Below are 72089 nucleotides of genomic sequence, written 5' to 3' on the forward strand. Positions count from 1 at the left end.
TGTATGGAATGTGTCTGTGTGTGTGTGTGAGGAATGTGTCTGTGTGTATGGAATGTGTCTGTGTGTGTGTATGGAATGTGTGTGTGTATGGAATGTGTCTGTGTGTGTATGGAATGTGTGTGTGTATGGAATGTGTGTGTGTGTGGAATGTGTGTGTGTGAGGAATGTGTCTGTGTGTGTATGGAATGTGTCTGTGTGTGTGTATGGAATGTGTGTGAGTATGGAATGAGTCTGTGTGGAATGTGTGTGTGTATGGAATGTGTGTGTGTGTGGAATGTGTCTGTGTGTGTGTATGGAATGAGTCTGTGTGTGTGTGGAATGTGTGTGTGTATGGAATGTGTGTGTGTGTGAAATCTGTGTGTGTGTGTATGGAATGTGTGCGTGTGTGTGGAATGTGTCTGTGTGTGTGTGTATGGAATGTGTCTGTGTGTGTATGGAATGTGTGAGTGTGTGGAATATGTCTGTGTGTGTGTGTGGAATGTGTCTTGTGTGTGTGTATGGAATGTGTGTGTGTATGGAATGTGTGTATGTGTGTGGAATGTGTCTTGTGTGTGTATATGGAATGTGTGTGTGTATGGAATGTGTGTATGTGTGTGGAATGTGTCTTGTGTGTGTATAAGGAATGTGTCTGTGTGTGTATGGAATATGTCGGGGTATGTGTTTGGAATGTGTCTGTGTTTGTGTGTGGAATGTGTGTGTGTGTGTGGAATGTGTCTGTGTGTATGGAACGTGTCTGTGTGTGTGTGTGGAATGTGTCTGTGTGTGTGTGGAATGTGTCTGTGTGTAAGGAATGTGTCTGTGTGTGGAATGTGTCTGTGTGTGTGTGTGGAATGTGTCTGTGTGTGTGTGGAATGTGTCTGTGTGTGGAATGTGTCTGTGTGTGTGTGTGGAATGTGTCTGTGTGTGTGTGTCGAATGTGTCTGTGTGTATGGAATGTGTCTGTGTGTGTGTGGAATGTGTCTGTGTGTGTGTATGGAATGTGTGTGTGTGTGAAATGTGTGTGTGTGTGTATGGAATGTGTGCGTGTGTGGAATGTGTCTGTGTGTGTGGAATGTGTGTGTGTGTGAGGAATGTGTCTGTGTGTATGGAACGTGTCTGTGTGTGTGGAATGTGTCTGTGTGTGTGTGTGTAATGTGTCTGTGTGTGTGTATGGAATGTGTCTGTGTGTGTGTGTGGAATGTGTCTGTGTGTGTGTGTGGAATGTGTCTGTGTGTATGCAATGTGTCTGTGTGTGTGTGGAATGTGTCTGTGTGTGTGTGTGGAATGTCTGTGTGTGTGTGTGGAATGTGTCTGTGTGTGTGTGGAATGTGTCTGTGTGTAAGGAATGTGTCTGTGTGTGTGCAATGTGTCTGTGTGTGTGTGTGGAATGTGTCTGTGTGTGTGTGTGGAATGTGTCTGTGTATGGAATGTGTCTGTGTGTGTGTGGAATGTGTCTGTGTGTGTGTGTGGAATGTGTCTGTGTGTGTGTGTGTAATGTGTCTGTGTGTGTGTATGGAATGTGTCTGTGTGTGTGTGTGGAATGTGTCTGTGTGTGTGTGTGGAATGTGTCTGTGTGTATGCAATGTGTCTGTGTGTGTGTGGAATGTGTCTGTGTGTGTGTGTGGAATGTCTGTGTGTGTGTGTGGAATGTGTCTGTGTGTGTGTGGAATGTGTCTGTGTGTAAGGAATGTGTCTGTGTGTGTGCAATGTGTCTGTGTGTGTGTGTGGAATGTGTCTGTGTGTGTGTGTGGAATGTGTCTGTGTGTATGGAATGTGTCTGTGTGTGTGTGGAATGTGTCTGTGTGTGTGTGTGGAATGTGTCTGTGTGTGTGTGTGGAATGTGTCTGTGTGTGTGTCGAATGTGTCTGTGTGTATGGAATGTGTCTGTGTGTGTGTGTGGAATGTGTCTGTGTGTGTGTATTGAATGTGTGTGTGAAATGTGTGTGTGTGTGTATGGAATGTGTGCGTGTGTGGAATGTGTCTGTGTGTGTGTGGAATGTGTCTGTGTGTGTGTGGAATGTGTGTGTGTGTGAGGAATGTGTCTGTGTGTGTGTATGGAATGTGTGTATGTGTGTGTATGGTATGTGTGTGTGTGTGGAATGTGTGTGTGTGTGAGGAATGTGTCTGTGTATGGAATGAGTCTGTGTGTGTGTGTGGAGTGTGTGTGTGAAATGTGTGGGTGTGTGTATGGAATGTGTGCGTGTGTGTAGAATGTGTCTGTGTGTATGGAATGTGTCTGTGTGTGTGTATGGAATGTGTCTGTGTGTGTATGGAATGTGTCTGTGTGTGTGTGTGGAATGTGTCTGTGTGTGTGTATGGAGTGTGTGTGTGTGGAATGTGTCTGTGTGTGTATGGAATGAGGCTGTGTGTGTGTATGGAATGTGTGTGTGTGTGGAATGTGTCTGCGTGTATGGAATGTGTCTGTGTGTGTGTATGGAATGTGTGTGTGTATGGAATGTATGTGTGTATGGAATGTGTGTGTGTGTGGAATGAGTCTGTGTGTGTGTATGGAATGTGTGTGTGTATGGAATGTATGTGTGTATGGAATGTGTGTGTGTGTGGAATGTGTCTGTGTGTGTGTGTGGAATGAGTCTGTGTGTGTGTATGGAATGAGGCTGTGTGTGTGTATGGAATGTGTGTGTGTGTGGAATGTGTCTGTGTGTGTGTATGGAATGTGTCTGTGTGTGTGTGAGGAATGTGTCTGTGTTTGTGTATGGAGTGTGTGTGTGTGTGTATGGAGTGTGTGTGTGTATGGAATGTGTCTGTGTGTGTGAGGAATGTGTCTGTGTTTGTGTATGGAATGTGTGTGTGTGTGGAATGTGTCTCTGTGTATGGAATGAGTCTGTGTGTTTGGAATGAGTCTGTGTGTGTGTGTGGAATGTGTGTGTGAATGGAATGGGTGTGTGTATGGAATGTGTGTGTGTATAGAATGTGTCTGTGTGTGTATGGAATGTGTCTGTGTGTATGTATGGAATATGTGTCTGTGTATGGAATGTATGTCTGTGTGTATGGAATGTGTGTGTGTCTGTGTGTGCATATGGAATGTGTCTGTGTGTGTATGGAATGTATCTCTGTATGGAATGTGTCTGTGTATGGAATGTATGTGTGTATGCAATGTATGTGCGTATGGAGTGTGTGTGTGGAATGTGTCTGCCTGTGCATATGGAACCTGTGTGTGTATGGAATGTGTGTCTGTGTGTATGGAATGTGTGTGTATGGAATGTGTCTGTGTATGTGTATGGAATGTGTATGTGTATATGGACTGTGTGTGTGTGTGGAATGTGCATGTGTGTGTATGTGTATGGAATGTGCGTGTATGGAATGTGCATGTGTGTGTATGGAATGTGTCTGTGTCTGCATATGGAATGCGTCTGTGTATCGTGGAACCAGCATGGATCTTGTTATATGACTCTTTGTAATGTGAGGTGAGCACTGTTGTATATCTGCACATTGCAAAGTTGTTCTGTATGTTTTCAATCCTTTTATATCCTTTTCGTGTGCTTTGAAGCAAGTCTTGGTGTGAGAGTGTCAAGAAGTTTTTTTCTTTTTTTCTTTTTTCTTTTTTTTTTTTGAGATGGAGTTTCTGTTACCCAGGCTGGAGTGTAATGGTGCAACACTGCAACCTCTGCCTCCTGGCTTCAAGCGATTCTCCCGCCTCAGCCTCCGGCGTAGCTGGGATTACAGGGATGCGCCACTACGCCCGACTAATTTTGCATTTTTAGTAGAGATGGGATTTCTCCATGTTGGTCAGACTGGTCTCAAACTCCCAACCTCAAGTGATCTGCCCGCCTCAGCCTCCCAAAGTGCTGGGATTACAGGCGTGAGCCATTGCGTTTGTTTTGCCCGGCAAGTTTCTGTGTTGGAAGATTTGTTGGGTGTGGAGTATTTTCAGGAGTTGTGGGGCTGGTTTGCATTATGTCTGGTTGTTGTGAAGCTAGACTGGGTGATATAAGGCGAGTCTGGTTTTAGGGACTAGCATGGGCTTCACACGATTAGATTTCATGTTGTGGAGTGAATCTGGGTGATATTTATGTATGTTAAGGGTTTTGTCTGAGTGTTCTCCAGCATGTCAGACTTGTGCTATGAGGCGAGTCTTCGCACTGTAAAAGCAAGAAGGTATTTTATGGAGCTACTCTGGTGCTGGGGGGTAGATAGGTGTGTCATAAGGTGATGCCTGTTATCATGTAACACATTCGGGTAATGAATGCTATGTCTGTGAGGTTGGTTTTTTTAACTGCAGGTGCACTGTCCAGCATTTCTCCATTCTGTGAAGCTAGTCTTTTTCTTCTTGATACCAAAAAGGTGTTTGTGGGGACAGCGTGCATGTTGCGTGATGAATTCATATATTAGAGGGCATGTCTGTTTATCACCGGTATTAATTTTATGTTATCGGGTCACTCTGGATGTTATGAGGCATACCAGTACACTCTGGGGTTTTCTGAACTTTGTTTCTATGTGCTGTGTGGACAGTCTGGATGTTGTGAAAGCAAAAAGATGCTTTTTGTGGCCAGTCTGTAAGTTGTGAGAAGTCTCTTGGCTGTGGGCCATTACTATGGATTGTAGGACAGTCTGGGTTGCCAGGCAAGTCTGATTGTTGGAAAGCGTTTGAGTGATATGTGATGTTTCTGGTTATGTGGGGCATGTCTGGGTGCTGTGGGGTAGGTCTAAGTATTTTGGGGGTAAAAGTAGCTGTCACAGGTGAACCTGAGTGCTATGAGGCGAGGGTAAGTGGTATAGGGTATATCTGTTATTTATTTGTTTTTTTCTGTATGTTATCCAACATTTCTATGTTTTCTAAGGCATGTCTTAATGTTATTGAGGCAAGTAAGTACAGAGTTAGTCTATGTTATTAGGACAGTTTGTGTATTACGGAGCACAACACGTGGTGTAAGGCAGGGATCCCCAACCCCTGGGCCACGGACCAGTACCACTCCATGGCCTGCTAGCAATCAGGCCACACAGCAGGAGGCAAGCAGTGAGTGAACAAGCATTACCACCTGCGCTCTGCCTCCTGTCAGATCAGCTACAGCATTAGATTCTCTAAGAGTGTGAACCCGACTGTGAACCGTGCATGAGAGGGATCAAGGTTGTGTACTGCTTATGAGAATCTAATGCCTGATGATCTGAGGCAGAACAGTTTCATCCCGAAACCACCCCTCCCACCTCACTCTCAGTCCGTGGAAAAACTGTCTTCCACAAAAGTGGTCCCTGGTGCCAAATGGGTTGGGGACTGCTGGTGTAAGGCATGATCTGGTGTTGCAAGGCATGTATTCTTGTTGTGGTGCATTCTGGAGTTTCGCAGAGCCATTCTGGGTGTTGTGTGGCAAATCTGGGTGTTACAGGCGCATATCTTGGTCCTGCAGGACTTGGTTGTGTATTTTCCAGCATCTGCATGTGTTCTTAAGAAACTGTCAGTGTTAGGCCGGGCGCGGTGGCTCAAGCCTGTAATCCCAGCACTTTGGGAGGCCGAGACGGGTGGATCACAAGGTCAGGAGATCGAGACCATCCTGGCTAACACGGTGAAACCCCGTCTCTACTAAAAAATACAAAAAACTAGCCGGGCGAGGTGGCGGGCGCCTGTAGTCCCAGCTACTCGGGAGGCTGAGGCAGGAGAATGGTGGGAATCTGGGAGGCAGAGCTTGCAGTGAGCTGATATCCGGCCACTGCACTCCAGCCTGGGCGACAGAGTGAGACTCTGTCTCAAAAAAAAAAAAAAAAAAAAAAGAAAGAAACTGTCAGTGTTGTGGAGACAAGCAAACATTTTGGGGGTCTTTGTATGTATTGTGTGGATAGTCTTGTCTAGCTGTTATGGGGCAAATCAGACTATTGCAGGTCAAGTCTGGCTATTGCAATGTAAGTCTGGTGACATGGGGCAATTAGGGTTAGGTGAGGGTAGATCTGGATGTGATGTGTTAGTCCGAGCGTCTCAGGGTGAGTCCCCGGGTTGGAGTGTTGCAGTGAGATTGTGTGTTATGAAGTGACTTTGCATGTTGTAGGGCATGTCTATGCATCATAGGGTTTTATGCATGTTTTGCTCAGCATTTCTGTGTGCTCTCAGCTAAGTGTTGGTGTTATGAAATAAAAAACCTATTTTTCAGGACCAGTCTTTGTTGTCTCAAAATTATATGTATTATGGGACATGTCCATGTATTTTGGGGAAGGCTGGGTGTCATGGGGTAAATTCAGTTGTCCCCAAAATATATGGACATGTCTGATAATACATATAATGTTGTGATTCTGTGTGGCTTGGATAAGTTGGCATGTGTTACAGCAAGTCTTAGTATTGTGAATCATATCTGTAATTGTAGAAGTGCCTGTATTGTTCAGCAATTCTACGCACAGGGAGGTCAGTGTTGGTGTTGTGGAGCAAGAAACTGTTGTGTGGGATTAGTTGTTATGTTGTAGGAAGGATTTGTATATGTAGAGTTATGTCCATACACTGTGGCTCCTATTTGGGTGTTCTGGAATTAGTCTGGGTTCTGGGGGGCCATTCTAGGTGTGGCATAATGAATCTATGTTTCAGATGAGTCTCGGTGTTAAGGGACAAGGCTAGTTGAAGGGGGTATGTCTATGCCTTGTTGAGTCTATGTGTATTTTTGAGCATTTCTTCTGATATTAAGCTAAGTTTTGAAGAGACAAGTTAAGTTTTTTATGGAGACCATTTGTGTGTTAAAGGTAGAGTCTGTGTAGTTCCATGTGTGGTAACGCATGTCCATGCATTGTGGTTCTGTCTATGCATTGTGGAGCATGTCCATGGGTTGGCAAACTAATCTGGCATTTGAGTCTTTTTTTTTTTTTTTCTGAGATGGAGTCTCGCTCTATCACCCAGGCTGGAGTGCAATGGTGTGGTCTTGGCTCACTGCAAACTCCGCCTCCCAGGTTCAAGCGATTCTCCTGCCTCAGCCTCTTGAGTAGCTGCGATTACAGGTGCCTGCCACCATGCCTGGCTAATTTTTGTATTTTTAGTAGAGTCGGGGTTTCGCCATGTTGGCCAGGCTGGTCTCGAACTCCTAACCTCGTGATCTGCCCACCTCGGCTTCCCAAAGTGCTGGGATTACAGGCATGAGCCACCACACCTGGCCTGGGATGTGAGTCTTTAAGATGTAAAATGGATCTGGGTGTTTCCAGACGAGCCTAGGTCCTGTCCAGGAAGGCTGTGTGTTGCAGAACATATCTGCATACTGTGTTTCTCTGTATGTGGACCATCCTTTGTGGGATGTGCTGCTGTGAGGGAAGTTGTAGCAGGAAGAGGCTATTTTGTGTGGCCAGTCTGTGTGTTAAAGGGAGAGACTGAGGCCAGGCGCAGTGGCTCATGCCTGTAATCCCAGCACTTTGCGAGGCTAAGGCAGGTGGATCACCTGAGGTCACGAGTTCGAGACCAGCCTGGACAAAATGAAACCTAGTCTCTACTAAAAATACAAAAATTAGCTGGGCATGGTGGTGCACACCTGTAGTCCCAGCTGCTAGGGAGGATGTGGCAGGAGAATCGCTAGAACCTGAAAAGTGGAGGTTGCAGTGATCCAAGATCGCGCCATTACACTCCAGCTTGGGCAACAGAGCAAGACTCCATCTCAAAAAAAAAAAAAAAAAAAAAACAGGAGTGACTGTTTATCGGGTATTGCCATGTGTTTTGGGTCAAGTCTAGGTGATATGGGGTGTGTCGATGTGTTGTAGAGCAAGTCTGTGTGTTATGGAGTATATATGTGCATGTTGAAATATTTTAATTTGTGTTGTCAAACAAGTTTGTATTTTACGAAGCACATCTTAGTGTTGTATAGGCAAGACAGCATTTTGCTGGACCAGCATTTATGTCATGGGGATAATGTATGTGTTATGGGGCACGTCCTGGTTTCTTGTCTGTTAATTGTAGTCACGTTTACGTGGTGAGATGCTGTTCTGAATATTGGAGAAGTCTATGGCTTGTGGATTGTTTCTAGAGATTTTGAAGTGAGTTCCTTGCGTTGTGGAGCCAACGTGGTGTTCTGGGGTGAGTATGTGTATTGGAGGGCATGTATGTGTATGATACGGTGCATTTGCTTAAACTGAGATGACTCTGCATGAATGAGTTTTTGTTTCATGGGTATGTTGCGCACTGTAGTGTGTCTAGGTGTTGTGTGACAAGTCTAGGTGCTATGTAGAAACTCTATACAATAGATGCTTCTGGGCATTACAGAATAGGTGCAGTCAGGCTGGGCGCGGTGGCTTATGCCTGTAATCCCAGCACTTTGGGAGACAGAGATGGGTGGATCACCTGAGGTCAAGAGTTCGAGACCAGCCTGGCCAACATGGCGAAACCCCGTCTCTACTAAAAGTACAAAAATTAGCCACGTGTGGTGGTGGGCCTGTAATCCCAGCTAGTTGGGAGACTGATGCAGGAGAATTGCTTGAACCCAGAAGGTGGAGGTTGCAGTGAGCTGAAATCACGCCACTGCACACCAACCTGGGCGACAAGAGCAGACTCCATCCGGAAAAAAAAAAAAAAAAATAGGTGCACTCAGTATGGGTGTTATAGGAAAAGAGTGGTGAGAGTATTCATTGTGATGCGATTCTGTGCTTTCTGAGGGATATTCGATGCATTGTGGGTTGATTCGAGTTGTTTTAGATTGAGTCTTACCTTTATGCTCCAGTTCCGTGTGGAGTAACAATGACAACCTGATCAGCTAACACCAGTAATGTTAACTCTTTACTAAGCATTGCTCTAAACACTTTATAGGCATTAACTCATTTATTCCTCTTTTTTTTTTTCCTTTGAGACGGAGTTTCACACTTGTTGCCCAGGCTGGAGTGCAATGGCATGATCTCAGCTCACCGAAACCTCTGCCTCCCTGGTTCAAGCGATTCTCCTGCCTCGGCCTCCTGAGTAGCTGGGATTACAGGCATGCGCCACCACGCCCAACTAATTTTGTATTTTTAGTAGAGACGGGGTTTCTCCATGTTGCTCAGGCTGGTCTCGAACTCCCGACCTCAGGTAATCCGCCCGTCTCGGCCTCCCAAAGTGCTGGGATTATAGGTGTGAGCCACCACACCCAGCCCGTTTATTCCTCTTAACAGCTATAAGAGATAAGTACCCCTATTACATAATTATTCCTAACAAATAGTTGAGAAAACTAGGGCACAGAGAGTTCCAGAAATCTTTCCAAGGTCACACAACTAATAAGTGATGCATGTGGGATTGGAACTCAGGCAGTCCGAGACCTGAGTATAAGCTTTTAACCATTGTAGAGCAAGTTTTGTATCATGTGGGTTGAGACTAGATGAGTTGAGCCTAGTCTTTGTCTTGTGCCAATCTGGGCACTGTGTGGTAGGTTTTAGCATTGTGGGCATGGGTTTGCTTTGTGGGAGTCTGCGCGTTTTCGTGCAAGTCTGCATGTTATGGGATGAGTTTGTGTGTCTGTTGTGATGTGACACTGTGCATTTAGGATGGTTTTCTGTTTAGGGGGCTATCTCTGCATGGTAGGACTTATCTAGGGATTACAGAGCAAATCTGTGTAGTGTGGGGCCTGGTCATATGTGTGGTAGTGTTCGGCAAGTCAGATTTACGGGCAGCTTAGGTGATGTGGGGCATGTAGTTCTTTATGAGACAAGTATGAGATAAGTGTAAAATGTGTTGTGGCCGGGCATGGTGGCTCCCGCCTGTAATCCCAGCACTTTGGGAGGTTGAGGTGGGCAGATCATCTGAGGTCAGGAGATCAAGACTATTCGGGCCAACATGGTGAAACCCCATCTCTACTAAAAATATAAAAAATTAGCCAGGCGTGGACGTGCCTGTAGTCCCAGCTACTCGGGAGGCTGAGGCAGGAGAACTGATTGAACCTGGGAGGCAGAGGCTGCAGTGAGCCGAGATTGCGCCACTGCACTCCAGCCTGGGCGACACAGTGAGCCGCCGTCTCAAAAACAAAAACAAAACCAAACAAAAAAAATGTGTTGTGGAATGGGGGCTCTGTATTATCATGTGATGCTGCCAATTTTAGGAGCATGTATTTTGGAACATGTTTGTGAAGAGCAGGGGTATCCACATGTTGTGAAACAAAAATATGTGTGTGATAAGGTGTGTTTGTGTGATGTAGGGCATATCTATGAGGTTAGGGTGTGTGTGTGTATGTGTGTGTGTGTGTTGTGGGCCTGTGCCTTGTGGGGCAAGGCTGGGTACAACACACAGCCTGGCTTCCAGTCTGGGTATTGTGGGATGTGTTATAGAGCAAGCCTGTGCACAAAGTTCTTACTTGTGATGCAATTCTGTGTGTTGTGAGTGATGTCTGGTTAGGGTTCCGGTCTGTAGGGTATGTGGGTACTATGGCGGGGTGTCTGTGTGCTGTCGAGTGTTTCTAGATGTTCTAGAGCTAATCTATAGAGTATATGGTGAGCCTTCGTGTTGTCAGATGATTCTAGACGTCTGGGGTAGGCCTTTTTTTGTTTTGGTAGTAATGACAGTGATGGCTGTAATATAAATTAACAATTCTAACTGTCAGTATGTGCCAGGCAGTGTACTAAGCACTTAACAAATCTTAATGTATTTATTATTCACAACAACTCTCTGAAGTAGGCACTACTGTTATCTTTGTTTTACAGTTGCACAAACTAAAGAACAAAGAAATATACTTACCCGAGGTGATACAATCAGCAAGGGATGGGACCTTGATTCAAACCCAGTTAGTATGGGTCTAGAGGCCTTGCTGGTAACTATTACACAAGCTGTATTTCTGTTGTCGTAGGCCAGAGTTGTAGCTCAACAGCATGGAAAAGCACATCTGTCCACCATGATGGAAATCTTTACATTGGAGGGGCAATATGTGTGTTGTATGTCTACCGACTGGGAAATGTTTATGTGCACCGTCGGTTTTGCACTGTGGAGTTCAGTCTGTGTTATGATGCAATTCTGTGCATTGTGGAAGCAATCTATGCGTTTACACGCATCACTGTGAATCATAAGGCACATCTAAGTGTGGCGGATATGATTCAGTATGTTACAGAGTAAGTCTGTGGTATGTTCCGGAGTAAGTCTGTGCCCCGAAGGGCTTCTGTGTACACTTAGGGTGAGTCTCAGTGCTCGATGGTGTTTGCGTGAGTTGTGAGGCAAGTATTTATATTGATGGGTGAATCTGTGCATTTTGGTGAATTTCTGTGCATGGCTCAGCATCTCCTGTTTTGTAGGCAGCAGCTTGTGCTACTTTGTAATCCCAAGGTGCTGGGATTACAGGCGTGAGTCACCACGCCCGGCTGGAGCAAGTATTTGTATTGTGTGGTGAGTGTGTCTTTTGTGACAGGAATCTGTGCACTGTAGGACAAGTTTGTGTGCTGTGGCCCAATCCTGTGCATCAAGGAGTGATAGATGTTGTAAGACGTACTGTCACATGTCTTCGTGGTGGGACTTGTCTGAAAGCTATAGGGGGAGTCTCTGTAGTATGGGTTTAGTCTGTGCTTTGTGGGGTGATTCTACGTGCTCTGGGGAGTGTCTGTGTAGTGCTGGGCAAGTCTGTGTCCTGATGTGATGGTCTGTGGCCTGTGGTGCTTGTCTGTACACAATGGGGTGAGTCTGTCTGTTGTGGGAGAGTCTGCGTTGCAATGCGGGGCTTCAAGCTGTCTCATGAGTCTGTTCTCGGAAAAGTCTATTTCTTGGCAAGAGTCCCTGTGCTCTAAGATGAGTCTATGATCTGTGGTGAGAGTGTGTGACCTCAGGGGTGTCTGTGTGCCCCGGGGAGAGTCTGTTTCCTGTGGGAAGAAGCTGTATACTCTGGAGAAAGTCTATGTGCTCTGGGGTGAGGCTACTGGCCTTGAGAGTATGTGTGCTTGTCGGGGAAGCCATGTTCTATGGGGTAAGTCTGCATGCTGTGTGTCTCCTAGAAAGGGTTCGTGTGATGTGGGAACAGTGCGTGATGCTGGGATTGTCTGTGTGTCATAGTAGAGTCCTTATGTGTGTGGGGGGGGGCAAGTCTGTGTCACGTGGGGTGCGTCAGTGTGCCTTAGGTGAGTCTCTGCATGAAGGAGTACATATGTGCCTCTGGGAGAGTCTAGTGATACGGGGAGTGGGGTGTCCGTGTGTTCTGGGGAAAATCTTTCTGCTGTGGTGCTTGTCGGTGTGCCTTTGGATATGTCTGTGTACTGGAAGGCAAGTGTGTGTACTGTGAAGAGTCTGTGTGCTGTGGGAGTAAATGTGTGTGTTATCCGGCCAGTGTGCGCATTAAAGGATGAGTTTGTACACTGCGGATACAAAAGTCTGCTTCCAGGCAAGTCTCCCTTAGTATCTACAAACAATAATAGACAACACTTACATAATGGTTACTACGTGCCAGGCGCTGTTCTAAACATGCTGTTAGCATCCCCGTTTTACATCTGAGGAACCCGAGAGATTTAAGTAACCGTCCCACAGCCATGCAGCGAGCAAGCAGCCGGGGCTTGAAACCAGGCAGTCTGTTTCCTGTTCTCATACTATTATGATTCCCCTCGGGGCCCTGAGGCATCGGTGGCCTCAAACCTTAAAAAGTCACTGGTGAGCATATAGAGAGCCGTTAATTTGGGAGGAAAGAAAAGGAGCGGCTAAAAGCCTTCTAAGCTTTATTTAAAAAAAAAAAAATGCTCCATATACAATAACGATGGCAGCTTAACTCAGAAAAACTGACGTCATGTCTGCCAAATAACTCCAGCCACTGCGGCCCTCAGGACCCCTCCCCTGGCCTCACAGCCGCATTCTGCTACTGCAGTGGAGCAAATGCGCATGCCCTGGCGAGCTGCCATTGCCAGGGAAACCAACCTCCTCATAAACAAAACACAGTCTAATGCGGCAAGTCAGGAAACTACTGGGACTGAGGCTGTCAGCCAAAGGAGCCCCTTGCAATAACCGCGGGCAAGGCAGCCTCCCACTCACGCGCCCCCGCCCCACCCTTTTTTTTTCTTCCAGAATTAGTAAAGCTAGAGGCCCGGAGCAGAAGTCAACAGAGAAAGAAAGCTTCGTTGGGGGCCCAGGAGAAGGTTGGTAATAGGCAGCAAGTGATTTTAATTGTCAGATCTCTCTGGGCAATATTTAACCCATCTCCTACTAAAAAACTCCTTGCTTTATGTCTTGAGCCTTACACCTGCAGTAAAAAGACGTGGCCCACTGGGGTGTGTCCCTGTCTAGGAGAGGTAATGGCAGTGGTGGCATGGATTAGGACTCACCCTAGCTCCTTTAAAACCCTACGTGAAACTGCGACCAGCAACAGGCTGGCAAACATTATTTACTTCTACTCCTCATACATTTCTTGTATTTCCCTCTTATATCATTCTAGAAAATTCCAGGAACTGAGTGGAGGCAAGTTTAACTCACTGAGTATCTGAAGAGTAAAAAAAAGAGGTTGAAGGAGGAACTTTAACCCCGGGGGCATTTTTTTTTAACACACAATTGGGATATCAGGTGTGCCCAAGAGTAATAGCACACCTGAAACCGTGGTTTCCTGTATTTGGATTCCTTAATTTTAATTTGCAACAAGAATGTGACAAACGTAACATAGTTAAAATGAAAAAAAAATCCTGCTTAAAATACTGCCCTAATCTGCATGTGCCTAGGATTTTTGAAAGGCACGTGCACAAACATGGTGCTCTAGTATGCTGTCAGAAGCTGCAGGAAGGTAGGAGTACTATTGCGAAATGTAACCATCTTGGGTAAAGAGAAAATGGCCGACCTGTGAAAAGCTACACCCTATCTAATGGAAAAACAGTTGTTGCGTTGTATTATTCAATAAGTGATGCTGAAACAATCGGTGACCTATTGGGGGAAAAAAAATTTAATCCTACTGTATACCATATATCAAAATGAATTCTAGGTGGATTAAAGAGTTAATTGTAAAAAAATGAAGCAATTAAATAACTAGAAAAAATACAGGTGAATACACTAATCAAAGGAAAGAAAAAAAATCACAACACTTAAAATGGTCAGATATGGAAATCTAACATGTAAAACTGTAAAATATCAAAAAAATCACCACCATAAATGGTAAAAATTAATGGGAAAACAATGGCTGGAAAATAATGTTTATACCACATATAATAAATGAATTAGATGATAGGTGTTGGGAGGAAGAAACCTCAAACTGATTCATACCATTTGATCCAGGAATTCCATGTCTATGAATTTTTCCTAGGGAGAAAAAACCAGAAAAGCACATAGAGATTTATATGGAAAGATATTCCTTCAGTTATTTATAACAGCAAAAATAATGTACATATAAACATTCAATAATCAGACATTTAGTGGGACATCTATATGATAGAAAATTATACATCCACAAAACATCACATTCTTGTGAAATATTTTAAAATATGGGGAATTGCTCCCAATATATATTTAATGGATAAAACAGGCTAAAAATTGTATGTACATGTGATCTTCATTTTTATAAAATATATATTTCTATGCATTTATTTGCATATATTCAGAGAAAAGAGACTGACAGTAATAAGATTAACAGTAATTATCTCTAAAGTTATGGGATTATGGGTAATTTTTATAGTCATCTTTAAATTATTCAAAATTTACTACAATGACTATGATATTTTTATAATAAAGGGGAAAACATCATTTTTAATATTTTAGTGAGTATGTAAAAGCACCGGAAGCACAGAGAGGAGGGTGTAGAAGCAAAGACAAAATACCAGTATAGGCCAGCAGAGGATCACGCAAAACGAGCTCATTATGTACTACAGGAAGATTATAGCATTATTTGCATGTCAGGATGTATAGAATTTCTTATACAAGATGGAGTCCTGGCAAATTTTCTTCGCTACACCAGAGAATGGTCACATGTCCCTGGATGCGTCAGTCACTCTCTTTGCCGCAGTGCTCTGTTCAACACCCCCTCCCTTTGCCTCCAGTATGTTCTCTCCCTTTCCCTCTGCAAAACATGCTACCAGCAGACATGTTCAACTTGGGAAATGGCCCATCTTGAGGACTTTCTTTTAAGCTTTTTCATTCTTATTTTTCCTCTTTGATTGCTGCTGTTTTGTCATCTAACTAAAAATCGAATCTATTTATCTATCATTTTTCTTTTCCTCATGTTCAAGGGTCAATTTTAATTTCAAAGAAATAAACCCCCACTTCACTTGTTTTTTTTTTTTTTCCCCCATTTTTCTTGCAGAAACAGAGCTACAAAAGCATAGACATTTTCAGGAATGTTTCAGAAACAAACAAAAGCTTTGTTGATAAGAATCTCTGCTATCTGTCTCACATCCCTTTTCAAAAAAAGAAGCACTGAGAACACTCTGTCTTTACTGTATAAATTGCTGTCCAAAAATACAAATGAATTTTTTCCAGTGAAGGCACAATCATAATATTCATTATTACTTTTTCATGATTTTTTCATCCTAAAGCCAAATTTTAATGTTTCTCATTGAATACACGTTCATATCTCACATGAAGCAATCAATCTGAACATTATTACAAGCTGCCCCCTTCCTCATTTTTTCTCTAGTACAGACATCCCGTCACACGACTTTCTTAATTTAAAAAATAAGGCATCGTATCCTTTCCTGCATTGCAAAATAACATTTTTCTTATGGTCTCCCAGCACTGAGAAAATAAACCAGGTTTGAAAACATCTTGAATCTTAACCCATTTCATCACGTCAAATACAAATATCATAAAGCTGAGGTACAATTCTGAAAGCAATTTTCCAATTTCGTAACATCTTCATTAAATCTTATTTTAGGAAATATTTTACAAGAATCACAAGGGGGAAGTTTCTATATTTCCTCCTAGCAACTCCGTCATTTCAGAAACAAGCTTTAAACTCGAAAAATGACCAGGTGATATTTAGAATTTAATTAATCCATTTCCCAATGCTGCCGATTAGAATCAGGGATTCCTACACAGTTCTGCATTATTCTCTTCCATCAAAACATGTCACTCGCTTTAAAAATCTTAGTCTGGATATCTATTTTACAAAATATTTCTCAGCGACTTACCAGCGGCATGCTCTCTCCCCACCAGCTCTGAGGCTGTCTGTCGCACTGAAGGAGTGGGGGCAAACAGCAACGCAACAGCCACTTGCAAATGAGATGTGCTCTGAAAAAGGGATTATCCCTATGGAAAGAAATGAAAGGCCTTGAGATTATCCTCAAGAATTCTCCAAAAACATGAAATCATACTAAACATTATATGCTAAAATGTGCATGCTCATCAAAGGGCAGATTTTAATAGCTAAACCTCTAATCCAAAACACACTGAAGTTGCCTTGATTTCCAGAGGAACCCCTACAAGACTATGAGCTTTTGGCTCTCCCGTCTCCTAGCAACAGTCCCATTAACTTTTTTTTCCCTGCAGTGGTCCTACTAGGCATCAGAGAACATTGACAAGGTCTAGTCTCTGAGGATGATCATTACCATTTTGTTGTTCAGTATGCGTTTTTCCCCAGCCAAGTAATAAGGAAAGTTAGAAATTCAAATAACAAAGTCCCCAGAAGAAGATTTCTGATTCAAATGACATTCCGCAGTGAAAAGCAGAAATTTTTCTGGTCCCCTCACTTGGTACAATGCTGTCAGTAGAACCCTGTTCTAATATGAATCTGCTCAATGATACCAAACTGTACAGTTAAAATCAAGTGGAAATTTTTTATTACATATTTTTTCCTACAATAAAAAAGAGAGAAAGAACGATTCATTCATCCCACAAATATGTGTCGTGCCACAAAGTGAGGTATGCCTGTATCACCACAGTCAAAATATGGTGCTGGAGACAGGGATTATAAAAGTGAATAAAAAATAGTCCATCCTCCCTTTAAAAGTTCATAATGTAATAATATGCACAGGCTGCAAAAATAGAAGTATTTTGTCGAAGTTATTCTTCTTTTTTCCATCAGTTTTGGGTAACATTATCATTAGAGTTGTTACCTGATCTGCCCCAAAATACTGGACTCCCAATGGGTGGAAGAAGTAAAGAAATACATACTTAATTGTAAAATATATAAACATATATTCGTATATCTCAACTGATCATGCACATTTATCCGTACAGTGTAGCTTTCAGAAAATGTTTACTTCTATTTTCACAAATGTATTCACTTCAGAAAAACTTTACAACGTTACATCATGACATAAACTGCTTTTAAAACTAATTTAATTTTTGCCAGATAGGAAGTATGTGGCAATTCAGTTCAATATCTTATAATAAAAAAGATCAGTACCTTTACTATGTATTTACTATAGGCCAGGCACTTTTCTAAGTACCAGGTGATGAACCTGAAAAGACTGTTATCATCACGTTGCACAGATGAAGAAACTGAAGAGATAAAGTAATGGAACAAGGACACCAACCTTTCTTACCCAGAGCTCAAGCTCCTCATCACAACATCATTGAATCACAAACATCGGAGTTCTTCTAAATCACCTGGAGTGTTCATTTTTTTAAATGAGGACTAGAGGGGACCTGTTCCCAAGTATTCTGTTTTGGCAGGCTAGGGGCAAGCCCAGAAATCTGTATTTTTAACAAACGTCATCATTTGGTTCTGACCAGAAAACTTAAATAGAATCTTTATTATTGGTAATGTTATTGGAGAAGTAAATTCTAAAACTATGACACATACATACACACACACACACACCACGTGTGTATATTCATTTTTTTACAATTAACTCTTTAATCCACCTAGAATTCATTTTGATATATGGTATACAGTAGGATTAAATTTTTTTTCCCCCAATAGGTCACCGATTGTTTCAGCATCACTTATTGAATAATACAACGCAACAACTGTTTTTCCATTAGATAGGGTGTAGCTTTCCACAGGTCGGCCATTTTCTCTTTACCCAAGATGGTTACATTTCACAATAGTACTCCTACCTTCCTGCAGCTTCTGACAGCATACTAGAGCACCATGTTTGTGCACGTGCCTTTCAAAAATCCTAGGCACATGCAGATTAGGGCAGTATTTTAAGCAGGATTTTTTTTCATTTTAACTATGTTACGTTTGTCACATTCTTGTTGCAAATTAAAATTAAGGAATCCAAATACAGGAAACCACAGTTTCAGGTGTGCTATTCCTCTTGGGCACACCTGATATCCCAATTGTGTGTTTAAAAAATGCCCCCGGGGTTAAAGTTCCTCCTTCAACCTCTTTTTCTTACTCTTCAGATACTCAGTGAGTTAAACTTGCCTCCACTCAGTTCCTGGAATTTTCTAGAATGACATAAGAGGGAAATACAAGAAATGTATGAGGAGTAGAAGTAAATAATGTTTGCCATGGTTAGAACAAAGGAGTAAATGCATTTTTTGTGTGTGTTTTTTTTGGAACCAAAGTTCTCACTATAGGAGAAAGGAGATACAAATATGAATCTCAGAAAGTGAAGAGAATCCTAGAGAAACCTGTGGTGACAGATTTGAATTGGAAGTTTTAGTATGAACTCATGATTTCCTAAGACAAATCTTCCTAGGTCCGTCAACAGAAAGGAGGCAATGGCATCCCAGTAGCAATTATGATACGCCAGCTGCAATGAGTACAACTAATGCCCAGCTATTAGTGTCTAAATATTGTTACCTACTAAAAGAAACCAAGTTTTACTGGAAAAAGAGCTGACGCTATATAAGGGGCAGGAAAAATACAAGTGAGCTTGAAGTATCTTGTATTATAAGCCCAAAAGCACTTGAAGAACGATGAGAACACATCAAAAAGACACAGGAGATGGCTTGAAAGGGCTCTCACTGGCTAAATCTGGTACAATTTGAACATCAAAAGGAATAATAATGGTCGTTGACTATAAAACATAGAACAAAAAAATCCATGAGTCCACAGTGATAATAAAAAACAAAAAGTGGTAATGGAGAGGGTAACTGCTTTGTTCCAGAAGAATAACAGAAAAGAAACTGCTTTTTTCTAAAAGAATATACATGTGTAAAGAATGAAAGAATTTGTAACTGACCATTTAGAAGCCATCAGTACAGGCCGGGCACGGTGACTCACGCCTGTAATCCCAGCACTTTGCCTGTAATCCCAGAACTTTGGGAGGCCGACACAGGTGGATCTCCTGAGGTCAGGAGTTTGAGACCAGCCTGGCCAATATGGTGAAACTTCGTCTCTACTAAAAATACAAAAATTAGCTGGTCATGGTGACAGGTGCCTGTAATCCCAGCTACTTGGGAGGCTGAGGCAGGAGAATTGCTTGAACTCTAGAGGTGGAGGTTGCAGTGAGCCGAGATCGTGCCACTACACTCCAGCCTGGGTGACACAGCGAGACTCCATCTCCAAATAAATAAATAAATAAATAAATAAGAAAGAAAGAAAGAAAAGAAAGAAACCATCAGTATAATAACAGATTTAGGCAAGAATCATCAATGCCTACCAAAACCATTAGGCAAAACACTGGGGAAGAGAATATTCACAGGACTTTGAAGTATTGCCCATAGGCTACTAATTAAATATAAAAGAGAAAAATGTGCATTTTCAATGGAGTGATTTGAAATACTTCTGCCTTAACTGATTAAACTTCATGTCACGATAATAGCACAAACAAACTGAAATGTGCCTTTTGATGTGATGAAATGGGAAGCACACGTCATCTATTTAAGTACTAGCCAAAAATATTTTATCTGAAGAATCAATCATTAAATCCAGATTGTGGAACAATCTAGAAGACAGCAGGCCTGAACCCATCTAACTATTTTTAAAAAGCGGGGGGTGGGGTGGGCAGGGAAACTATCCTAGATTAATGAAGATTAAAAAGATACAATACCGAATGCAATGTAACAATAGGTTAATCATTGGTAAATCTAGGTCAAGTATACACAGGTGTTCACTGTGGGGTTTTTTTGAGCTTTTCTGTAGGCTTCAAGTCATTTTAAATGAAAAAAAAAATTATTGGCCGGGCACAGTGGCTTATGTCCGTAATCTCAGCACCTGGGAGGCCAAGGCGGCTGGATCACCTGAGGTTAGGAGTTCAAGACCAGTCTGGCCAACATGGTGAAACCCCATCTCTACTAAAAATACAAAAATTAGGGCCGGGTGTGGCGGCTCACATCGGTAATCCCTGCACTTTCGGAGGCTGAGGCGTGTGGATGACCTGAGGTCAGGAGTTCGAGACCAGCCTGACTGATATGGTGACACCTCATCTCTACTAAAAAATACAAAAATTAGCTGAGTGTAGTGGTGTGCCCCTGTAGTCCCAGCTACTCAGGAGGCCTAGACAGGAGAATTGCTTGCACCCGCTTGAACCCAAGAGGCAGAGGCTGCAGTTAGCCAAGATGGAGCCACTGCATTCCAGCCTGGGTGACAGAGCGAGACTCTGTCTCAAAAACAAAAGAACAACAGCAACAAAATTAGCTGGGCGTGGTGGCAGGCATGTGCCTGTAATCCCAGCTATTGAGGAGGCTGAGGTGGGAGAATCACTTGAACTTGAGAGGCAGAGTTTGCAGTGAGCTGAGATCACGCCACTGCACTCCAGCCTGGGTGACAAAGTGAGACCTCATCTCAAAAAAAAAAAGTAAAAAGAAAGAAAAGAAAAAAGTACTAAAAGGTAAATTTAGCAAACAAAGAGGAAAATACTTTCAGAAAAAGAATTATTGCACAGTAATCATATTTAAAGTTAAAATCCATATACATTTTGGAATTAATGATAATCAGGTTTTAAATTCTGAAGTTAGAGAAAGAACTTCCCATACTGACCAGATGGAGGATGAATACAACTGGGCTTCCGTATCCATGAGTTCTTCATCTGTGAATTCAAAGTTGAAAAGATTTTTTAAAAATCCATCTGCACTGGACATGTATAGCTTTTTTTTTTCTGTGTCATTATTCCCTAAATAATACAATATAGGCATATCTCATTTTGTTGCACATCACTTTATTGCACTTCATAAATCTTGCATTTTTTACAAATTTAATGTTTGTGGCAACCCTGCATCTAGCAAGGCTATTGGTGCCATTTTTCCAACATGTGCTCACTTGGTGTCTCTGTCACATTTTGGTAATTCTTGCTTTATTTCAAACTTTTTCATTATCATTATATCTGTTATGATGATCTGTGATTAGTGATCTTCGATGTTACTATTGTAATTATTTTGGGGCGCCATAAACTGTGCCCATATAAAAGGGGAACTTAGGCCAGGTGCGGTGGCTCACACCTGTGATCCTAGCACTTTGGGAGGCCAAGGCAGGTGGATCATGAAGTCAGGACCCAGCACTTTGGGAGACCAAGGCAGGCGGATCACGAGGTCAGGAGTTCAAGACCAGCCTGGCCAACAGAGTGAAACCCTGTCTCTACTAAAATTAAAAAAAAAAAAATTAAAAAAAACTAGCGGGTATGGTGGTGTGTGCCTGTAATCCCAGCTACTCAGAAGGCTGAGGCAGGAGAATTGGTTGATCCCGGAAGGCAGAGGTTGCCGTGAGCTGAGATCGTGCCACTGCACTACAGCCTGGGCAAAAGAGTGAGACTCCATCTCAGAAAATCAAATAAAGGGGGGAACTTAATTGATCAATGTTGTGTGTGTTCTGACTGCTCTACCACCCTGCTGTTTTCCCGTCTCTCTCCCTCTCTTCTAGATTTCCTATTCCCTGAGACAAAACAATAATGAAATTAGGCCAATTAATAATCCAACAATGACCTTTGAATGTTCGAGTGAAAGAGTCCTCCCACATCTCTCACTCTAAATCTAAAGCCAAAAATGAATAAGCTTAGTGAAAAGGGCACATGAAAAGCCGAGACAGGCTGAGAGCAAGGACTCTGGCACCAAACAGCCAAATAGTGAATACAAAGGAGACACTCCTGAAGGAAATTAAAAGTGCTACTCCAGTGAATACACGAAAGATAAGAAAGTGAAACAGCCTTATTGTTGATATAGACAAAGTTTGAGTGGTCTGGATAGATCAAACTAGCCACAATATTCCTTTAAGCCAAATCCTAATCCAGAGCAAGGCCCTAATTCTCTTCAACTCTATGAAGGCCCTAGCCTTCGTATCCTAAGAGGTGAGGAAGCTATAGAAGGAAAATTTGAAGGTAGCAAAGGTTGGTTCACAAAGTTGAAGGAAAGAAGCTGTCTCTATAGCATAAAGGTGCAAGGTGAAGCAGCAAGTGCTGATGGAGAAGCTGTAGCAAGTTATCCAGAAGATCTAGCTAAGATCATTGATAAAGTAGCTACACTGAAGAACAGATTTTCAGTGTGGATGTAACAACCTTCTATTAAAAGAAGATGTCATCTGGGACTTCAATAGCTAGAGAGAATAAATCGATACCTGGCTTCAGATCTTGAAATGACAGACTGGATCTCTTGTTAGGGATTAATGCAGCTGGTGACTTTAAGTTGAAGCCAATGTTCATTTACCATTCTGATAACCCTAGGGCTCTTAGTAATTATGCCACATCCACTCTGCCTGTGCTCTGTAAATGGAAAAACAAAGCCTGGATGACATCACGTCTATTTACAGCATGGTTTACTGAATATTTTAAGCCAACTATTGAAACACACTGCTCAGAAAAAGTAAGATTCTTTTCAAAATGTCGCTGCTCAATGACAATGCACCTATCCATCCAAGAGCGCTAATGAAGGTGTCCAAGGAGATGAATGTTGTGTTCATGCCTGCTAACACAATATCCATTTTGCAGCCCATGCATGGATCAAGAAGTAATTTTGACTTTCAAGTCTTATAATTTAACAAATAAATTTCATAAGTTTATAGATGTCATAGATAGTTATCCTTCGATGGAGCTGAGCAAAGTCAATTGAAAACCTTCTGGAAATAAATCACCATTCTAGAAGCCATTATCAACATTTGTGATTCATGCTATTAAGAACATTTGTGGCTGGGCGCGGTGGCTCACGCCTGTAATCCCAACACTTTGGGAGGCTGAGGCGGGTAGATCAATTGAGGTCAGGAGTTTAAGACCAGCCCCGCCAACATGGTGAAACCCCATCTCTATTAAAAAGTATAAAAATTAGCTAGGCGTGGTGGTGCACACCTGTAATCCCAGCTACTCGGGAGTCAGCCTCACTGAAACCTCTGCCTCCCAGGTTCAAGCAATTCTCCTGCCTCAGCCTCCCAAGTAGCTGGGATTATAGGTGCTCGCCACTGCACCCGGGTAAGTTTTGTATTTTCAGTAGAGACAGGGTTTCACCATGTTGGCCAGGCTGGTTTTGAACTCCTGACCTTGTGATTCACCCACCTCGGACTCCCAAAGTGCTGGATTATGGGCATGAGCCATGAAAGAAGTTTTACTGTGGGTAAAATGTGATCAAATAGCATCACGTTGTACAAAGAAATCTTTTGTGAAAGGAAGAGCAATAAATGTGGCAAAGTTCATTGTTCTTTTTTTTTTTTTTTTTTTTTTTTTTAGAAAAAGGGTCTCCCTCTGTCACCCAGCCTTGAGTGCAGTGGCATGATCTCCGCTCACTGCAACCTCTACCTCCTAGGCTCAAGAGATCCACCAACCTCAGCCTCCTGAGTACCTGGGACTGCAGGCTTGTGCCACCACGCCTGGCTAATTCTTTTTGTATTTTTTGTAGAGATGGGGTTTTACCATGTTGCTCGGGCTGGTCTCGAACTCCTGAGCTCAAACGATCTGCCCACCTTGGCTTCCCAAAGTGCTCGGATTTTAGATGTAAGCCACTGCACCTGGCCTCGTTGTTCTTATTTTAAGGTATTGCCACAGCCACATCACCCTCCAGTAATCACCACCCTGATCAGTCATCAGCAATCAACATCAGTCAAGACCCACCTTCCACCAGCAAAATGATTGCGACTCACTAAAGGCTCAGATGATTGTTAGCATTTTTATCAAGAAAGTATTTTTTAAGTTACGGTATGTACTTTTTTTTACGCATAGTGCCATTGCATATTTAATAGACCACAGTACAGTGTAAACATACCTTTTATATGCACTGGGAAATCAAAACATTTGTGTGATTTGCTTTACTGCGATATTTGCTTTATTGCAATGGTGTGGATATTGAACTGAACCTGGGATATCAGCAAGTTATGCCTATGTAACAACTATTTACATGGCATTTACATTATCTTAGCTCTAATACGTAATCTAGAGATCACTGAAATTATACCGGAGGAAATCCGTAGGACATATGCAGACACTACGCCATTTTCTATCACAGACTTGAGCATATGCAGACTTCGGTAACCGTGGGAGGTTCTGGAACCAATCCTCCACAGATACACGGGACAACTGTATTTGTCATGTGCCATCTAGTGGTAAAGTGCTAATTTACCGCGCCTGAAAGATTTCTAATAACACCGAATTTGACAAATGACCTATTAAATATTACTATAATGTTATTGTCATAAATAAAATAAAAAATTTTTGTATTATTGTGTATAAATAGAGTTCAAAGGTATTTCCCTTAATTTTCAGTATTTGTTCTTGATTATAGGGGAATGCCTCTGCTGAGACATCCTGATAATCTTTTCCATCTTTCCATAGGCTATATAGGCAAGGCTCAACTGGAAGCTGACCTAAATCTTGGTTAAGTGGCTTGTAATTCTCCCTGGGATATAAGGTAAGTGGTCTTGTGAGGACTGTTTCTTTCTGTCTCCCTATCTTATGGGAGGCTGCCAAAAGACAGTTCTCATCCACCTTCCTTATTCTGCTGAGGCACAGGATTTTCTATCTTGCTGCTTCTCTTATGGTGCGACTTCAGGCTATAGAACCACTTTGACATAGTATAGGAATAGTTCTTCCATGACAGAGTAACCCACTGCTCATGCCATCTGTCATCTGAAGCCTCTGGTTCACTGTAATCCTGTGGGACTAAGGATATGGGGAGCTGACACCATAATATTCTTGTTTATGCTGTCTATGTTAGTAATAAACTGTCTGTATCCATTTAGACTCTTTTTTTTTTTTTTTTTTTTTTGAAATGGAGTCTCACAGTATCACCCAGGCCGGAGTGTAGTGGCACGATCTTGGCTCACTGCAACCTCTGCCACCCGGGTTCAAGTGATTCTCCTGCCTCGGCCTCCCGAGTAGCTGGGATTACAGGCACCTGCCACCGTGACCGGCTAATTTTTGTATTTTTAGTAGAGACAGGGTTTCACCATCTTGGCCAGGCTGGTCTTGAACTCCCGACCTCGTGATCCGCCCACCTTGGCCTCCCAAAGTGCTGGGATTACAGGCATGAGCCACCGCGCCCAGCCTAGAAATGTAATTCTTAATTTCCAGATTCACAGATTTTTCCCACTTTTGTTATTGGTTTCTGGATTAATTGAATTGTAATCAGAAAAAAGAAAACAACTTTACGTTATTTCAATCCTTCAAACATTGTTGAAATTTGCTTGACTTCTGTCCCCATCACTTTGTAAGGCCATGAAAACTGAAGCTCAAATTCATTTGAAACAAGCTTTGTAAGGCCATGAAGACTGGAGCTGAGTTTGACAGCTATTCTCAGGGCAAGGAGAGTTTCAGTGTTTCCTTTTCTTTTCAAGTTCTCACTTTCACTTAGATGTTTTGCCTTGTAGTTCCTTACTCTCTAGCCAACTTTTCGATACTTTCAAAAAGGCAGGCCAGGCATAATCACTCATGCTTGTAATTCCAGCACTTTAGGAGGCCGAAGTAGGAAAATCACTGGAACACAGGAGTTCAAGACCATCCTGGGTCACATAGCAAAACTCTGACTCTAAAAAAATAAAAAAAAAAAATTAGCCAGATGAGGTGGCACCTAGTCCCAGCTACTAAGGAGGCTGAGGTGGGAGAACTGCTTGGGCCTGAGAGGTCAAGACTGCACTGAGCTATGATCGTGCCCCTGCACTCTGGCCTGGGTGATAGAGCAAGACTCCGTCTCAAAGAAAAAAAAAAAAGGCACACTGCAAATTTTTTTCTTTCTAATTTTGTTAAATTGATGAATAATAATTTGTATATATTCATGGGATACATAGTAGTCCTTAAATACATATAACATATTATAGTGATCAGATCAGGGTAATTAGCATATCCATCATCTCACACATTTATCACTTCTTTTTCTTTCTGTTAGGAATGTACAATATCCCCATAGCTATTTGAAACTATATATTACTGTTACCTATAGTCTAGCATTTTTAATTGTTTTCAGCAAGATTGATCTGAATCACATCATTTGAACACCAAATTTAGGTGCCCACTTGCAAATTACTATTTTTTACTTATACAATGAACAGTTTTGAAAAGTAAAAAAGGCCTGTAATCCCAGCACTTTGGGAGGCCAAGGTGGGCAGATCACGAGGTCAGGAGTTTCAGACCAGCCTGGCCAGCACAGTGAAACCCTGTTTCTACTAAAAATACAAAAATTAGCTGGGTGTAGTGGCACGCGTCTGTAGTCCCAGCTACTCGGGAGGCTGAGGTGGGAGAATCATTTGAATCTGGGAGGTGGAGATTGCAGTGAGCCAAGACCATGCCCCATTGTGCTCCAGCCTGGGTGACAGAGTGAGACTCCGTCTCAAAAAAAAAAAAAAAAAAAAGAAAGAAAAGTAAAAATATTCTAAATTAATAGAGAGAAATCTTAATGCTTTTTGAAGGGGAATTCATGTTTCTTGAACACTACTCCACTCTTCACTACTGTTTTTTGAAGGACACAAAAACACCTGGGTTGGCCAGCTCTTGAGGCACTCAAAGATAATCCATCATGAATTTGATCTCTATACTTACCGGTTAACTTTGTCCAGGGACATATATTCCACACACTAAATTCTAGCCCATTGAGGAACACAAGGGAAGCTCCTTATTATTTGAAAAAGAATTGAAGCACATAACAACTAAGGTTGCTATGTCAGTCCCATATTAATAATGCTATAATGTACCAAACTTCACAATTTATAGACATTACCTCATTTAATCTTCATCACAACCATGGAAGGCAATTCCTACTCACCCTATTTTTTCTTTCTTTTTTTTTTTTTATTATTATTGTACTTTCAGTTCTAGGGTACATGTGCATCACGTGCAGGTTTGTTACATATGTATACTTGTGCCATGTTGGTGTGCTGCACCCATCAACTCGTCAGCACCCATCAACTCGTCATTTACATCAGGTGTAACTCCCAGTGCAATTCAAAAATATGGAACGCTTCACGAATTTGCGTGTCATCCTTGCGCAGGGGCCATGCTAATCTTCTCTGTATCGTTCCAATTTTAGTATATGTGCTGCCGAAGCGAGCACTCACCCTATTTTTTCATATTGGGAAACTGAAGCTAAGCGAAAGTAAGTGACCTGCATAGGACACCCAAGAAATGACAGAAACAGCAGTCAAAGCAAGATCTGCTTTTATTCCAAAACCATATTCTTTCCACTAATTCTTGCTTCCTTTCATCTTCATGTATGAAATACTTAGGTATAATGTATCAAACAAGACATGCAACAGAGTGTAGTCACACGGGAGTGAGACCTCAAATAAAATGCTTACAATCAACTAAAGTAAACACCTCTGCAGTTCCCACCTAGTGTCAGTCACTATGCTAGGTTATTTCGTATGCATTGTCTCATTTTCAGTCCTTTCAATTACTTTATGAAGTAACTTTCATCAAATTCCAGTTGCTTTCAAGTTTTCTTTTAATGGACGTCTCAAATTTAAAATAACTTTCATTTCAGCCAGGCGCGGTGGCTCACGCCTGTAATCCTAGCAGTTTGGGAGGCCAAGGCAGGTGGATCACCTGAGGTCAGGAGTTTGAGACCAGCCTGGCCAGCACAGTGAAACCTGATCTCTACTAAAATTACAAAAATTAGCTGGGCTTGGTGGCGGGCACCTGTGGTCCCATACTTGGGAGGCTGGGGCAGAAGAATCACTTGAACCTGGGAGGTGGAGGTTGCAGTGAACCGAGATGGCACCACTGCACTCCAGCCTGGGTGACAGAGTGAGACTCCATCTCAAAAAAGTAAAAATAATAAAATAAAATAAAATAACTTTCATTTCAAAAGGAAAATAACATTCTCAGGGGCACACAATTAAGTGGCAAGTAACCTAAAGGAAAGTAATCTCTAAAAAATCATGCCTTAGAAAAGTGCCAGCCTTCACAAAAGGTAAATTGGCAGTTATGTGTTATTACCTGTGGTCGACGATTTATTTATTATATATGCATCTGGATGAGTTTCTTTCACCTTCATTGAGACGTCTTCTTTATGACATTTCAGAGCCAGAACTATGCAATCATTCCTAAGGGCAAGAGAGGAATCAAGTCATAAAGAACATGAATTTGGGGCTCAGGTTTGCATTGGAAATCTGGCTCCATGCTCCCACATAATAGCTCTACCTGTCCAAATTCTACCCCTCATCTCCCAACAGGAATATGCTGAACAGAAGAAATGAAAAGACTTAGGGGAGTCATCTTCATGTCAGCCTCTTCCTTCTCCAGTTCTACTCAGTGGCTGTCACTAATACTGCCACCTACAGGCTTATTCATCCCCTCTCTTGTCATGTTCATTCACAAATCCTAGAACGCAGGATGATTAATAACTATTTGTTGAACGAATGAGCAGTAAATATATTGCACAAACATTGGTTGCATGATTCTTATAAGACAATCCTTGTATTAGGGATATAGAAAAGAAAAAGACACAGTCCCTGCCTTTGAAGAGCTCGAAGTTAACTGGACAAGACAGAGAAATAAAACAAATTAAATAATACAGTGTAGTAAATACTCATATAGAGGTATGGTGAAGATTGTGGAGGAGCGAGATAAGAGGTACCTAAGTGGGGAAGATATACCTGAGAAGGCTTCCAGACTAGAGGCAAAATCCAAGTTGAATATTGAAAGATGAATGGATGTTCGTCAGAAAAGTTGAGGAGGAAGGACAGCATTTCAGACAGAGCAGCAAGTTCAACGAGAAAAAAATGCTCTTGTCAATAGAAGAAAAAAGTGCTATTTGATAAAATTCAATATTTATTCACGTTAAAACTCTTAGAAAATTAGGTATAGCAGGTCAGGCACGGTGGCTCACGCCTGTAATCCCTGCGCTTTAGGAGGCCAAGGAGGGTGGATCACCTGAGGTCAGGAGTTCAAGACCAGCCTGGCCAACATGATGAAAACCCGTCTCTACTAAAATACAAAAAATTAGCTGGGCATGGTGGCGCAGTCCTGTAATCTCAGCTACTCAGGAGGCTGAGGTGGGAGAATTGCTTGAACCCGGGAGGCAGAGGTTGCAGTGAGCCGAGATCGCGCCACTGCACTCCAGCCTGGGGAACAACAAGAGCAAAACACTGTCTCAAAAAAAAAAAAAAAAAAAAAAGAAAGAAAGAAAAAAAGAAAAGGAAAAAGAAAATTAGGTATAGCAAGAAACTTCCTTAATCTGATAAAGGGTGTCAGGAAACTCTGGCAATGTTATGTATCTCCACATAGGCCACCTAGGCAAGACTCAACCACAGTCTGATGGAACTCTTGGTGGAATATCCTTTGATGCTCTCAAAAGCACAGCAAAATAGGCAGTCTTGTGAGGAGTTGTCACAAAGCCATGTCTTGCCCATTTCCCTATCTAGGAGGAAGCTGTCAGGAGGCAGTTTCTCAATCACCTCCCTGGTTCTGGTGAGCCTAGGACTTTCTGTTTGCTCTGCACCCTCCCACACTGATATGGTTTGGCTGTGTCCTCACCCAAATCTCATCTGAATTGTAGTTCTCATAATCCTCGCATGTCATGGGAGGGACCCAGTGGAAGGTAGTTAAATCATGGGGGCAGTTACCCCCGTGTTGTTCTTATGATAGTGAGTTTTATAAGGGGCTTTCCCCCCTTTTGCTCACCATTTCTCCTTGTTGCTGCCGTGTAAAGAAGGACATGTTTGCTTCCCCTTCTGCCCTTACTGTAAGCTTCCTAAGGCCTCTGCAGCCATGCTGAAGTGTGAGTTAATTAAACCTCTTTTCTTTATAAATTACCCAGTCTTGTGTATGTCTTTATAAGCAGCGTGAGAATGAATTAATACAGTAAATTGGTACCAGGAGTAGGCCTGTACCCTGCAAAGCCACAAGCATGGAGCTCCCCAAGGCAGTGGGAGCCCACCTCTTGCATCAGCGTGACCTGAATGTGAGATGTGAAGTCAAAGGAGATCAGTTTGGAATTTTAAGGTTTAATGACTGCCCTATTGGATTTCAGACTTGCATGGGGCCTGTAGCCCCTTCGTTTTGGCCAATTTCTCCCATTTGGAATGGGTGTATTTACCCAATTCCTGTACCCCCATTCTATCTAGAAAGTAACTAACCTGCTTTTCATTTCACAGGCTCATAGGCAGAAGGGACTTGTCTTGTCTTAGATGAGACTTTGGACTTGCACTTTTGAGTTAATGCTGGAATAAGTTAAGACTTTGGGGGGCTGTTGAGAAGGCATGATTGTGTTTTGAAATGTAAGAACATGAGATTTGGGAGGGGTTGGGGGGCAATGATATGGTTAGGCTCTGTCCCAACCAAAATCTCATCTTGAATTGTAGTTCCCATAATGTCCACGTGTTGTGGCAGGGATCCTGTGGAAGGTATTTGAATCATGGGGGTGATTACCCCTATGTTGCTGTTCTCATGATAGTAACTGAGTTCTCACAAGATCTGGTGGTTTTATAAGGGGCTTTTCCCCACTTCGTTCTGCACTTCTCCTTACACATAGAATATTTTTCTTTCCTATTACTATGAATTTTTTTTTTTAAAGATCTTTACTTCATTTGGAATTCACTGTAGCATGCTGTGAGGATTTTAATTAAATTTTCCAAATAATGTTGATTCTCCAAATTGCTATTTACTGAATTCTATCATCACTTATTTTAAATGGAACCTTTATCACATACTGAATTCCCATGTACAAACGATCTGCTCCTAGACTCAATTCTGGGGCCAGGCGCAGTGGCTCACGCCTGTAATCCCAGCACTTTGAGAGGCCAAGGCAGATGGAGTTCAAGACCAGCCTGGCCAACACAGTGAAACCTCGTCTCTACTAAAAATACAAAAATTAGCTGGGCATGGTGGTAGGTGCCTGTAATTCCAGCTACTCGGGAGGCTGAGGCAGGAGAATCCCCTGAACCCGAGAGGCAGAGGTTGCAGTGAGCCAAGATTGCACCACTACGCTCCAGCCAGGGTGACAGAGTGAGACTCTATCTCAAAAATAAATAAATAATTAGAAACAAAAATATAAGAATTTTTCTTTTCCTTCCTTCCCTCCCTCCCTCCCTCCCTCCCTCCCTCCCTCCCTCCCTTCCTTCCTTCCTTCTTTTTTTGAGAGCAAGTCTTGCTCTGTTGCCCAGGCTGGAGTGCAGTGGTGTAATCTCGGCTCACTGCAATCTCTACCTCCTGGGTTCAAGCAATTCTCCTGCCTTAGCCTCCTAAATAGTCGGGATTACAGGCGCCCGCCACCATGCATGGCTAAATTTTGCATTTTTAGTAGAGACGGGGTTTCGCCATTTTGGCCAGGCTGGTCTCAAACTCCTGACCTCAAGTGATCCAGCCACCTCGGCCTCCCAAAGTGTTGGGATTACAGGCATGAGCCACCACGCCCAGCCAAGCATTTTTCTTGGAGAGTTCTGGAAAGAATATTTATACCAAAGAAATGACTCTATTCTAGGCTTGACCTAAATTATTCCTGGATTAAAGTGCAATCCACTTTAAATAAAATATTTGAAATTAAATGAACTATTTAGGGAGGATCCTCAAAGGCAGGTCATCAGTGGTACTGTTTGTGTGAGATGCCTGGGACACTGGAGCTGATCCTTGGGTCCCCATTTGGCATAAGGAGAACAGTACCACTGAGCCACGGCAGGCACACTGGCAGATTCAACAGCAGACTTGCTACTTCTACAGCAAAGTAAAATATTCAAGACCTATTTCATTGGAGAAATAGTATCTAGTCTCCAGAGAAGGACTCACAAAAGCAAGAGTTCATTCAGGAAAACAGAATTGGAACCACATTCCACTGTGGTTTTATCCTGAGCTGTTGATGTACCCATGCCTAGTGTTGCTTAGAGAAAAAACAAAACAAAACAAAACAAACTAATTTATTTTAAATCAGTTGATAAAAGGGAAGACGGTGGTGTTTTCAATCTAATGCATACAAACTCTAAGAATATAATGCATTTAAGTACTTTACATTAAAGATGAGTCCATTGAATGTTCCAGCCATCTGCATTTATTAGAACGTATCTTCTAGCAAAGCATCGTACCCATGTCAGTACAGCATGAGTAAAATCACAGGTCACCTAGGTAGCTCAACTTTTCTGCTGATAATTTGGATGAAACTTTAATTTCCATCTGGATTCAAAGAGAAAAGAAGGTCCAGAATTAGGACTTATCCTTAACACAACTAGACGCAGTCATGACTAAAAAATTGGGAAGAGTGAGAGAGCACAAATGAGCAAGAGAAGAATGAGAAACGGTGATGAAAGTGAGATGGCTGTCTTTAGTCTGCCCTTCTCCAGATTAAGGTTTTGTTTTTTGTTTGTTTGTTTGTTTAGATGGAGTCTCGCTCTCTTGCCCAGGCTGGAGTGCAATGGCACGATCTCAACTCACTGCAACCTCTGCCTCCCGGATTCAAGTGATTCTCCTGCCTCAGCCTCCCGAATAGCTGGAATTACAGGCATGCGCCACCATGCCCAGCTAATTTTTGTATTTTTAGTAGAGACCGCATTTCACCATGTTGGCCAGGCTGGTCTCAAACTCCTGACCTCATGATCTGCCCTCCTCGGCCTCTCAAGGGGCTGAGATTACAGGCATGAGCCACCATGCCCAGCCCTTCTCCAGATTAAACATATAAATTCATGAACTGTTTCTTCTATGATAAAGTTTCAAAGTTCTCACCATTTTTAATATCCTCCTCTGGAGATTGTCTAGTGTGTCCTCCAGAGAATTATGCTAAAAATTCACCAAAATAATCCAGCATTTGGCTGAAAAACACAGAAAAGACTAGTGTTGTTACATCCATCAATCAAGAACACTTCTAGACACCGTATAGCAAAGCATGAGGTAATGGGGAAAACCTGGCACTGTATTAGATGCTGACATATAACAGCAAAAAAGACAGACAAGGTCCATGCCTTGAAAGAGTTTATGAGTTTGACAAGGAATCAAACAAATAATAAGAATGTAAGATAACAAGCTGGGTGTGGTGGCTCACACCTGTAATCCCAGCACCTTGGGAGGTGGAGATGGGCAGATCACCTGAGGCCAGGAGTTCGAGACCAGCCTGGTCAACATGGTGAAACCTTGTCTCTACCAAAAATACAAAAGTTAGTCAGGTGCGGTGCCGCACACCTGTAATCCCAGCTACTTAGGTGGCTGAGGCACAAGAATTGCTTGAACCCAAAAGGCAGAGGTTGCAGTGAACTAAGATCGCACCACTGCACCCCAGCCAGGGCAATGGTACGAGATTCTCTCTCAAAAAACAAACAAACAAACAAACAAAAATGTAAGATAACAATAAGCACTACAAATAAAATAAAGCAGAGTGATATATGTAGCCTAGGTAGTCAGGAAAGGCCAGAGAGTGACATTTGAAGTGAGTCCTAACGACAAGAGTGAACCAAGAAACTTACATGTGGAAGTACTTCTGGGCTGAAGGAAAAACTAATGCAAAGATCCTGAGACTGAATGAGCTTGACATATCCAGGGACCAAAAGATGGAAAATGATAGGAGATAAGACGATAACGATGAGCAAGGGCCACGTCATGTAGGGCTCTACTAGCAATAGAAATGAGCTTGGATATCTAATTTCATTTGAGATGGAGTAGGGACCCCTCTTAGGGGCCTGCCAGGCACCTTCCCAACCCAAGAATGGAAATAAAAGGAAAATCTTGAGTTCCTTCAAGGGAAATTCCAGGCACCTAGCTAGCCTTGAGAAGTAAATTAGCAACCTGATAAGCAAGAAGGTAATAGTAGCCTATAGTAGCCTATAATAGTAGCCAAGGAAGTTCAAGTCATAATGTGTTTACTTCTGTATAGAAACCAAAGATAATATCTTTTTTTTTTTTTTTGGCTGGGGGGAAGGAGTTTCATGCTTGTGGCCCAGGCCAGAACGCAATGGCGAGATCTTGGCTCACCGCAACCTCTGCCTCCTGGGTTCAAGTGGTTCTCCTGCCTCAGCCTCCTGAGTAGCTAGGATTAAAGGCATGCGCCACCATGCTGGGCTAATTTTGTATTTTTAGTAGAGACGGGGTTTCTCCATGTTGCTCAGGCTGGTCTCGAACTCCTGACCTCAGGTGATCCACCCGCCTCGGCCTCCCAAAGTGTTGGAATTACAGGCATGAGCCACTGTGCCTGGCCTAAACATAATATCTTAACATATGTCCCTGAGTTGTTCTTCAGAAAAGTGGACCCCCCACCGGTGGAAAAATGCCATCTGCTGGCAGGTAGACCTCAGATGAGGGAACTGAGGACTGAACTCTGATGCCCATTCTGTGTTCTGAGTCTCTTCCTGTAGGGCCTGGAGGAAGTCACACTCACAGGCCAGAGCTCAACATTCCTTTCTGCTGTTGCCAAATTTTATTTTCTTGTTTTTTTTTCTTTTTTGAGACGGAGCCTCGCTCTGTTGCCAGGCTGGAGTGCAGTGGTACGATCTTGGCTCATTGCAACTTCCACCTCCTGGGTTCAAGCGATTCTCCTGCCCCAGCCTCCTGAGTAGCTGGGACTACAGGCGCCCACCACCATGGCCGGGTAATTTTTGTATTTTTAGTAGAGACGGGGTTTCACCAAGTTGCCCAGGATGGTCTCGATCTCTTGACCTTGTGATCCGCCCACCTCGGCCTCCCAAAATGCTGGAATTATAGGCATGAGTCACCGCATCCAGCCAAATTTTTGACAAAACTTCGCCTCCTTAAGCAATTGCAAATCAGAAAATCTTTGAATCCACCTGTGGGCCCCTGCTTTAAGGTGTCCCACCTTTTGAGGTCAAAGCAATGTATAGCTTTCATGTATCGATTTTTTGCTTTGTGATCTCTGCCTCCCTGGCTTTAAAAACCCTTAAGCTATCAGGGAGTTTGTGTCTTAACCATAAGTTGCCTATTTCTCCTTGCTTGGGGCCCTGCAATAAATGCCTCCCTTTTTTTCATTGCAAATTCCAATGTCAGTGTTTGACTTTGTGGTGACAGGCAGGAGGATGGGCCCAGGTTGGGTTGGTCACAAAATGCAAGGCTACTGCGAGGTCTTTAGCAAAGAAATGACTATATATATATATTTTTGAGACGGAGTCTCGCTCTGTTGCCCAGGCCGGAGTGCGGTGGCACGATCTCGGCTCACTGCAACCTCCGCCTCCCTGGTTCAAGTAATTTTCTGCCTCAGCCTCCGGAGTAGCTGGGGCTACAGGCACCCACCACCACACCCAGCTAATTTTTGTATTTTTAGTAGAGATGTGGTTTCACCATCTTGGCCAGGCTGGTCTTGAACTCCTGACCTTGTGATCTACCTGCCTTGGACTCCCAAAGTGCTGGGATTACAGGCGTGAGCCACCACACTCGGCCTATATATATATGTGTGTGTGTGTGTGTGTGTGTGTGTGTGTGTGTGTGTATATATATATATGTGTGTGTGTATATATATGCGTGTGTATATATATACATACACTCTCTCTATATATAGTGTGTGTATATATATGTGTATATATATGTGTGTGTATATATATATTTTTTAATTGTAGCTTTGGCTACTGTGTTGAGAATGAATTGTAACCTGGCAAGTGTGGAAGCAGGGAAAGCTCTACAAAGGCTTTTTGCAGTGGTCCAAGCAAAAGATGTTGATGGATTGATTTAGGTGAAAGCAGAATAGGTGGTGCCAAGGGTTCTAATTCAGATCACATTTTAGAGGTACAGTCAGCAGGATATTATTGCTGCAATAAGGGGGAAAGAAACCTAGGATGATTGTTAGTTTATGGACATAAGTGACTAGGTGGATGGTGGTAACAGGTAATTGACGGGGGACAAGAGAAACAGATTTACGGGAGGAAACTATAAAACAGGATTATTCAGTTTGTCTCCCAGAGGAAACTGGGAGACAGCTACTTGGGTCTAAGTCTCTGAATATTATCCTAGAGGATTGAGGTATACTAAGTTGTTGATTAACTGAATAAACTGAAATAGATGTTATCATAAATAATATCTGGCATTTTTATATAGAGATATATAATTGTTGATATATTTATTATCTGGTATAGATAATCATATATAATAACTGAAATTTGTTCAGTGACAGTTACTGCTATATGGACACTGATATACTGATTGTCTTATTTAACCATCACAGTAACCCTATGAGAAAAGTACTATTTATTATCTCCATTTCACAGACGAGAAAACTGAGGTTCAGTGTGCAGGGAACTTTCTTGAAATCAACAACTAGTAAGTGAAGGAGCAGGATTAGAATCCAGGCATTTTGACCACAGAATCCCTCCTATTTCTCTTCTCCTGCCTTCTCTATTTCCTTCTGGTGATGTGTGCCACTCTGAATTAGGTGACTGCCTTCTGTTACTGAACCACAACTTCCCTGAGGACAGGGACCTCGTATCATTCACCCCTAATTCCACAAGCCAACTAAAATCCCTAAGCAACCATCTAGGCCCACCTCCTCATTCTCTTAGTTACTCCATTAGCTGGCTTGGTTCTATGACCAAGCCATCATCAATGATGATCATTATCATCATCATTATGATGACGTATGCTGACTTCATATTGGTGGTTTCACTTCATAATCCTGAAAGGAGATCATTTTCATCCGAAGGAGACAGAAAGGGCAGATAAACTGGACTAGAGTTAAACTTCTCCTTTTGTCCATAGGGCAAAAAATAAATATATTTAAATAATAAACAAAATTCCAATGTTCTTTTATTTTCTTATTTTTGTATTTTTAGTGGAATACCAACTTCATGTACACCTGGCTTATTCAGGTGAGTGAAAGTCGACAGGACAACTAACAGGCTTAAAAAATAACATTAAACATTGGGGAAGCAAAAGTTATTCCTGGAGGTAATTATATTTCACTGTGAAGTATTCTCAAGACAGTAAATTCTCACAAATATTTTGCAGCACCCATAAAATTCAATGGACCACCATCCAGACAAAAGGATAAAAACAGAACACATCAAGATAATGAATTTTCTTCAAACTATTCAGGTAAATTAATGCATTCTTCACATTCAGTGAGATTACAGTTATTTCAAAAGATAGGTTAAGGCTTCTTTCGTACGCTGTGTAATTCTTTCTTTATCTGTGTTTAGGTTCACAGTACTGTACATAAAATACAATAATTGGATGAGTATTTGCTCAGATATTAAATATTGTCATCTTTCATGTCTATAAACTGACCATTCTCTTTAGGGATTCCTGCTTTGTTCTCTTTCACTTGTTTTTGCTTAACACCGAAAAAAAAAAAAAAAAAAAAAAAAAAAAAAACAAAAAAACCTTGTTTACAAGCAGATTATATGAACATGGCTATATGACTTTAATTGTAATTTGACATATGTGTTTTATGTGCTTTAATTGGCAGGGCATATTAATCCAGATGTAGACAATTTGCAAGTGTACAGCTTTCTTTTTTTAAAATTTTACTTTAAGTTCTGGGATACATGTGTAGAATGTGCAGGTTTGTCACATAGGTATACATGTGCCATGGTGGTTTGCTGCAGCCATCAACCCTTCATCTAGGTTTTAAGCCCCACATGCATCAGGTATTTGTCCTAATGCTTTCCCTCCCCTTTCTCCCCCCTCCCTGTGTCCATGTGTTCTCATTGTTCAACTTCCACTTATGAGTGAGAACATGTGGTGGTTGGTTTTCTGTTCCTGTGTTAGTTTACTGAGAATGATGGCTTCTAGCTTCATCCATGTACCTGCAAAGAACATGAACTCATTCTTTTCTCTTCTTTCTTTCTTTCTTTCTTTTTTTTTTTTTTTTTTTTGAGACTGAGTCTTGCTCTGTTGCCCAGGCTGGAATGTAGTGGTGCAATCTTGGCTAACTGCAACTCCTGCCTCCCGGGTTCAAGCAATTATCTGCCTCAGCCTCTGAGTAGCTGAGATTACAAGCGCCTGCCACCATGCCCAGCTAATTTTTTTTGCATTTTTAGTACAGATGGGGTTTCACCATCTTGACCAGGTTGGTCTTGAACTCCTGACCTCGTTATCCAACTGCCTCATCCTCCCAAAGTGCTGGGATTACAGGCATGAGCCACCACTCCCAGCCTTGAACTCATTCTTTTTTCTGGCTGCATAGTAGTCAATGGTGTATATGTACCACATTTTCTTTATCCAATCTATCATTGATGGGCATTTGGGTTGGTTCCAAGTCTTTGCGATTGTAAACAGTGTTGCACTAAACATACGTGTGCATGTGTCTTTATGGCAGAATGACTTACAATCCTCTGGGTAAATACCCAGTAACGGGGTGGCTGGGTCAAGTGGTATTTCTGATTCTAGATCCTTGAGGAGTTGCCACACTGTATTCCACATTAGTTGAACTAATTTACACTCCCACCAACAGTGTAAAAGCATTCCTATTTCTCCAAAGCCTTTCCAGCATCTATTGTTTCTTCAAAGTTATTTGTCTTCTGCTTTGCATTTTTAGGTTTTTGTTTGTTTTGTTTTGTTCTTTTTTTAGAGACAGGTTCTTGCTGCTGCTCAGGCTGGACTCAAAACTCCTGGGTTCAAGTGCTCCTCCTGCTTCAGCCTCGCAAGTAACTGGGACTACAAGGAACAGCTGGGACTATAGGCAGGCACTACCATACTTGCTGCTTTTTTGCTTGACTGCTAGTTGGTATTTTGTTTATCTCAAAAGACAGGAGTCAACACTTGATAATTGGAAAAGTCAGGAAAGAGATCTTTGTTGGAGTTATGTGGTATGCAAAAACGATTCAATTTATTACAAAGAAAGTGAAATCTATACAATATATCATTTAATTAGTGATACTCCTGATCCCTCCCTGACACTGGCTTTCTGACCTTCTGATGAAAACACAAGCTTCCCTCCAGGTCCTCAACCCAGGAAGATGTTTCCCAATGTATACTGTAACAGGAGCAGACCGGAAATCAAATTGATTCAGTTGTTAATGTTCCATATTACTGATGACAAATATTCAATATGAACATGCCCTCATAATTTTGCAAGTGCAGCAAAATTATTCTACTGAACATTGGAATACATTACATTACGTTTATTAACATTTAGCATTTTTGCTATTTGAAAACCACATTTTATGATCCTTGTATAATATCAAATTATTTCCTTATCTTCTTAAATCTATCTCTATCCTTTGTCCACTCTCTGATTTCCCTCAACAGCTTTCTAATTGGGATCCCTGCATCCAGCCATTTTATACAATTGCTGGAGCAGTACAGAAGGTGGAAAACCTGGAGGATGGGTGGGGAACCATAGCCATTGCCACGGGCATTGTGCTACATGACTCCAAGAGGGACCAGTGTGGTCACCACTAGCATACATAGAGCACATTTATGCAAATTAGAGAAAGGTGCTCCCTCTCGACAGATAGATTGGAAAAAGACACCTCTCTGGATTAACAGATCGGTAAAGCACTCTCTCTTGTGGGACATATTAAGAATGAGGACCCTCTGTGGGCTTACGTAGCTCTGTGGGCTCATGGCATAGCAAACACAATACAGGCTTAATTCCAGGCCTTACTGCCTACTCTTACCCACCAGGTACCTTTGTGCAATGCAAATTATGCAATCATATACAGCAGTCCTGTGAGCAGCTTTCTGACCTTTTTGTTTCTTCTGTCTTGGCTTTCTCTCCTGGAACCCTATAAGGCCACTTGATTCAGAGTTCTTTGGGCCAGTGGGACACAATTGTGTCTTGCAAGGTTTCTCCCTTCCTAGATCGGACCCTTTTTCGTTTTCTTTTATGTTTACCAAATGCCCGCTATGAGCAAGCCACTGCTCCTCACCCATTCTCACTCATTGTAAAACACATGGGTTTATTCACCTTTCTAAAGCTCAGGTATGAATGTTTCATCACTTGCCGGCTTCAAAATCTTTGTCCTACCCAAGCGTCGAGCACAGAGTCCTGGCCACATGTCAGAAGTCGTGGATTGTGGTCCCAAAGTGCTGGGATTACAGGTGTGAGCCAACACGGGTAGAGACAGGGTTTCACCATGTTGGCCAGGCTGGTTTTGAACTCCTGATCTCAAGTGATCTGACTGCCTTGGCCTCCGAAAGTGCTAGGATTACAGGCGTGAGCCATCGCACCCAGTGTTTTCTAACATTTTTAATGACAATTTTTAAATATACAGAAAAATTAAAAGAATTGTACACTGAACACACCCATCACCTAGATCCTGAAATTAAACATTTTAGTATATTTACTTTGTATAGCCCATGTTATTTTTATCATACCATTCTCCCTTTCTGTTTGATGTCACGAACCTCAGGGTTTTTTTCAGCTCTAGTAGGCTAAGCTAGCTCATCCTTTACCAATGAAGAGACAGAATGAGAGGGAAGGCGAAGGGTGGGACTAATGACAGTCAACCCAAATTAACAGATTTAAGGAATGAATAATGTATTTATGTCACCTCTTGTACTTTAATTTATGCCAACTATAACGTTTTTATTGTTTTATTCCAGGTACAGTGAAAAATGGAAGTATTATCTCAGAAATTACAACTGAGAGGGATGAAGATATAGCATATGCTATACCTAAAAGATACATCAAACAGGATATTGGGAATATTGAATATTGGAATTGATGAAATTTAATTTACGATTGTCCTATAATGCCTTTTCATTACAGTACCACACAAATTGAGGCAATAAATGCATATTTGATCAAAAAAGTATGGCCACTCGTCTTTTAACCAGATAGATTGCAAATGTCATTAGAATTCAGATTCTACGAGGCAGGAAAGAAGTGTTTTGACTAGAGACAAGGGCAGATGGAGTAAGAGAGTCAGGCATTCAGTAGGAATTTAATTTGTATTTGCTTAGACAAGGCTGTGCAATGTAGTCTCAGTTCTATATTTATTTAAGGTGATATATCTTCTTTCGGTATATCTGATTTTCTAATAACAATATGATGAACAAATATGTTACTGATAGACAAAGTTAAATTCATCATGGGGACTTCATTTTTAGCAGTGATTGCACATAGACAAGCCCTTGCTTAAGAAATTTTTATTGTATACATAGCCAGCCACCGCATTTCCCTGAAACACGGAATGACTGTTTTTGGCAACATGTAAGCACAGTCATGTGCCATATAATGACATTTCAGTCAATGGCAGACTACATATAGAACAGTGATTCCATAAGATTATAATAACACATTTTTACAGTACCTTCTTCTTTTTCTTTCTTCCTTTTTCTTTTTTTTGGAAACAGAGTCTCACTTTGTTGCCCAGGCTGGAATGCAGTGGCACCAGCTCAGCTCACTGCAACCTCTGCCTCCCGGGTTCAAGCGATTCTCCTGCCTCAGCCTCCTGAGTAGCTGGGATGACAGGCACCTGCCACCGCATCTGGCTAGTTTTTGTATTTTTAGTAGAGATGGGGTTTCACTAGGTTGGCCAGTCTAGTCTCGAACTCCTGGCTTCAAGTGATCTGCCTGCCTTGGCCTCCCAAAGTACTAGGATTACAGGCATGAGCCACTGCAGCCAGCCTATAGTACCCTTTTTATGTTTAGATACACAGATATGTATCATCTTGTTACAACCGCCTCCAGCATTCAGTACAGTCACACGCTAGACAGGTTTGCAGCCTAGGAACAACAGGCTACACGATATAGCCTAGGTGTGTAGTAGGCTATACCATCTGAGTTTGTGTAAGTACATCATGATGTTAACATAACAACGAAATCAATTAATGCATTTTTCACACGCATACCCCCGTCAAATGACTGTATATACTAAACAGCATGCACTATCCATTGAGTAAGCAACTACACCTCAACTAAGGTTTTATTTGTTGTCAAATAATGCTGATAATGATGATAACAACCACTAAATTATTATGGTAAAATAAGTGTTTCAGATCGGTGTTTTTCAAAATGTGGGGATTTACTCCTGAGTTGCACCATGATATTAATTTTTCAAAACTAAATCACAACTTAATATAACTGAGAATAGAAAATATTTTGGTCCATCACATGTAATACATGTTTTGTAAAACTTTTCAGTTACACACACACCAATGCAAATACTTGGTTGTGATGCCAAATGTATGTGGTCAAAAGTTTTGAAAGCCACTGTTTAAGTTGCTGGCCATCACCCCAACATCCCACCTGAAATACAGTGCCATAAAAGAAACATACTCCAGTTGAAGTCTTAGCAGTACAGAGCAGAGAAGGACAACTACCTCTCTTTTGCCCCAGACTCCTATCCTTATCAGCTCAGCCTATGACAATATCACGTTTTCGTTGTTGTTGTTGTTGTTGTTGCATATAGATCACCCTGTTTGCACATATCAAGCTGGTGCTGAAGCTCAATTCCTTTCAAAGGGTATTATCACGTTCAAATTATATTAGACAAAGTGAGCCACAAAGTATCATCATATTATTAGCAGAAAAAGTAGACTGTGAACAAGACCCACATAAGTTTCTTATACTGCTTATTCAAATATATAACATCATGACAAGTTTGAAGAAGTACAAACGTATTTGTTCTACTAAAATTAAGTTAAAAAAAAAAATAAAGGAGTATAGGCTGGGAGCGATGGCTCACGCCTGTAATCCCAGCATTTTGGGAGGCTGAGGTGGGCAGATTACCTGAGGTCAGGAGTTCGAGACCAGCCTGGTCAATATGGTGAAACCCTGTCTCTACTAAAAGTACAAAAGAAGCAGCCGGGCGCGGTGGTGCATGTCTGTAATCCCAGCTACTTGGGAAGCTGAGGCAGGAGAATCGCTGGAACCCTGGAGGTGGAGGTTGCAGTGAGCCGAGATCGCACCACTGCATTCCAGCCTGGGCAATAGAGGGAGACTCCCTCTCAAAAAAAAAAGGAAGAGAGAGAGAGTATATTGCCATGTAAGTGTGTTTATTTTGTTTATTTTCAGGTAACCATTTTAGGATCACTTTGTCATAAGCAAATGTAGGCAAAATGAGATGGAAAACAAAAATCAAAGGAATCTTGCTGCTGATAAAAGACAGAATGTTTGTCTCTGGGTTACCTAGTTTGGTTATTTAGATATCTGGGTTAACTAAATCTACATTGATCCAATTTAGTCAAAGCTGCAAATTTTTGTGTATTTCATTAGTACATATAAATATCAACACAGGCATGAAGTTTCCAAAGTAATTCTCTAAAAATTAAATAGAATATCCCCCTGAAGATTCACTGCTCAATTAAAAAGCTGAGTTAATGTAATCTCTCATAGTTTTCATATTTGGCTTACCCAATTTCTTGAACATCTTTAATAATGTTTAGTAGAGGCCAAATTCTTCCCAAGCAACCAGTATGCTTCTGGAGTGCCCTCTCTCTTCTCATCTCTGGCTCTTTGAATACAAATAAGCTAAGTCAAAAAAATTACTTTTCGTTACATAAGCCAAAGAGAATTAAGAAAGTCAGTAGGTTAGGAAAAGTAAAATTTTCTGTTATACATTTTCACATCAAAGAGAAACAGCTGTTGGATGATCCACTCTTTGGTATTATCAAAGACATGCCTTTCCTACTTATCAACACAGAAATCTGATGGTGGATCACCTGAGGTTGGGAGTTCGAGAACAGCCTGGACAAACATGGTGAAACCCCATCTCTACTAAAAATACAAAAATTTGCCAGGCATGGTGGTGGGCACCTGTAATCCCAGTTACTTGGGAGGCTGAGGCAGGAGAATCGCTTGAACCAAGGAGGCAGAGGTTACGGTGAGCTGCGACTGGGCCACTGCATTCTAGCCTGGGTGACAGAGTGAAACTCTGTCTCAAAAAAAAAAAAAAAAAAAAAGAACAGAAAAAAGAAATCTGAGACCTGACTATAATGATTCAAAAGTCCATTTCCGCCTTTCTCTCCCACTAACCTCAACGCACAAGAGACTCACACAAATGTTTTTATAGCTTTCCAATAAAATAGTCACATGATTAAGACATGATAGTTCTCAGTTACAATTTATTCTTATATTCCTATATGTTAATATGTCTAGTTGTCTGGAACAGTTTAAGAAAAGATCTCAATTAGCTTATCAAAATGTTAAAATACTATTATTAGTAGTGGGAAAAGTGAGCTAGGAGGACAAAGCTGTGTCCACAGAAATTAAAAAGCTACTAGAAATGTTCTTTTTCTCAGGCAGGAAATCTATCAGTTCAATTTGTCAGATCCCTGGTTACGTGAAAGCTACATGGGACTTCATGCAGTTAGAGGTAATAAAGATTAACATCAAGGCCACAGCTACAGAAATGAAGGAGTTTTCATCAGGTTATGCTCAGAGACAGCTTATTCGGTTGCTTGCTTCATTTTGCAGGGAAATTCCAAGCATCTAAAGCAGAGTTCACTGAACAAACTGTTTTCTTAGGCAAAGCATTTCCAACAGACATACACATTGATGTGGTGCTCCTCCTGCTGTTAGAACACAGATGGTACCTCTTCCACCCATGCCAACTGCCTCAATCTGATATAAAAAAACATGATCCATGCCCACTTAAGTGTATCCTTGAACAAACCTTAGAGAATATTAGGGAAAACATTCATCCCCAGGGATATTTATCCCTATTTTGGAGACATGCCTGTGATTAAAAAATACTCTGCGTGTAATAGTAATAAGAGTACAACAGGTATGATCATATAAACCTGGTTTAAAAGTTCTAAAATTTCAGGATACTTGTTTCAGAAAATCTAAAGCGAAAACATTTCCATAGCAAAGTGCACTTTTAAGATACATTAATTAAGGCATGCATAGTTTACATCTTTGACAATCGAATACATACACAGAAAATCATTCAAAGGCATGGATAAAAGGCCCAAGAGACAAAGAGATAATAGACGTTTACTGAAGTAGATGGCCCTTGTCATACTCCATAGGAAATAAAAAATTTACTATTGTTTCTAGTATAAGTTAAGAACTTATTTATATACTTAATAAATTTTTAGGAAAGTGGAAAACCAAATTTATTTATTTTTAATTTTTATTTTTTGTAGAGATAAGGTATTGTTGCCCAGGCTGGTCTCGAACTCTTGGCCTCAAGCGATTCTCTTGCCTCAGCCTCCCAAAATGCTGGGATTCTAGGTGTGAGCCACCATGCTCAGCCCCAGCTTTAAAATTCAATTTTTATTTTTCTGACTTTCATTTGAGTTTCAGAGGTACATGTGCAGAATTGTTATAAAGGTAAATTGCATGTCACAGGGGTTTGGAGTATAGATTATTTCATCACCCAGGTAATACATATAGCACCTGATAGGTACTATACTTATTATACTTATTATACTTAGATCCTCATTTTCTTCTCACCCTCCACCCTGAAGTAGGCCCCGGTAGGTACCTACTGTTCCCTTCTTCGTGTCCACGTGCACTCAACTTTTAACTCCCACTTACAAGTGACAACATGCGGTATTTGATTTTCTGTTCTTGCATTAGTTTGTTTAGGATAGTGGCCTCCAGCTCCATCCACGTTGCTGCAAAGGACATGATTTTGTTCACTTTTATGACTGCATAGTATTCTATGGTGTATATGCATCACATTTTCTTTATCCAGTCTACTGCTGATGTACATTTAGGTTGATTCCATGTCTGTGCTATGGTGAATATTGCTGCAATGAACATACACATGCATGTGTCCTTATGGTAGAACAATTTATATTCCTTTGGGTATATAGGATTTTATATTCCTTTGGGTATATAGGATCGCTGGGTCGACTGATAGTTGTGTTTTACGTTCCTTGAGAACTGCTTTCCATAATGGCTGGATTAATTTACATTCCCATCAGCAATGTATAAGCTCCCTTTTCTCTACACCCTCACCAGCATCTGTTAGTTTTTGACTTTTCAGTAATAGTCATTCTGACTGGTGTGCGATGGTATCTCATTGTCATTTTGTTTCACGTTTCTCTAGTGACTAGGGATGCTGAGCGTAAAATTCTATTTTCCACATCATTTTTTAGACAATTGGCACATATTATTCCCTCAAAATTCCACTGTTAATATTTTTATATTTCCCTACTTTTCTCTTGCCCTTTTCGTACCTATTTTTACTCCTCAACAATTATTAGCTCAATCATATTTTGTATAAGTGCTGGCAATAAAATACAAAAGGAAGATCAGTAGGGAAAAGAAGAGATTAAGTGAAAATGAAAAGTTGGAAAAGCTATTAAAGAAAAGAAAATAAAGAATACTTGTGGTAGCCATGAAATCTCCTCTTTTTTTCTGTGCCTCTCAGAATTCACACTACGGGGAGTATATTTCACTCACACAGCTGCTGGGCTCTGAAATCTATCACGGTATTTGCACCGAAGCCACACTTATCATTAGCTGCTCCTAGACAGTAACTGAATGAGGCAGGGATGTTACCAGCAGTGAATCCATATGGGTCTGCAGCAACCTCAATTCTTGCCTCCTCAGAAGAAATAATTTGACCAAGGGGCATAAGGCAGAGGCAAGTTTTAGAGCAGGAGTGAGAGTTTAATGAAAAGCTTTGGAGTAGCAGTGAAAGGAAGTACACTTGAAGGAGGGCCAAGCAGGTGACTTGCGCGGTCAAGTGCACAGCTTGACCTTTGACTTGGGGTTTTATTCATTGGGATTCTTTCAGGGTCTGAATTTCTTTTTTTTTTTTTTTTTTTTTGAGACGGAGTCTTGCTCTGTAGCCCGGGCTGGACTGCAGTGGCCGGATCTCAGCTCACTGCAAGCTCCGCCTCCCGGGTTTACGCCATTCTCCTGCCTCAGCCTCCGGAGTAGCTGGGACTACAGGCGCCCGCCACCTCGCCCGGCTAGTTTTTTTTTTTTTTGTATTTTTAGTAGAGACGGGGTTTCACCGTGTTAGCCAGGATGGTCTCGATCTCCTGACCTCGTGATCCGCCCGTCTCGGCCTCCCAAAGTGCTGGGATTACAGGCTTGAGCCACCGCGCCCGGCCCAGGGTCTGAATTTCTTCTCCTCTGATTCTTCCCTTGGAATGGGCTGTCCGCACGCACAGTGGCCTGCCAGCCCTTGGGAGGGGTTGCATGAGCAATGCGTTTACTGGAGGTGTACACATGCTCACTTGAGGCATTCTTCCCTTATCAGTAGAATGTTCTTAGAAGAACGTCTTATACCGGATAAACTTTGCCATTTTGCCTCTTAGTGCACATGCTTGAGCCCAACTGACCAACTCCTGAGATCTTATTGGGAAGCTGCTGATCACCAGTTTCAGGCGTTTTCTATCTATTGGGAGACCTCCTTTCCCTGGTGCCAGCTGCGACTAATAATTATTTTAGAGCGTCAGCTTAACAACTGCCTGACCATCACCTGATGTTCCCCTGACATTCCTGGCATAGGGGAGTCCTCTCCTGCCCTGCTCATGTCTGACTAGCTACCTCCTGTGACAGGCATACTAATGCAAGTCATTTCTGGGAGAGGCAGGACTCCTCTGACACCTGGCTTTGGCTCAAGGATCCTTTGCACTGAGTCTCAGATTCCTCCACTCAACCTTCTTCTCTTGCTCCTTCACAAGGGTCAACCTGCATCGTGATCTTTCAGCTCTGCCCACTTCCTCTGACAACCTCCACATTTTCCTTTATAGGTATTTTCCCTAATAACTCTCTTGCATGTCAAATCCCATGTTGGCATCTGCTTCTTGAGTACCTGAAATAGCACAAACAGTACCAAGAGTGGCACGAGGGTGGAGAAAAGGCAGTAAAATGTGGATGTTAGACTGGCTCGCTCACTGCCCAGGAGGGAAGAGGACACCATCCTGCATAGTAGATGGAACACGGGCACAAGGTGGTGGCTCAATTGCTACAGGTTTCCCCAGTGCTGACCTGGAAAATGTCCTAGTGGAGGGCAATGCTGTTGCAGGTGTGATGATTTGCAAGGTATGGGTGTAACATTTGCAAGGTATGGGTGTAACAATGCCTAAAAAACAGAAGAGTTGGCTGGTTACTGATAAGCTATATATATGCTCTCTCTTTAGAGAGATAATGGGAGGTTGTGGGCCTCTAACAAGCAGTTAATAGCTAAGTGTGAAAACAAGGCCTTGGTGGTAGCTTACAAAGAGGCTCTTATCTCTTGCAGTGAATTGCAAACAAAACTAAAGGCCTAATTGTTTGAGTTGCTGAGTCAGAGATATCTGAGTGATCAGCCAAGGCAAAAATCAGCTATGTGAATGCTAGGACCCTGGGAAAGGAAGCCTGGTCCCTTGAACTAAGCAACGAGAAGATCTAAATAAAATCCCAGAAGATGTTGACTCTGCACTCCTCTCCATCACCACCACCACCCCCAACCATACACACACCTTGAACACTCTGGGATTGCAGAGCAAGCCCCGCCTTCCTCAATAAGTGCCAGTGCTTTGGTTGTGCTTAGAAGGTACTACAGAGGCTTCTCCCTTGCAAGAAAACAGACGTCCCACTAAAGAACTACCTTCACCTTCTCTCCTAACTGCCAGACCAATAACAAAGGTTCAATCCAAGCATCACCCAGATGAGGATGTGCTGGGCCTGATAAGCAGACAACCTGGCTAGACACTACACTGCAAAGATTAGCCTGTGTGTATCTTCAGGATCCAGGGGACCCATATGAGTATGCCTGGGATTGAATATTGAGACTGTTCTGGGGAGCTAGAGTGTAAAATTGTATAATAAAGAGTTCATTGACCAGGGAGCACTTTCTTACCATGACATTTAACACCAAGAAGAACCTCATGAGTGCAGGCATATATGTTACTGGGAGTATCTTAGAAGCCTGGAAAAAGCCATGGCCAGTATTCACCAATGAGGAAATACTTGACTTGTCCTAGCAGACGGCAGAGGTAGAAATTAAAGAACTGTGGGAGGGAGCAGGAATGAGGGAATGATAGAGTGAGGAGCTCAGCAAATCCCTTCCTCAAAGGCAATAAATGAAACTGAAAAAGTTTTCAAAAATAGCTATTTCAGGACTCTGTCTATTGACCAGAGGCATCCCACAGATTGAAAAGCATTTACATAAGAAAAAGTACTGACCTTTGGTAAGAACAGTGGGGGTCTCTGGTGTTGACCTCTCAACCACCCAGCTCCCATCACAGTAATTCTACCAGAGCAAGGCAAGCTGTGAAACCAGGAGCTCTACTGCCAGAGGGTACTGATTTGATTTGGAGTAGAGAAAAAGCTCCAAACCCAGGAGCATTGTCAAAAATAATGGCTTTCAGTGTCAGAGAGGGCCAATGTCACAGCTGCTTGAGGCTGCAATACTGCTTGAGGTGATCAACAAAACAGCCTGAAATTTAACAGGAAAATGACAGCCACAGTGGGCCTTGACAAGCTACCAGATATCTCCGGTGTTTTGGAAGGCTCTGCAAATGTGTAAGGCTGCTTTTACTTAGAAGACACAGGAGAAGATCCCAGAGATCTACTAGTAGGCCTGATTGAATCTAAGATCTTGCACATATGCAGAGAAGACAGGAGAAGACCCAGCAGAAAGTAAAACTTGGGGCCGACTTATAAACTGTCTGAATTTTGAAAGCAATCCCCGTATATCAATTTGCAAGGGTGGAAGCCTTACTGGCTCAAGTCGTTTAAGCAAAACCTCTGAATAATAACCGACTGTCCACTATGCTTATTGATCCAGTCATAGCTCCTAGGGAGCCAAATTTAAAAATACTGTAAAACAAGAATTTAAACAATCAATAAAGACACTACAGAGAAGATAATCTCTTTAAAAATTAGTTCAGGCAAGTTACTAAACTGAAAAAGTAAGAAAAAGCAACAACAACATACTCCAAGGAGAGTAGGATGAGAATCTGTATTTTCCACAATATTATATCTAGATTGTCTAGTTTTCATCAAAATATTACAGAACATAGAAAGGAAACAGAGAAGACTGGCCCATAAATAGGAAGAAAAGCAGTCTATAGAAAATGTGTCAAATGGGCCATGAAGTTGAACAAAATTTCAAAGCCATGGTTATAAATACTTTCATAAAAAATTAAAGGAAACACTTCTTAAAAATTAATGAAAATGATTATAATAACTCATCCAATTAAAAATATCAATAGAGAGATAAAAATTTGCCAAAGAACCAAGTTGCAAAGTATAATAACTGAAGTAAATAATTTACTAGACGCGTTCAGTGGCAGATTTGAGATGGCAGAAGAGAGAATCTGCAAATCTAAAAGTAGATCAGTAGAGATTATCCAGTCTGAAGAACAGAAATAAGAATGAAGAATAAAGAACACAGCCTTAGAGACCTAAGAGTCATTATCAAGCCACCAAAGTAGGTAGAAGGAGAGTCTCAGAAGGAGAAGAGAAATTAGAAGAAAAATACATAAAGAAATAATGGCTGAAAATCCCATATTTGCTGAAAAACATTAATCTGTATATACAAAAATCTCAATGATCTCTAAAGGGGATAGACACAGAGATCCACACCTAGGTACTTCATAATGAAAATGTCAAAAGCATTAAAAAAAAACCTAATCATGGAAAAGAGAACTACAATCTGATTACCAGTTGAATTTGCATCAAAAGCAACGGCAGAGAGAAGGCAATGGGAGATATACTCAAATACCAGAAAGACAGGAAAAGAAAATCTCCACCAAACAATAAGCGCATATCCAGCAAAACTATCTTTCAAATATGGAGAAACAAAGATATTCCTAAAAGCACAAAAACTGAGAGAATTCATCACTAGCACATCTGACCAACGAGAAATAAGAAGTAAGTCTCTCAAGCTGAAAGGAAGTAATGCCAGATGGTGAGTTGAATTCACATGAGAAAACAATTCTCCAGTAAAGGCAATGATGTAAGTAATTATAAAGACCGTATAAATATAAATATGCTTTTCACTTTCCTTCTCTTACCTTATTTATGATACAATTGCACACAATAATAATCATCAAGTTATATGTCTGGGCTTATAACATATAAAGATGCATAAGATATACGAAAATAATACCAAAAATGTGTAGTGAGGGAAGAGAACAATATTAAAGAAAATTTCTATATTTTACTGGAACTAAGTTAGTATTAATTGAATTAGGTTGTGATAAGTTAAGACGCATACTCTAATGCCCAGAGAAACCATTAAGAAAATAATTATATATATATATATTTTTTCAATCAACAAATGAATTGAAATGTTATACTAGAAAATATCTATCACAAAACAAAGTAGTAGAGGAGGAACACAGAAATAAGACAAACATATGACGTATAGAAAACAAGTAACAAAATGGCAGACGCAAGTTCAATCATATGAATAATTACATTAAGTGTTAAAGGACTAAACATAAATCAAAAGGCAAACTCTCAGATTGAATTTAAAAAACACAATCCAACTCTGGGCTGTTCATAAGAAACACTTTTTTTTTTTTTTTTTTTAAAGACAGAGTCACTCTTTTGCCCAGGCTGGAGTGCAAATGGTGCAATCTCGGCTGGCCGCAACCTCCGCCTCCCGGGTTCAAGCAATTCTCCTGCCTCAGCCTCCCGAGTAGCTATTACAGGCGCCCGCGACCACACCTGGCTAATTTTTGTATTTTTAGTAGAAATGGGGTTTCATCATGTTGGCCAGGCTGTTCTCTAATTCATGACCTCAGGTGATCCACCCGCCTCAGTCTCCCAAAGTGCTGGGATTACAGGCGTGAGCCACTGCGCCAGTCCAAGAAACACACTTTTGATTATAGTAAATTTAATACAAAAATTACTAGAGACAAAGGAATGTTTTGTGATAATAAAATTTCACAAAAAAAATCACAAATAATAAAATTTTGTGATAAAAATTTTGTGATAATAAAAATAATTAATTGGGAAGCTGTAACAATGAAAAATACACACCTAATAACACAATTCCAAAATACATGGAAAAAAGAGCTGATAGAATTGAAGGGAAAAACAGACAATTCAACAGTAATAGTCAAAGACTTTAATATCCTCTTCTCAGTAATTGCTGCGCAGAAAATCAGCCAGGATATAGAAGACTAGAACAAAACTACCGACAAGCTAAACCTGGCATCTGTAGAACCCCCAGGCACTAACAGCAGAATACACATGGTGCATCCTCCAGGATAGGTCATGCAGGAAATCTCAATACATTTAAAAGGACTGAAATTATACAAAGTATGTTCTCGAATCAAAATGGAAGTAAATAAGAAATCAACAACAGAAGGAAATTTGGGGAATTGCCAAATATGTGGAAAATGAATAATGCACTTACAAATAATTCATGGGTCAAATGTCAGATAACAAATCACAAGGGAACATTGGGTATATTTTGAGTTGTACAAGAACAAAAACACAACATAACAAATGTATGGGATGTAGTAAAGTAGTGCTTAGAGGGTAATCTATAGCTTAGGGCATCTGTATTAGAAAAGGAAACATATCTCAAGCTATCAACCTAACTTCACCTTAAGAAACTAGAAAAAGAGCAAACTAAACACAAACAAGAATGCAGTACGAAGAAAATAATAAAGATAAAAGTGGAGATCAGTGAACTAGAAAGAGAAAAATAAATACAATGAATGAAATCAAAATTGGTTCTTTGAAATGATTGAATAATAATTGACAACCTTTAGCAAAACCAACCTAGTCAAAAAGAACACATGGATTACCAGTCAGGAATGAAAGAGGAGACATCATCACTTACTTTCCAAAAATTCAAAGGATAGGTCGGGCTCAGTGGGAGCCACCTAATCCCAGCACTTTGGGAGGCCAACGCCGGAGGATCACTTGAACCCAGGAGTTCGAGACCAGCCTGGGCAACATGGCGAAACTCTGTCTCTGCAACAAAATGCAAAAATTAACTGGATGTGGTGACACATGCTTGTGGTCCTATCTACTTGGGCAGCTGAGGTAGGAAAAGCCCTTGAGCCCAGGAGGCAGAGGTTGCAATGAGCAGAGATCTGACCACTGCACTCCAGCCTGGGTGACAGAGTGAGACTTTGTCTCAAAAACTAAATAAATAATTTTTTAAAAAATCAAAAGGATTGGCTGGGCATAGTGGCTCATGCCTGTAATCCCAGCACTTTGGGAGGCCAAGGCGGGTGAATCACCTGAAGTTGGGAGTTCGAGACCAGCCTGACCAACATAGTGAAACCCTGTGCTACTAGAAATACAAAAATTAGCTGGATTTGGTAGTGGGAGCCTGTAATCCTTGCTACTCGGGAGGCTGAGGCAGGATAATCACTTGAACTCAGGAGGCAGAGGTTGCAGTGAGCAGAGATCACGCCACTGCACTCCAGCCTGGGCAGCAGAGTAAAACTCCGTCTCAAAATAAAATAAAATAAAATGAAAGGATTATGAGGGACTACTATGAACAACTGTGTGCAAACAAATTAGAAAACAAAAAGGAAAAATTGCTGGGGGCAGTGACTCATGCCTGTAATCCCAGCATTTTGGGTGGCTGAGGCAGGAGGATCACTTGAGCCCAGCAGTTAGACACCAGCCTGGGCAACATGGCAAAAACCTGTCTCTACAAAAGTACAAAAATTAGCCAGGCATGGTGGTGTATGTCTGTAGCCCCAGCTACTTGGGAGGCTGAGGTTGGAGGATTGCTTGAGCCTGGGAGGTTGAGGTTGCTGTGAGCCAAGATTGCCACTGCACTCTGGCCTGGGTGATGGAGTGAGACTCTGTCTCAAAAATTAAAGAAGGAAAAATTCCTAGAAAAATTCAAACTACTGGAATTGACTAAAATAAAAATAGAAAATCTGAATTGACCTATAGCCAGTAATGAGATTGAATTAGTCATTTTAAAACTTCCCACAAAGAGAAGTCCAGGCCCGAATGACTCCACTTGGGAATTGTGCCAAACATTTGAAGAAGAATTAACATTAATTATACACAAACCCTTCCAAAAAATGGAAGAAGAGGGAATATTTCCTAACACATTTTATGAGGCTAGTATTACTCTGATACCAAAACCAAAAGCATTATAAGAAAATAGTACTACAGACCAATATGATTTATGAATATAGACGCAAAATTCTCAACAAAATACTCTGGTGAGTATTTAGCAGCAGACAAAAAGGATGCAGCCAACAGAATTTATCACAGAAATGCAAAGTTGGTTCAAAACACAAAAATCAGTCAATGTAATATACCATATTAGTTGAATAAAGAAAAAATCCTCATATCAATAGACATAGGAAAAACATTTGACAATATCCAATATCCTTTCATTATTTTGAAAAAACACTCAATATATACACTTGTACAAGTGCAACGCATGTGCACTGAAAAAGTACAAAATGATGCTGAGGGAAATTACAGAAGATTTAAACAAATGGAGAAATTTTCTACTTTTGTGGATCGAAAGACTCAATATTATTAAACAGAAATTGTCCCCAAATTGACTAAATGCAATCTCTGTCAAAATATCAGCAGGCCTTTATTTTATTTATTTATTTTTTTTGCGGAAACTGAGACACTGACCCTAAAATTTACATAAAAATGCAATAGAACTCTAACAGGCAAAACAATCTTGAAAAAGAACAAAATTAGAGGACTTACACTTCCTAATCTAAACATTTACTGTGAAGCCACCGTTATCAAGGAGAAAAATAAGCTGGCCAGTTAGTAATAGCTATCTTTCTCACTGGCCAGTTTAGAACTCTCAAGATGGGCACATGAATGGAACAATCACATTGTCAAAGATAGAGGCTGCATGTGGGCCCAGCAGCAAGAACTCCCACTCGCCAAGGCCAAACTAGCTATTGCCTCTCAATGTCCAAACTGTCAGCAAAAGAGACCAACTCTATGCTCCCGATATGATACTATTCCTTGGAAATGACTTTAATTGGGCCCTCCTATCTGGGATGGGGCAGCAATTCATATTGACAGGGATAGATACCTATCCTGGCAATAGGTTTTCTTTTCCCCCAGCAAAGCCTCAGCCAGCACCACCATTCTGGGCCTTACAGAATGCACAGGCATGGAATTCCACACAGTAGAGCATGCAACCAGACCACTCGATTCACAGTAAGAAGGATGTGGGGGTGGAACCGTGACCACGGGACCTACTGGATATATTATACACTACACCATTCAAAAGAAGCCAGACTCAGTCTTTTTAGAGACCCAGCTGAAGCACCAGTTTGAAGGCAATGCTCTGAAAGGATGGGGTGTCATCCTGAGAAATGCGGTGTATGTACTAAAGACCTCAATATGAGGCTGCATCCTCCAGCCGGGTACCTCCTGGTATTCCCTTGCTCCATTCTAACTGAATAGGGAAGTATAGCAATTCCAGACTGGGAAGATCTCAGACCACTCAAGAAGGAAGGTTTAGGTCACACCACCAGGTAAGTCAGCGAGACCTGCTGAGGAGATAGCGAAGGAAGCGGTGAATTTAGAATGGATAGCGGAAGAGGGAGAGGATGAGGACCCCTTCTGGCCCCAAGACCAACTGCAGTGAGTAGGGTTGTAGGTCATCCCACTAATCTCTCTCTTCTGATTTCTACTCAGAAAAAAAAAAGTGCACAGGAACCATGGAACAGCTGCTCCCCGAACCTGTAGTGGAGAGGTGGATCTGTGCAAAACAATAGAAGGACTACTGCAGTCATGAGAATGCACCTTTCAGATCCTCATCAGCAGAGAGTGAGAATAACCAATAGACCCAGCTGCTGTGCTCTGAATCCATCTCTCCAGCTGCTGTGCTCTGAATCCATCTCTACATCAAGGCTGGGGCTACACTTCTAAAGACTGAGAGCAGGAGGCATACTGAAGCGTATACACCCATTCTTGGAAGATACAGGCCTCCTTGGGCTACGAAAACCCTGTGAATGGCTTGGAAAACATTCTAGTTTCCTGATGCCCAAAGAGTTGTGTAGCACTACTGCACTGAGTCAGGATGACCAAATCTTTCAGGGTTCATTATTTTGCCAGTTTTAAGGACACTCAGAAACCAGACCAACTCCTCCTTCCCATCTGAAGAAAACAGCACGACCACCGCCCCCCACCACATAAATGATTTACATTTTTCTGAGATAACAACTATGTAGAGATGGTTCTCTGGGATCTAAAGTTATAACACTTTTAAATTTCTTTTTCTCTGTAATTATAAAATTATAGAAATTGGACATGATACACACAAAAAATAACAGGCCAGAAAAATTCCACCTCTTTTAGTAAGCGGCTATGTGAGCTTGGGCAGGGTTCATGTACTTTCGGGGCCTCATTTTCCTCATGTGCAAAACAAGAAAGTTGGATTAGATCATCCCTAAATCCTCTTTTAACTCTGAATATGATTCTGTGTACAACACATACGCTCTCAGGTCAACCAATGGAATTACAATATCACACATACCCTTAAATGACCACAAGGTGTCAGAATGTGTTCATCTAACACTTAAACAGTTCTCAACAATTCAGCTTATTTTGCATCAGACTAGAAGACTAATTTTCATACATTTCACACGTTTCAAGTACCCTCATAATAGCCCTATCAAAAAGGTAAGGCAAGCAAAATGTATTCTGGAGATAATAAGGAGCCACCCATATAGCTTGCCTGCACAATGATTAACCCTTAGTTTCTCTCAGACACTACATGCCTATTTTGTTTACTAAGTCTTTGTACTCTTTTTGTTTCCCAAATCCAAATTTTATCCATTATTTAAAAGCTATCTCTACCTATTCACAGTAGCAATAATAATAATTACATGTAAGAATGCAACTATGTTACTTTCCTGAAGGATATGAAAGATGGTGATGATAAATGGAGAGATAGACCATGGTCTGGAAAAGTTACTTCTCTACAGATTAATTTTAAACTAATGGAATTTTTTCCAACAAAACCTGAAAATATCCATCTAATCACACATCCAGAAAAAAATATCAAGGATGGCCTGGACTTTTTAGCCTCTAGAAAATATTAACAAAAAATAAGCAATGGACATGTTCTACAAAAATATCAAAACATTTTAAATTGCAGTCATTATAACAATAAAATGGCATAGAACTAGGTAGATAGATCAATGAATCAGAATAGACTTTTTTTTTTCTTGAGACAAAGTCTCACTCTGTTACCCAGGCTGGATTGCAATGGTGCGATCTTGGCTCACTGCAACCTCCACCTCCCGAGTTAAAGTCATTCTCGTGCCTCAGTCTCCCAAGTAGCTGGGATTACAGGCGTGCACCACCATGCCCGGCTAATGTTTGTATTTTTAGTAGAGATGGGGTTTCACCATATTGGTCAGGCTTGTCTTGAATGCCTGGCCTCAAGTGATCCACCTGCCTCGGCCTCCCAAAGTGTTGGGATTACAGGCATGAGCCACTGCGCCTGGCTCCAGAATAGGGTCTAGAAGCAGATCCTTTATATATGGAAATCCAGTATGTGATAAAGCTTCCATTTAAAATAAGAGATGAAAGGATTCAGTAAATAGCAATTAGAGAATCAACATTATTTGGAAAACTTAACTTAATTAAAATCTGAACAGCATTCTATAGTGAACTCCACACGAAGTAAAGATCTTTAAAAAAGAAAAAGTTCGTAATATTAGGAAAGAGTAAATATTCCTTATATGTGCTTCAGTTTCCTTTTCTTTATAAACATATGAATAAATTTTCTGTAAAGGAGATAATAATACCTTCCTCACAGGGCCATTATCAGTGTTAGAAAGGCTGATGAATGGCATATCGCTAAATATATTAGTAATATTTAACAGTATAATAGAATCTCAATAAATATTTAGTAAAGCAAATACTTTTTTATTAGACTGGGAAAATACAGGACTGAAGAATATCTCACTTCCTCCAAATCACTCAGTATATAACGGATCCAGAATTTGTAACTGAGCCACCGTTAGAACCTGGGTCCTCTGTTTCAGCTTGGTTCTTTTTGCTGTAGGTTCTCAATTTTTGTAAATATTAGAAGATCATTTTAACACTGAAATGTTTCATTGACTTCCACATGATAGTTGTATCTGACCGTTAAAAACTCTTTACTGATATATTGCTACTACACACTTAGCAATGCTTTAAAATCAATTTATATTTCTCTAAACATAACATTTATGTACTTTTTCCCCCAAAAACTACAGTATGTTTATGTTCCTGAGATGTTATTATTTAGTCCATAGTAAATGCCTGCTATAGCCCCTAGGGTAAGAATAACCGAACTATGGACAATGCTTCATTTTGCTACTGCAGAGAAAGCACACAATCCGCAAAATCAAAAGACCGATTGCAACCTGTCACGGAACAGCTGCGTGAGTCTACAGTGCTGTGCTGCCTCTCAGTAGAGATCATAATCCTATACATAAAAAGGAAGCTGATAACCATTTGGGAAAAATCTTACAGGCCAAAGTAGTTCCACTTATGGCATCAACACGGCAATTTACTCTAATTAGCAAAACATTGATTTCTCGTAGGATAACAAGTCTTAATTTTTCTTCAGAAGAGGAATATGGGTCCCAACCTGGAAAAGGGCGTGACGTGGCTCCTTGAACTTTGTGTAGAGTCAAAGGAAGACTTGGCAGTGGCCACAGGAGAAGCAGGGAAGAAGAGGAAAGGCACTGGCCAAGAATTTAGAGACAGGAGTAGGAGGGTAGAAAGGGGAGAAAGCAAGGAAGCGATGAGCATTTCAGGGAAAGAGGTGGTGCTGTGCATGATGTATATTTCATGAGAATTTCTTACTTGAGAATCCTTCCAGAGATAAATGCCTTTTTGAAGTCTCTGAAGTTTTGGGTTCTGGTTCTATTTAACTGCTCTCATGTATCATATCAATCCAATAGTGACTTTTATCATGTCATTTAATTTCCATACCTGTTTGCTCATCTGCAAAATGGGAAAAACCACTTCCTCCACCTCACAGGTTATCTAAGAGATGTACAGTCCTAGAGTGCCACACAAATAGAACGGACTGCTGTGATTCACAGCATCTGCCTAGCCTGGGTTAGAAAGAAACAGGAAATAGAGCCACAACTATCCTTGCATTATGCTGGATTATGCTGGAGTAGCCAAGGAAAAGAACCCTTCTTGGCCCTAGTTTTTGGTGTAGAAATGTGGGGAGGCTGGCATAATGGATGCTCAGATAGTTCATCCAAGAATCTGTCCTGACTTTCCATCACCCCAATTTATGATTGCTTCTGAAGTTCACAGGCAGGTAGACTTGAGCCAGGAAAAAAAAAAAAAAAAACTCTCTCCTGAGGAAGTTAGTTGTCTCCCTTTCACCCAGCTCCTCTGCACTTCTGTACCCCAAACCAATTCCATAATTTATAATTCAATTTCCACCTCTTCTCTTTGAGCCTTACTTTTACCTGGAAGACCTTCTTATCATAAAGCCATCCAACAACAGGTATTATTCAGAACCCACTGGAATACTGGAGAATTTTCTGACAAAGATTTTGAAAAATTGCAACAAAGGGATATCATGACATGTGTGAAAATTCCTGGCCTCCAATTTTGAATTATATCTGTGAAAGAGGCACGGGCTTGGCTCTCGGATGAGACAGGCATAGACCATATTCTTCTGGTACTATCTATGTACATCTGCTATCCCAACAGAACTTTTTCACTTCTGTTGCTCAAAATTATGATAAACTCTTCCATAAATGAGACATTCAAAAACACCTCAAAACAACTCTGCCTTGAGGAAAAAAAAAAAAAAAAAATCACTGCCTTTTAAAGTAGACAGCAGAGGTCAGCAAAGCCCAGTCCATTCATCTACTCCTGCACAGCCTGGATGACCGACTTCCATATTGCAAATTTCAGGCCCATTAGCAACCCAACCTCCCTTACAAGGATGTGCAAGATAATTGAGAGGTTTCTCCTAGATACAGAGATGGAACACTAATCGTTTCAGTATTAGTATAATGAGGATGAACAAAGCCATGGCTCTTGTGATTATGCAGTAAACACAAACAATGTAACAGACTTCAGGAGACATAATTTTCAAATGAATAGGCTCCTCCCAGAATTGGTCAGGAGCAGGTGATATAATATACAAATAAACACAAAGTATATATATACGTATCACACTTCAATAGGAAGAACACAATTAAGGAAAGCCATTTAAAACTATAATTGATAATTTTTACGTAAATATACCCTAGTAACCAAATGCAGATGGCAAACCCACTATACAGCTGACCCCTGGGCATGAAGAAGAAATAAGCAGGAGGTGCATTACATGCTATTAATTATTTTCACTGCTATAGCTGTTTGCTCTATAATATAGGTCAAGGGGTTAGCCAGAAGCTTCTCCTAATATATTAGTAAATAAATTTGAACAGATTTTAATTTGCTAATGGAAAGGTCTGGGCCAGTTGCAAATAAGAGTGAGGCTACTTTGTCTCCCTCATTAGCATGCAACCAGGCTTATCCTTTCCATTCATACAAAATGTTATATTTCCATAAAGTGTAGTGTAATTTGGCAGAAAAAACTCTGTAAACTATATTAGAATAAAGATAGATTTGTATGATGTGCTCATCCACCGCACAGAGTCTTTATGATAATTGCATGTCTAACACCTGCTTCCAAATAATACCACCTACCAAATAATAACACTCTGAATCTTCATAGTATGCAAAATGACAGGGAATAAAGCAGCTATTCCTCTTAATGTATTTCTATATATCTATACTTACAGCTATAGCTTTTATTACTATTCACTAGTATGTTCCAGGTTTTGTTTGTTGTACAGGAGACTCTCCCTGCTTGGCAATTTTACTTCATTTACATTATGAATTTATGATGTTTTCTGAAAACTGTCATTAAAATAACAAAACAAATCATTGTATGCTTTGTGACGAAAGCCTTAGCCTGCGGTGAAATGGCTGTTCGGAGTTATGTATTGTAGATAATTTAATCTAGCTGCAGTTCACAATTTTCAGTGCCTCCTACCCTGACCCTCCCTCCAATCATTTATTAAACCCACTGAATCACAAAAATTCATAGGATTTACCTCTCAAGTAAGGAAGAGCCAATATCTAAAGTTTAGAGCTTTGGAAATAAATTTTTAATTCTCCATTTTCATCTTTATTCTTCTTCCCCAGCTAGAGAGCAAGGGGCTGTACCCCCACCCTCTACCTCCTCTCCAACTGCTGGGAGCCCCACAATGGTGGGCAAGTCCTCTCAGGTGCTGGGGCAAAGAGGTCCCTCGGCTTAACTTTGGAGGCTCAGGAAGTGATGTCCCATAAAATAAATGGACAACGTGGCAAGGCTGATCCGCAAAAGTCTCTTTTTGAATAGATACATGTAACTGAAACTGTGGGAGAAGTCTACCTGCCAGGCTTGTAGCTTTATAAGGGAAGGTCTAAAATTCACTGTCAACGGGAAAGATTGTTAAGGAAAGTCAACAACAGGAGAAGCAAAACTGATATGAGAAAAACTGGGTTTATCGCATCTGATCATTTTAAAGAGTTGAATTGTCAGAAAAATCTCGTAAGACTTCTCTCAGCCTTTCATTCTCACATTTCTATTGATGGCTCAGATCTACATTTCTACTCCTGAGCTCTCACACAAATAAGCAACACAGATTTAGTGTTTTGTGGTTTTAGAAAGTGCTTTGAAGTTTCTTGTTGGATTAGACACTCAAGTTGGTAGGGCTCAGAGAGGTGCAATGACTTGCTTGAGTCACAGAGCAGGGGCTCAGGTACTGGCTCACTGACTCCAAATTCCAGGCTCTTTCCACTCCTTCATGCTGCTTTCTTCCAACATCAAGTAACTGAGAGCTCAGCCAGACTGCAATCCACTGCCGTGGGAAAGCCTAAGTCAGTGCAGGTTGACATTCTGAAATCCCTCACAGCATTTCTTCCACAGTTTCCTCCTTCTTATCCACATCCTAGGCTGGGTCCCAAAACTACTAAGAATGCTTGGGTGGTCTTGACTTAAGGACAACTCGCTCCCCCCCCACCACCAACTCTAGCCCTCTCCCTGCAAGTGGCAAGCAGGGTTTTTGTTATTGTTGTTGTTGTTGTTTTTGCATCTAGGATGGGAAGAGGCACTATTGTTCAAACTCTGTTTGGGAAGTGAGGAGGGGAGGCAGGTAACTATTGGACTGACTGATTTCCTCACCTCTTAGGGGTCAGAGCTGTTTGGGGCATAGCCCAGCACTCTCCCAAATTGCTTGATATGAAAATGAAGTGAATCAAACTGAATTCCAGAGTGGATGGCACAGCAGACCACAAGATTCCCAGCTACAGGACCAAAGTAACCAAGTCTACATCTCTCCCCGCAAATAGAAGAGAAAGGAAATCACCATTTAAGTCCCTATCTACATTCTCCTAAAGGCATGTGGTAGAAGAAAACTCATCCCTATCACTCAACAGAGTTTTGCTGTCTTGATAAAGAACCAACCCATGATAGACCAAATTTTAAAAAAGTGGAAAGAAAAAGGAACAAGACGATGATTGTGCTCTTTAATGATTGCAACAGAGACAGAAAAATTAAATAGGTCCAGGTAACAAAACACTATTCTACTCGACAAGCACGGGGTCCATTCATCACTGAGTACTCCTCTTTTCACCTGTTATTTCATGCAAAAATAGAAGATCTTATTTTTAATACACTCAATCAATACATTTCTAGAACACCATTCATCATCACATTGAAAAAGTACAATCCCCTATAAAAAGAAATAATTGCAAGCAACAATAGCAGAGTATCTGTTTGTAGTACTGGAATCTCCTCAGTGGTAGTCCCTTCTCTATTCTAAATAGTCACTCACACCCTTTCATATTAAAATAACATGAGGAAATTCCTCCTAAGTCGACGTGAGCTGATAGCTCTCTTCCAAAAGCTACTGCCTGCCTATGTGTAATATAGACTCTATATTTTATTACAGACTTCAACATTTGTATCTTTTTGACAATATTTTTCTGTTTTACTCAGTGCAGAGCTTTGGCAGACAGGCATAAGAAATGGCAGGAAGAAGTGTGTATGTTAATCCTTACTAATTTCTAACACTTTCGCTTTCTTCTGTGATGCAAAAAAAAAAAAAAAAAAAAAAAAACCATTTGGAAAAGTGATAGTAATAGAGAAGAATCAAAGGGCAGTCCCCTTAATTATAATAATGCCTCAAGGATTATTCAAACACAGGCCAAAGTCAGATACTTTTAATGCCAAATATCTTCCCTCTTTTGTGTGATGGGGAATAGAATCAAAACAAACAGAAATAAATACTAGCACCCTACATTTTAAGGCATCACTTGTATAGGTTGCTTTCTCATACTATATGTCTGCTAATTTCCAAGGAATACAGCCAGTTATTTTGAGCTTTGCTGATATTCCTATTATATAGATGAAATATTGCAATAAAGGTAGGAAGGACACTGAATAGAAAGACCATAGCTGGGTACTTCCCTTTATAGCTCAGCAAATGCAAACTTGGCCTTGACCAAAGGAAGACCCTGTCCATAACATTCAAGGAGGGGAGTAAGCAAGCCTTTAAACCAAATAATTGATATAAATATAAGACTTTCCTCCCTTTTAGATAGTTGCCTCAACTCTCCACTTTAAATGCAAAGATAAAAACTATGTGATCATTTTAATTGCCAGCACTTGTAAAGTTCCAAGTCTTCCCGCCCCGCATTTTTTTGCTTCTATAAAAACATGAGTTAATTTTCTGCATCTGATGCTCTCCCTTGCAAGAGCCATAGAAAGTTTGCAAATCTAAACAAAACAAAACAAAACCAAAACAACAACAACAACAACAACAACAACAAAAACCTTGCATTTTGGAAGGAAAAAAATAAAGCATCAGTGATGAATTTGGCATCTTGGTTGGTAGTTCACATTATTCAAAGCCTAAAAGAATTGTTCTCAAATCCTATAAAAGTAAAGACAGTTAAAACTTAAGACAAATGGATTTTGCCAGTATATTTCCTGAAATTGGCAATTCAATAGTGTACAAAAACATATAGAGTAGGCTGAAATGAAAGATATGACACATAACCAGACTGCATTCCAGCTGCTTTCACTTGGAGGAAAGGAAAAAAGCTTAGAAAAATTGAACTGGGATAAACCCTCCTGACATCATTTTGTCAAAATATCAATGTGCCACTTTCAATGTAAATGCTATCTGCCATTCAAATCTAAAAGGGAAGTATTTGTCAACTGTCTTCCTAATTGAACAACTATTTGCCAAAACTGATAATTCACAGATATTAGTGGCAACATAGGAAAATTGAATACTGCTTCTGTTTTACCGTAGGATGTCAGAAGTTGTCAGTACTGGTTTTGTACAATTCCCAGCACACTAGCTGTCACTTCACTCTTATCTCCCTGATGCCCAGCATTCCAAAATGGAGAATTCTTCACTTACGCTATGAATACCTCCATGCCTTCTATAGATATTTTAAAAATTTAGTCAATTGGATGGAAAGTCTATTTTTCCTTTCTTTTTTTTGCTGAATCAGGGTCTCACTCTGCTACCCTGTGTGGGGCTCAGTGGCCTGATCACACTTCAGTCTTGGAACTCCTAGGCTCAAGGGATCCTCCCAAAGAACTAGGATTACAGGTACATGCCACCATGCCCAGCCTAAATGCCTTTTTTTTTTTTTTTTTTTTTTTTTTTTTTGAGACGGAGTCTCATTCTGTTGCCAAGGATGGTGTGCAGTGGCGCCATCTCGGCTCACTGCAATCTCTGCCTCCCGAGTTCAAGCGATTCTCCTGCCTCAGCTTCCCGAGTAGCTGGCATTAGCCCGCCACAGCACTCAGCTAATTTTTGGTAGAGATGGGGTTTCACCATCTTGGCCAGGATGGTCTCGAACTCCTGACCTCGTGATCCACCCACTTCAGCTTCCCAAAGTGCTGGGATTACAGGCGTGAGCCACCGTGCCCGGCCGACATCCACTGTTTTAATGTTCATGTCACCTCTGTATGCCTGCCAAGAGGTAACACAGCCTGTTTGAGCACCTGGGACACCAAACTCACAGCGGTGCACTGTGGAGCCTCTGGAATCCGGAGTCAGACACAACTGGACTCACATCGCAGCTTCAGTATTTATTAGCTGTGTGACCTTGGGCAAATGACTTCACTTCTCTCAACTTCATTTTCTTCACCTGAACGATGGGTTCCATAGCGTGGCCTTGCTGTCTCCACAGTGTTGCTACTCCGGAGATAATGTGCTCTGTTAACTGCAAAGTGCCAGAATTGAGGTTCTTACCTGGGGTCAACAAATGGGCTGTCGAAGGTTTATTGAACCCCTTGATATTGTCTTCAAGCTTTGCTTGTATGCGTATATATGCAATATTTTCAGGAAAGAATGACTATAGTAATCGTCAGATTGCCCCAAATAAAGTTACATTGCTACAGTACATAAACTACTCATTTTGTAGTTTGGGGCAACTAGAAGGGATAAGAGTTCTGTTTCCCACCGGGCCTCATGTTATGAAGGCAACTATATGGAAAAAAAGCATGTTACCACTTCCACATACTATGCTTCCTAAGATTTAACAGTAATCTCTCTCGCCACCTCCACCCCCAACCCTTAGCCTCTCATTCACTCATTCATTCATTCAACATATATTAAGTGTCAAATATAAGACAAGCATTGTGCTAGTGCTAGGGATACGGTAGGGAACAGCACTCCCTGCCTCATGAAACTTAAGTGTCTAGTGAGGAAGACAGATAAATCCTGGTCTTGAGTGTGGGAAGAAAGTTCCAGGGACAGATGAAGTGTGGAGTACTACAAGAGCTCACATGATTCCTGCATTTTTTCTGCATAGGGAATGGTGGAGTCATTCTCTAGCTTAGTCATTTTTCTTCTAATGCACTTGGTTTGTGTAGGTGTTTGTTTATTTATTTACTTATTTAGAGACAGGCTCTCACTCCGTCATCCAGGCTGGAATGCAGTGGCGCAATCCTAGCTCGCTGCAGCCTCAAACTTCTGACCTCAGGTGATCCTCCCACCTCAGCCTCCCAAAGTGCTGGAATTACAGGCTTGAGCCACCAAACCCAGCCTAGTTGTTTCTTTTAAAATGAACCATAAATTCACATAGGTTCACTGTGATCGGCAATGCAAGTAACATCTCCATCACTGCAGATCCTAAACTTCAATTAACACAGCCTAACATCAAATAATCATATTTAATGTTGAAGGTCATTATTTTTTACATTTTAATGTATCTGGAAGTGAGCAATAACTGCATCTATTTAATGTGTAACACTTTTTGTTTTCTTTTCTTTTCTTTTTTTTTTGAGATGGAGTCTCGCTCTGTCACCCAGGCTGGAGTACAGGGGCTGGATCTCAGCTCACTGCAAGCTCCACCTCCAGGGTTTACACCATTCTCCTGCCTCAGCCTCCCAAGTAGCTAGGACTACAGGCGCCCGCCACCACGCCCGGCTAGTTTTTTGTATTTTTTTAGTAGAGATGGGGTTTCACCGTGTTAGCCAGGATGGTCTCGATCTCCTGACCTCGTGATCCGCCCGTCTCGGCCTCTCAAAGTGCTGGGATTACAGGCTTGAGCCACCGCGCCCGGCACACTTTACGTTTTCCAACAAAGATCATTTTAGATCAATGATGCAGATTGCAATCAATGGCATATTAGATGGTGAAAATTGGTAAATTCTTGGGCAATCACATCTTGCATTCTTGATTCATACATGATCAAGCACAAACTCTTTAAAATGTTTGACAAGGCCCTCAATGATAAGACCTCTGCTCATGGCCTCGGCCTCAATTCGTACTGCAGACTGCTTGAGCCCTGTGCGCCAGGCCCTCCAAATTGCTTTCAGGTGCCAAATGGGCAGGTAGTTTCACATCTATAATAGCTGTCTATTAGCATATCTTCCCCAAGTAAACTCCAGAGCATGACAAAAGCCTGATGGAACTCCCTGTCTCTAGCACCTAGCTAATTTCCCACACAAAGGAGGGATTGATAACGTTTTAAAGACGACGTTTAATTTATGGTCTCACTGTTGATTAAAACTCCAAGTCTTTTTTCACACGGTCACTGCTAAGTCCATATCTTCCATCCTGTACTTGTGCAAGTGGTTTGAAGGTCTAGCTCAAATACAAAATCTGCCTATGAAACCTTTCCTAGTTATCCCAGTCAGATAGGACCTGTCTCTTCCCTGAATTTACTCCTAACGTTTTCCACGGGGCTTCAATAATAGTTCATCAGCAAGCAGAAGCAGGTTTCACTAGAATAGTGTTTCTCAGCTGTTCTGTGAGCAAGGCACACCAACAAATACTACATCTTAGACGACACATGTAAAGAGATCAAAGGATTCAGAACAGCCCAAAGCATGTGAATGATAATGGCCTTACAATGACTATTTCTCTATGTTTAGGTATACATCCACACTTATTGCACAGCCATCTGGCTGTCTGGATGGAACTATTTACTGCTCTGATAGCAGTGCTCTCTCAAACATGCCTCAGACAGATTCTTAACATATGCCAAGCTCTGCACTATGTTTCCCTTGGTGCTGGCCTGAATTAAGTTCTGCCTGTTACTTCTGTTCATGGCCACTGGTACCCACAACGCCTTACTAATCCAGTTCATGCCTCATCTGGAAAACCATTCCCAGCAGTGTGGAGCCTCAGTCATAGTAAAAATAAATGGCATGCTAATGTTAACTATGTGAGGTGATGGATATGTTAATTAGCTTGATTGTAGTAATTATTTTACAATGTATATGTATATCAAAACGTTGCTTTTTTTTTTTTTTTTTGAAACAGAATCTCTGTTACCCAGGCTGGAGTGCAGTTGTGAAATCATAGCTCACAGCAACCTCCAACTTCTGGGCTCATGACATCCTCCTGCTTCAGCCTCCCAAGTAGCCAGGACTACAGGTACATGCCAACATACCTGGCTATTTTTGTTATTATTATTTTGTAGAGACAGGATCTCCCTATGTTGCCCAGGCCAGTCTCGAACTCCTGAACTCAAGCAATTCTCCCACCTCGGCCTCCCAAAGTGCCAGAATTACAGGTATAAGCCCTTATGCCTGGCCCTGTACACCTTAAATACGTAATTTTTGTCAATTATACTTCAATAAAATTTGAAAAAAGGAAAAAAAATAAGTCAATAAGTCACATGTTGATCATGTAGCTGTAACGGACGTGCAGTAAACCAGTGTGCCACGGCACCCGGTGAGATTCAGTGTGACAGAGAATACACATAGCTCACCAAATTCACAGCCTGTTTGATGAGGAGGAATGCCACTGACCTCAACAAGCTGAGAATATGTGTCTGCTCCCATACTTAGGCATGGAGCTCCCAGCTTCCCAAGGCATATGCAAATAACTGAAGGCATCTCAGGTGAGCAGTTTTAACCCCTTGAGTTACATCCATGCGCCAGGATCAGGGTAGTCATATGATAACAAGAGCATTAAAGACGTACAAGTTACGAGAGCCCAGAAAATCAGTAGCAGTCCCCTTATCTGTAAGATGACATAATCTTTTTTTTTTTTTTTTTGAGATGGAGTCTCACTCTGTCACCAGGCTGGAGTGCAGTGGTGTGATCTTGGCTCACTGCAACCTCCACCTCCCGGGTTCAAGCGATTCTCCTGCCTCAGCTCCTGAGTAGCTGGGACTACAGGCACGAGCCACCACACCCAGCTAATGTTTTGTAATTTTAGCAGAGAGACAGGGTTTCACCATGTTGGCTAGACTGGTCTTGAACTCCTGGTCTCAAGTGATCTGCCTGCCTGAGCCTCCCAAAGTGCTGGGATTACAGGCATGAGCCACCCTGCCCGGCCCTAGACGACATAATCTTAAAGTGCCCTCCTAGTCTGGGCAGCCTATGAGTCTATAGCACAGACTCATACATTCATCTCCAGATCCCTATATCCTAGCAGAGGGCTTGAGCTGAACACACAGAAGATGAAGAGCTGAACACACAGAAGATGAATACATAAATGAAGTGATTTATTTTGTATTTGACCTTTTTTTATAAGTCATACGACTTTGGCATTAATAACATTCATTCAAACTGTCTTTTTGAAAGTGTCAGGGACGGCTGGGCGCAGTGGCTCATGCCTGTAAATCCCAACACTTTGGGAGGCTGAATCAGGTGGATCACCTGAGGACAGGAGTTTGAGACCAGCCTGGCCAACATGGTGAAACTTAATCTCTACTAAAAATACAAAAATTAGCTGGGTATGGTGGCAGATGCCTGTAATCCCAGCTACTCGAGAGTCTGAGACAGGAGAATCGCTTGAACCCGAGAAGCGCAGGTTGTAGTGAGCTGAGATCACATCATTGCACTACAGCCTGGGCAACAAGAGTGAAACTCTGTTTCAAAAAAAAAAGTGGCAGGGACATGGACAGAGGATCATTCAAGGCCAGCTTAGGCTAGTTAGGTTCAGGTCTCATGAAGGACTCACGCAGACTCAGCTGATTTGTGAAGAAGTCATCTCTTCACCAACCAAGGAACTCTGTTATTCCTCTAGGTCACAGAGGAAGAGCGGGTGCTCAGCAAGAGTACTGAGTGGGTCAAAGGGAATATTATTTTACACTAACGAATTCACAAATCCATGAGTATGGGCTTAATGTGTAATGGAAAATATCTACAAATGGCCAAAAGTTATCTGCGATTTCGGTAACCCTAAGTGGGAGTGCCGCTAAAAACAGAAAGGAGACTCAAGAATATTAAAGAACAAACTAAGTCCTCTTCTGTCCCATATCTTTTTTGCCAAATGTTGAATATTAGCTTAAAATGATCAGGGCAGAGTTCTAATTTTATAATAGCTAGAATGGGACTTTCAGTTTTTTTGTTTTTTTTTTTTGAGACGGAGTCTCGCTCTGTCGCCCAGGCTGGAGTGCAGTGGCGCGATCTTGGCTCACTGCAAGCTCCGCCCCCCGGGTTTACGCCATTCTCCTGCCTCAGCCTCCCGAGTTGCTGGGACTACAGGCGCCCGCCACCTCACCCAGCTAGTCCTTTGTATTTTTTAGTAGAGACGGGGTTTCACCGGATTAGCTAGGATGGTCTCGATCTCCTGACCTCGTGATCCGCCCGACTCGGCCTCCCAAAGTGCTGGGATTACAGGCTTGAGCCACCGCGCCCAGCCGGGACTTTCAGTTTTATGCAAATAGGAAAATTACATTGTTTTCTGGAAAACAAGGCAGAATGGTCCAACTTATCTACCAGTCACTGAAAAATAGCCCTGGGGCTGCAATTCAAGAGAACTTGTGATTTAAGGCATATGCGCTTGGACAGGGAGAACGGCATATGCTATCAAATGGCTAACTCACTGAAGGAGGAGGCAGAGACACGAGTCTCTTCTTGGCGGTGCTACCGTCCAACCACATGATGCTGCCCTTTCTTCTAGTAATATGAACATTGGGTAAACCCTTCCCAGAATTAGGAGGATTTTGTGAGAATAGGACCTAGCAGGAAAAACACGTGTACTCCTTAAAGATGTGCCTGAGGCAAACTACTCTTGAGAATTTTGGTAAAATGAAATGAAATAACGACACCCGCAGCACTGAGGAAGGCCAGTTTCAAACAGAGAATTCTCAGGTTCCTAGGAGGGTGGGGTCAGAATGTGGTAATGAAGGGAACACCAACTACCCAGACCACCCCCTCTTCGCTTCCCACTCCTACGTGGGCTCTACACTTACATGAGGATTCTTACGTGCAGAGACCCTGCCTGCATGCAGCCAAAATTAATCCAGATATGTCTTATGATGCAGACATATTTGCATCATAGCCTGCAGGTTCAAGCAGCCCTTGACTACCGCCAAGGTCTAGCGGTACATATGCCAGTGTCATGGTCCACCAGTGGGAGAATACGGCCCGGGATGAGGCTCATGTAGGCCCTGGAGGCAGGCTCAGGGCTGTTTGGGAGGAGAATTTCTGTGTCCTAGGTACCTGGAGTGGAGTATAGGAGAGGCATGGGCTCTAGGGGTGCTCATCTCTTCATCCCTCAGAATCTTCTTGCCCCATAAGGGGAGTACAGGCAAAAGAGGGTCAGCGTGGAGTTTCGCCAAGAATGATGCCAAGACAGGAGCCCCCCTTTCAGGGATCCCACAGCAGTATGGGCTAGAGGAATAGATATGAGTTTGCCATCCTACAAATTGATATTATTCTTCAGTAGCCAATGTGGCAACTCAAACTATCAGGAGATAGCCTAGGCACTAGGGAGCACTAGAGAACACTAAGGAGTGTAAGGACAAAGTAGTTATCATCTGCATCATAAGACATATTTGGATTAATTTTGACTGCATGCAGGCAGGATCTTCTCTGAAATACAGATTTGACAAAGCATGGGTTTGAGAAAAGAATCCCAAGATCCTCACAAGGTGAAACATAAAATTACCATATGACCCAGCAATTTCTTTCTTTCTTTTTTTTTTTTTTTGGTGAGATGGAGTCTTGCTCTGTCACCCAGGCTGGAGTGCAGTGGCATGATCTCGGCTCACTGCAACCTTCATCTCCTGGGTTCATGCCATTCTCCTGCCTCAGCCTCCCAAGTAGCTGGGACTACAGGCACCCGCCACCACGTCTGGTTAATTTTTGTATTTTTAGTAGAGACGGGGGTTTTACCATGTTGGTCAGGCTGGTCTCAAACTTCTGACCTCATGATCTGCCTGCCTCAACCTCTGACAGTGCTGGGATTACAAGAGTGAGCCACTGCGCCCGGCCTATGATCCAGCAATTCTATTCCTATACATGATGGAATTGAAAGTATATGGCCACACAAAGAAAGATACACAAATGTTCATAGCAGTACTATTCACAGTAGCCAAAAAGTGGAAACAACTCAAATGTCCATCAGCTGATGGTTAGATAAGTGAACTGTGATGTATTCATACAAAGAAATGTTACTCCCAGAACACTGGGAGGCCAAGGTGGGTGAACAGCTTAAGCCCTGGTGTTCGAGACCAACCTGGGCAACATGACAAAATCCTGGTTTTACAAAAAAGTACAGAAATATTCGCCATGCATGGTGGTGCACACCTGTAGTCCCAGATACTCGGAAGGCTAAGGTGGGAAGATTGCTTGTAGCCCGAGAGGTCGAGGCTGTGGTGAGCCATGAGCATGCCACTGCACTCCAACATAAGTGCCAGGGTGAGACCTTGACTTAAAAATAAATTAAAAAAAAAAAAAAGGAGGGAATTAAGTATTGATATGTGCCACAATGTGGGTGAAACTAGAAAACATGATGCTAAGTAAAAGAAGCCATTCACGGTCAAGCGCGGTGGCTCACGCCTGTAATTCCTGCACTTTGGGAAGCCGTGGCAGGTCAGGAGTTCGAAACCAGCCTGGCCAACATGGTGAACGCTTGTCTCTACTAAAATTACAAAAATTAGCCAGGCATGGTGG

At 41.5% G+C, this 72089-nt stretch overlaps 1 long non-coding RNA gene and 1 other non-coding gene across 7 annotated transcripts; one reads left to right on the forward strand and one right to left on the reverse strand.

Moving 5' to 3' along the window:
* The first annotated feature begins 10587 nt into the window (after positions 1-10587).
* LOC119620967 (uncharacterized) lies at positions 10588-40627 on the forward strand. 6 transcript variants are annotated; one of them, XR_005237517.2, is made up of 8 exons: positions 10588-11792; positions 12875-12945; positions 23569-23730; positions 24364-24439; positions 36708-36743; positions 36883-36969; positions 38447-38557; positions 40426-40627. It is a non-coding gene; the product is annotated as an uncharacterized lncRNA (long non-coding RNA). The 6 variants fall into 6 exon arrangements; XR_012091899.1 differs by having other exon boundaries at positions 10588-11012; XR_005237516.2 differs by lacking the exon at positions 23569-23730.
* LOC119621045 (U6 spliceosomal RNA) lies at positions 26967-27073 on the reverse strand. Its single transcript, XR_005237571.1, has one exon. It is a non-coding gene; the product is annotated as a U6 spliceosomal RNA (small nuclear RNA).
* Positions 40628-72089: the final 31462 nt, after the last annotated feature.

Source organism: Chlorocebus sabaeus, chromosome X, assembly GCF_047675955.1.
Source record: "Chlorocebus sabaeus isolate Y175 chromosome X, mChlSab1.0.hap1, whole genome shotgun sequence".
Lineage (NCBI taxonomy): Eukaryota > Metazoa > Chordata > Mammalia > Primates > Cercopithecidae > Chlorocebus > Chlorocebus sabaeus.